The sequence below is a fragment of the Zerene cesonia genome, chromosome Z (assembly GCF_012273895.1).
Source record: "Zerene cesonia ecotype Mississippi chromosome Z, Zerene_cesonia_1.1, whole genome shotgun sequence".
NCBI classification, from domain to species: Eukaryota; Metazoa; Arthropoda; class Insecta; order Lepidoptera; family Pieridae; genus Zerene; species Zerene cesonia.
This window is the reverse complement of record NC_052122.1, coordinates 5,883,555-5,955,643: the sequence shown is the minus strand read 5'-3', so window position 1 is coordinate 5,955,643 and position 72,089 is coordinate 5,883,555. Positions and strand designations below refer to the sequence as shown.

Genomic DNA, 72,089 nt, shown 5'->3' with positions numbered 1-72,089 from the left:
AATTAGCATTGCTGCCGGTTTTGAAGCTTAATACTGGAAATATTCAGGTAATTAATATATGGAAAATTTTAATTTTGTCTGTTAAAAAAAAAATATGTTGATGCGTCCTGTCATTTGTTTGTGATATTTCTTTAACTTGAATTTGTTCTATATTATTTGATGTTTTAATTTTATCTGTAATTGGTTGAATTTATACTGCAATATTCTTTCGTGATATTAAATGGATCTTTTAATCGTATAACTATCATCATAATGTTATAGTAATCATATATCCTGTTATTTTCGCAGTATGTTAACGATGGTTCAGAAGAGTCACTAGATTCTCTTAAACTGGTGGCGATAACCGAGAACGGTAAGGAGAGTGAACCATTCCGTGTGGTGATTAACATTGTACCAGTGAATGATGAAACACCGATAGTTGCGGCTAACACTGGCTTGTGCGTGTGGGAGGGTGGCACGTTCACGTTCACTAGGAATGAATTATGTGAGTTTTTGTTAATAATGCTTATTTTTTTTAAGGATTGAAGTAAAATAAATATAATTTCGTCGGATCGAACCTACAGTGAGTTATCTATAATGCGCTAATCTCAGGAACTATAGCGCCGATATAAAAATTTTTTCAACGTTATGTAGTTACTGCCTGAGTGCTATATAGGTACAACGGGCGAAGTTGTGGTGGACAGCTAACAATTATTGATAATTTTCGTTTATGTTAATTAAAGAGCCATGACCGCTCCCTAGTTAAGAACTTGGGACATAAATCGAAAAGCCGGTTCGGTTTCGAAACCAAGCGAGCAAGAATAATGCAAGAAATGAATAGATTTTTCGAATTTTTTGCACATTCTCCACGTCTCTATCTACATGTGACGAAATCGGCATAGGCAAGATTCAAAATTTTGACAAACACGTGTTATTATGCCAACCCGCACTTGACTGGTGTGGTAGATTGCGGACTGAACCCTCATGGGAAGTATGTGTCCCTGAAGTAGGAACTAATATGCTGATGCTAATGAATATAAAATAACAGTGAATTTCTTTATCATACCTGCTATATGTAATACCGACTGTGCATATTTTTTCAGATGTGAATGACATAGACACCCCGCTAGAAAACGTTACAATACGTGTTGTGGATATCGTCTCTGGGTATATCGCTATGAAAGGAGATCTCGAAACTCCTGTATACCACTTTACTCAGGCTGATATAGACAAACGAAAAGTGATCTTCGTTCATACCAGTAAGTACAATTAAATTTACATGCGTTAAATATATATATTTTTATAACAAATATAATTATTGCACCTTAGAGATAGATATATCTATGAGCTTTTAATTATATTGTCTTTCAATTTATTATTATCGTTTTAGATGGCACAAAGGGAAAAATGATATTCAATGTGACGGATGGACTTCACGAGCTGTCGAAAATCACATTTTTAATAACTACAAAATCCGTATCGCTAAAGCTTGCTCGAAAACATACATTACGTGTATTTCCCTTGATGAGGGAACCGCTGAATAATTACCATTTGATGGCCAAATGCTCAGATGCAACGCGAAATATTATATACAAAATAGAAAGGGCGCCAACGCTCGGTAGACTCATCATGTTTACAAGTGACAATCATCACAGATCTATAAAGCAATTCACTCAACAAGATATAAATAATACTCTTGTGTACTATGAACACACACATCCCTTTTCCGATCTATATACCAATGATTCTTTCATATTTTCTGTCGAAGCTGCATTAGCCAAACCAGTTACTGATCAAGTTTTTAACATAGACATATCTGTTTCATCCGGTGGTCTAGCTAAGTACGTATATATCCCGCAGATAAAATGCCAAGAAGGTGGAAACACGGCTATTGTAGTGAATGTTACAAATGTCATAGTATATTTGGAAACACAAGCGGGATTAAGACAGCCTCAGGTTGAAGCGCAATGGTCGCAGCCCACTTACGGGGAGTTGGAACCTTCTCTGTCTTCTCTAACTCAACAACAGCTAGAAAGTGGCGTTGTTACGTACAAACATGACGACTCTGATACATTACAAGACAAAATCGATATGGCTCTATATTTATTGCCAGATTATATGCTCCTCTGTAATGTCACCATTTCGATTCAAATTTTACCAGTCAACGATCAGCCCTTCCGACTTTTGAGTGATTCGCCGCAGATACAAGTGGTACATGGTGAAAATTATACCATCACCAAAAGCGATTTGCTTACTGAGGACGCTGATACAAGTCCCTCTGACATCTTATACGATATAATTAGCGGCCCCACACAAGGCAGAATAGTTATGTTGGACAAGAATCAAACAATTGATGAAGCGCAATCCATTAATAAATTCACTCAAGAAGATATAAACAACGGCAAGATTATCTATGAACATTCTGGAATGTTGCAGACTGCCACATTCTATTTTAGAGTATGGGATGGTCAATTCAAACCTACATATACTGTATTCACTATAGACGTAATTCCTGTAATATTAAATGCGACGTCGTCGCATCCCATATATTTGCAACAAGGTTCTAACGTTGCTACCGTTACTACAGATCAAATTTACATCGAAACGAATGCAAAACAATCCAAAGTATGGTACAACATAACGAGACAACCTTTACATGGGATGATTTACGTCGGTCGTAATCCCGTGACTTACTTTTCCCAGAAAGATTTGATGGATAAAGTCGTTATTTACATGCAGAATGATATGACTGTAGCTAATGACAGTTTTGAATTGATAGCTTACGTTCATAACAGTAATGCAACACCTCCATTTAGCATAGAGGTGACGGTGCAGCCCTTGATGATATTGACAGACCTTAAGGTAGACAAAGACAAGACTAAACTCACTATTCATAATTTAGATGCGACAGAGCTCGCTAAATTAACAGCCAGCGACCCAGTCTACACACTGATAAAGAAGCCCAAGTATGGTGTTTTGAAAAAGATTATTCGTAGTTCGGGTGAAAAAACTAGTGCAAGGGTACGTGAAGTGGCTTACTTTACACATGAAGATGTGAAAGCTGGGGTGATTTACTATGTAACTAAGAAAAAAGCATATGAACTTAACGGGCTCGAAGATAGCTTTAGTTTCCTGCTCGCTGCGACAATATTCCAACCAGCTGCTGGTGATGTCAGGATTATCATTGGGAATGGCTTGAAAAAGAACTTGCCTGGTCCTAATGATCCTGAAAGCCACGAAGGTGTCCCGGTGAGTGGCATTTAATTTTAATATAAAGTTTTTATTTGTTTTAAAATCTACATTTTTAACAATTTACATTATAATCTTACATTACGTTCTCATTACAATAATTTTTAATATTATATTAATTATTACAAAAAAAAATCTGTCATAATATAACTTCTAGGTGGCAAATGGAAATAATGGGCCGTACTACATGATGATCTTGATGGCGCTCTTGGGTGTTGTCCTCGCAATCATCGTCATATTTGGTATATTGAAATGTCGTCGATATCTGATGAGAGATCAGAACGCTATGGTCAAGATTCATGGACAGAATCAAGGAACAGTCGCTCCTATACCTTTACCGAGACCACCTGACCATTTGATGCCTTCACCTACACAAGCCACGCCTTCTATTAAAAGGTAAAATTTATTACGTATATCTGCAATTCGTTTGTTTATTTTATTGATGGTAGTGTTGATTATTCATAGTTTCGACTGGCCTTCTTTTTGTTTTTTCCAGTAAGTAGAAATTAATAATATAGTCAATTGAAAAACTTAATGTACCTATTTAGATTCCAAACAAAGCAAATAACGTAACGTGGAAGTTACGTAACATGGACTGATTATATTATTGTTTTTATTTACATAATACGTATGTCTGTTATTATTATAGTATCATAACTTTTCTACGCGGTCAATACTTCTAATTTAGATATTATAATGGGGACTATAGGATATATATTCCTCTGAATTTCCAACTCCAAAGTTTACCAATAAAGTTTCAAGTATAGTACACAGATAGTTGGATACCTGAGAGCAGATAATCTGGGACGGGATGGGGCCTAAAGGGGTTTCTTTAGATTACGGGCGAAAAACCAGTAGGTTAATAACAATAATATATGTTTTTTCAGATACGTATCATCAGAGCAATCGGTGACGGGCACAAGCACGCCAGTGCCGTCCGGCGGCAGCGTCGCGTGCAAGGTGACGCCGCTGGCGGACGCGGTGCTGCCGGACCTTAACGCGCGGTACCCGTACGGTACCGAAGACCATACCGACGTAACTATGATTTTTATTTATTTTATTTTTTTATGTCATAGCGGGCTGTTGAGTAGTAAGTTCCCCTGATGGTAAAGTATGGTGTTTGGCGGAGCCGGACGTCCGTTTCTTTGTCTAAACCTACCCAGTCAATCCTTCCCTTATCGTTTTCCCCTTAAAAGCCTTCCCCTTCCCCTTAAAATGGGCAGTGGTGAACGCTTATCGGTTAAAAAAAGTACTACCAGCAAAAAATTACAAATATACTCTGTTATTTTCATAACAATTTTCCAACAGGCAGAGGACTGGAGTAGCTACGAAGCGAGCGAGTCAGCGTACCCGATCCGAACGCCCGGCGTCGCTCCATCAAACCCCATGCTGAGACGCAACCAGTACTGGGTCTGACCCCGGGGTAGCCATTCGTTGCCGAGACCAGGTATCGTATGGCCAATTATCTCTACATATATATAAAATTCTCGTGTCACAATCTTAGTTTCCATACTCCTCCGAAACGGCTGGATCGATTCTTAAGAAAATTTTCTGTGTATATCAGGTAGGTTTCAGCATCGATCAACATCTATTTTTCATACCCATAAATGAAAAGAGAAAGGCAGAACAGCGTTTGCCGGGTCTAATATGATTAATCTAAAGAGTTTGTTTGTTTGAACACGCTAATCTTAGGAACTGCTGGTTCCGAATTGAATATTTTTTTTAGTGTTAGATAGCCCATTTATTGAGGAAGGCTATAGGCTAGCTATATCACGTTGAAACCAATGGAAGTGGAGCACCAATGAATTTCAAAATCAGGCGATTTTTTCGTATTGAAAGCTTTTGCTGGGCGTGGGCTGCGACTTAGCGTTAGCCCAAAGTAACTAACTATTCCACACAGACGATAAGTCGCGGGCGGAAGCTTGTGTTTTTTATAAAGTGAATAATTATACATAAATTATTAATTAGAGGAAAGTAAAACAATAATCAATTGAAAAGTAAATCTTCAAAAATGTACTTTCATTTAAAATGCTATACAATTGATTTAAATATTTAATTTCATTTAAAATATTATTATTTTATGCAGTGACTGTGACATTTGAAAGAGAGGAAGAAGAATGCGTCACACTGAACCGCAGGTCGCAGTCTCGGCGCGGCATAGAATTAGTTCCTACACCTTTTCTACTAAGCAACTACAAGGTGTCCAAGTACCCAAGCTGTGAAGTTACTCTCTGAACGGAATCCTTCTAGTTCGTAAGTTATACATAGTTGGCGTTCACTCGTCTATCGAGTGAACCATAGAGGATAATCAATGAAATGGAACCAAAGTGTCGTTCTGTGCCAAAAACAACAATGTTTTGTTATTTATTGAATAGATACGGTAGACTACGGTTTGTGGCATGTATGTCGTGTGTTTTACGAGGAAATTAATTAGTTGCCTTAAATATATTTTATGCATAGATTATAACTGTATTAATTTTGGACGATGTTATAATTAATGTTTATATTTCCATACATTTGATTGGATTATCGCATACAAAAGTAATGTTGAAAATTCATTTGTCCTGTTTGATAAAGTAAAATCGTTGCTTGATTTTCAAATTATACGTGTGCTTCTTTTAACAATGAAAGACGTTAATGCCTATTGAACTGGAATTAGTAATAAACATCGTTATTTTGCATATATTGTGAATTATCTATGAAATAAAACATACAAACAGTACCAGCAGAATATTGTACTCCGTTATTGCCAAAATAAAGTGCCAAATGCCAAATATATATAAAGATTGTTAACAGCGATTTGTTAATATTGCACGAATGAGGAAAGCAAACGTTTTCTTGTTAAATATATTACGTTTATTTAGAGTTATTATAGAACAAAATTATTATATCGGCTACTAAAGACTTATATTGTAGATAAACACTAATTATATTAATTATTATACACAGTCTATTTAATTTTAAGCGCAGGCAATAGTTTTAGTATTATTTAATTAGAGAATTTTATGATATATGTGTTTTTTTTTTAGTGAAATATGAAATTTATATTTGAAGGAATGTTGTATTTCACCATTATTCCAAAACAAATATTATCTATCTTTCTGATTAACCATTCCCAATTTGATTCGATAGATATTAATGAATTCGTTAATCAGTCATACTTAAACAAAGGTAACATAAACGTTTCCATTTCTTTGTGTTTGTTACCTCATGTCTTTTATTGGGTGAACCAATTTTTACACGCTTTTTATTAGCTTCACCTGTATGTTTGTTTGTTTGTATGTTTGTTTGTTTGTATGTTTGTTTGTTTGTAACTGACTTCTTTGGGCGCGATTTTGACCCACTTTAAACGGCCAGATTTCGTTCAAACTTTGTAGATTTATTGAGGACCGATGACAATACACTAATTTGATAAAATTATTCCAGTTTTCAATTTGCAAAATATGATTTTTGTTAAAGCGTGTTTTATAGTTTTTTTAAACTATTATATTTTATTATTATTATTCTTTTTTTATTGAAAAGCTGGTACCCAGCCTCCCACGTGGTCCGATTTAAATTTAATCTGGTTCTGACAATTGAAAGCTGTCTAGCTTTTTGTTATAAAATAATTATTTTTATGCGAAACATATGCCAATTTTTTTCACTATTTAAAATTCGTTATGATTGAATAACAAATTCATTACTGGATTAATAAGGAAAGTATTATTTACATGTTTAAATCTAATACTAAGATTAATGAAATTTATTATTTATACACAGTACTTTAGATTAATATTATCATTTCATGTACTTATAGTATCGTAGGACTTATTACGAAATATATTATTTACAAAATGCACACTAGAAACACTTACTAACCCATAATTTTAATTTAAATTAATTTTTGAAGTAGATACCGAAATATTATTAGCTGATTTATTCTTTTTTTTACTAATTTTGTAATATCAAGAATTTAAGTAGATATTTATAGAGAAATTTTTAGGCGTACCTCCAGTAAGATATGAATTTATCCAGATAGGTGATTTAGATACCAGACCCATTGCTAATTTTACGTATATTATTATTAAATGTAATATTAAATATTAGTATCTGCAGAAGTACAAAAAATTGATTTTAAACTTTTGCGTCCTAAAATTCATTAAAGTTATTCTTAATAATTATATTTAATTAAACAATAGCTATTTATCAAACTAATACAAGATATTTTACATGATGTTTTTAAAATTCATGTGCATTTAAAGTTGCAACGTGAAAGGATTTTCATGGGAGTAAATGATTTTTTTTTACTTGGTTTCTTAACTTAATTGAAAGGTCTTAGGTTCGTATCCTCCTGGATGTGGTCATACTTGCATCAAGATTAATAACCTACATAAATTTTAAGAGTAAAACTATTTGCATTTTTCTGGCACATACCCACCTTAATGATAAATTTAACAACAAATTGAAAGAAAGTACCCAACTTACTTTCAAATTGGTGTTCATCAAAATGTAATGGTTTAGATAACTCAAAAATCTAAGGGGGAGACATAATCATGACATATAAATACTATGCGGTCTATTATTTCGTAGTCGATATAATATCCGTCAAAACCGTTTAATAAACCCCATTATGAATTAATACCTAAGGATTTTTCACACCCCACTTCTCAGGGGTGATTTGATACATTTTTTCAGATTTGATTAATAAGTGTGCCGGTTTCATATATGTATTTCAGTTTGTTATCTCTTATAGCTTCTGATATAAAAGGATGACATACAGACGGATAGACATGAAGAAATTATAAGACATCCTTAGGTTACGGAACACTGAAAAGCCAAACCTTAATACCGATTGGAATTGAAGGAACTTCTAAAATATTATATTAATTTAAAGCACTTGTAACACCTCTAGTGTTGTGTTTATGGGCGATGGTGACCATTTAACATCAGGTGGCCCACCTGCTCCTTTGCTTGCCCTCCCAAAAAAAAAAAACGCGCCTAATTAAGAGTCATAATTTTCAATGCCAAAGATATGTCACTGTGTAATAATTATAATTGTTCCTCATTTTTAAATTCAACATTTTCTTAAATGAATTGTAAGGAAATTACTTTTCTAATGTGAATTAAATAACTTGATGGCAGATGATTGACTTTAAAATGTAACTTGCATTTATGTTAAATTTTGTTAATGCTAAGATAAGGAAACCGTTTCAATTAAAATTATTATATTAAACGTTGAGTTATTATATCAAAAATACTCCCTCCTAAAAAATGTACTTATAAACAAACAAACATGGGTCGATTTGTAAGCTGTTTTTTGATTCAAGATTTGAATACTGTTAAAAAAAAATTGTTAATATTTCAAGTCGAAGGCCAGAAGCAACTTTCAATTGACTTCGGAAAAATAAATGTGAATTAATGAATTTATGTGGATCCTACTACAACACGTCACAATGAATTCAAAAGTAAAATTTGAAATGTGCGTTTAGTACTTTATCTATTACACTACATATTTAAGCCCAGTTGATATTGCCAAGAATGTAAGTAATATTTGTTAATACGCAATAAATAATAATATTGTACATAATTCAACAGAACTGGTATATACATAGTTTACTGATAATTTTAGGAATATTGAAATAATTGCGTTTTGTCTGAGAGCTTGGTAAGGTGTGACATTGGTAAAGTAATAATGAGTTTTCAATAAATAACACAAAATACTTTAAGGCTTTTATTTTTAGCTATTTAAGAATCCTTATTTCTATTTCCTTAACAAATACATTTATTTTCTAAGTACATGTAATATTTTAGGCAACACGTTTCATATTCAAATAATACGCCTTATTGTAGTGCCGTTAACAAAATGAGTTCCATTAAGCTTATCTGAAATGTACTGAACTTAAAGGTTAATAAGTCTATTTTTATATCTAATCGACCTCGAGCTTTCTAAAGTTTCCCGTGAGCCCTCTCATAGCGTCGCCGACAGCGTCTGCGCCTGCGCACGTATTTGCGCCTGCCCGTAACGCAGAAATAGCACCCTCTCGCGCCGCTTCACTGTACATTTCCAAGCGCACCGCCATCTTGTCGTTTAGCAGGAGAATATCTCGCTTGCTGGCGAGTTCTTCTTTCCATAGTTCTGAAATAGTTTCGTAATTTAAGTTAAAATTTGTAGATCGATTATATAATATTAATTACGTTTGACTATGATGAGTTAGAAATAAATTACAGATATTTATAATGTAATGCAAAGATAATAAAATCACGCTCACCAATCATTTCTTTCATGGGCATGGTGCCGCCATATTCCAAAGGTAATAACTGCTTATCGATTTCAACATCTTCAACAGCGGTGTATAATTTTACACGCTTCCTTATTTTTTCCGAGATAAGAGCCATTCCGAAATCCAGGGCAAATTTAATTGTAGGATGCACATTGACTCCGTATATTTCTTTGTGTCGTAATGGTATTGTTTTCTGAAATGAGTAATTATGCGATGAAACAAACTATGAAAATTAATTAGGACGCATTGGGTATCAGATCATTCTTCGAGTGGATAGGCAAATGAAAAAATGTATCTACACTTTTATACCTACACATATCCGTTATTAAAACGTCGGTACAAATTATGGCATTTCATTCCTCAACAATATAATGTATTGCATTGCATCTAAAATTTATATATATTGTGTTGACTACATACTAATGACAACTATTCCGCAAATTACATCTGCGAACGTGTAATTTAGAAAACCGGACTAAGTGGCTCGTTAGCTTTATAACCTACCTCGCCGTTCTTCACAATCCGTACAGCTTCTTTTGGTGTGAAAAGTGTTAGGTGAGGGAAGCTGACTCCTGCTCCATCTGCATAGTGGACAATGCCTCGCACTTGGCACTCCTCGTCCTCCATGAGCGTCTCATAGCATGTAGCCATGACTCTGCACATGTCTTGATTTGTGTATTTGTAGGGGTCGAATACACCTGGGAGAAAACTGAGGTTAACATCGATCTCGGAAAGTATACGTAGGTATAGTAACGGTAATATATTCTGGTGCCTATTGCCACTATAATTGGCCAATCTTGATAACTACGTAGTATATGCGATAGTAGTTACATGAAATTATAGCTGCCACTCTAATTAGTATTTGAAATAAATTCATAAGTACCAGGACGATAGATGACAACACGCCGACCACGTTTGTCTTTGAAGGGGCTCACAAAGATGTACCTGTGAAAAATAACATATTTTATCAAACGTATATAGTATATATATATACTTATATAGAATTTTATTGAAGTAAACAAAATAACTGGAAAAAATAAGTTCATAAACTATGATTCATAAATGACGAAATACTATATTGTATTTAGGTTTGGTACGTTTGATGCTAATGTTTTAAAAAATTCAGAAATTATTAGGTCACTGATTTTAGGGCTTTAAGAGGCATCTAATTAATTTATTTCTGCTTAAAGTTATTTTTAATATGCACTAATATTTAACTCGACTCAAAGTAAAAGAACTATCACGTTAAGCGCGTGCTTACCCAAGATTAATAATTTCCATGATAACTGGTAACTTGTAGTCCAGCTGGTTAAACGCAATGCCCCAGGATTGCCTCAGGAGTATATAGCGTTCAATGGCCTCTTGGACCATTGGTACGCTGAACTTCTTCGTGCGAAGGAACCGTAGCAGGAAGTTTGAATCTGAAAGTTTTTTGAAATAAAGTTTCAGTTTATAAAGGTATTCCTAGATTTTGATATAAAGGTTTTTTTATACACTATAATTATCTTTGTTAATAAGTATGTAATAAAAAATCATTCAGTTATAGTAGAACAGTCATAAATTACGATTGTCAGTCTCTAGGAATCAATTGTGAACTTCTTCAGACATTCAGAAAATTTAATCCCTAGTAGGTAATATGAAATTATATGAACAGAGGTAATACGAAAGTTACTCTGTATGTCTGTATCTTCTCCACGCTTAAAACACTCGACCGATTTGGATAAAATTTGGAACAGATAAAGTTTGAGACCCGAGAAAGAACACCACGGGCACTGGAACTATACGCGGAAATAGCCTGGAGATTCTGTTTTTTTTTTAATATGCGTGTGAAACCACGAGAGCAAAGCTAGTAGTATTATAAATGTAGAGTTTCAAATAGTAGTAAGAGAAATAGATTAATAAATTCACCGTTAGACTTCATATTAATTTTATTATAATTAAATTTAGCTACTAACCCATTCGTACAGCCATGAATTTAGGATGTTGCTCGATCCAGTTCCTGAGAGCTTCAAGGGCTTGAGACCGTGAATTCTCAGTTTCTCGGAGCTCCTCTTCAGCAATCGCCTGCGTCTCCTCCGAGAGAGTACATTGGTACTCGTCTGCTGGGGTCAGGTGACGCTTTGTTAGACTGCGGGACATTTTGTTTCTGAAAAAAAAAAATTATACCTAAGTATCTATAGAAATACTTTTATTAAAAAAAATGATTTATGTGTGTGTTACACCTACTGTAAATATTATTATATTATTATTATAGTATTTTTGTATTATGTTTGATAAGAAATCAAATATCAATCAAAATTCGAATACGTACTCTTCGACAATAAGTCATTCTGTGTTACTGAATTTAGACCTAAACAATGTTTGTTCAGAACTAAAAACCATAGAAATAACGACATTTACGTTTACTAAGCACGAGTCACGTATAAGAGCCAGAAATAGCGATGCCTTAACAAATAATTATGATAGTCATGATAGCCATTTCTGTAGACATTATGTAAAAAGCTCATCCGCTGATAAATACTCTTCAATTTCATAAGTCACTTGCAAAATTATTTACTTACAATCTGTATGGAGCAAGATCATATTTGCGAGCTCGCTCCGCCCCCCACGCTCTTAAGCAAGCGGCTACATTCGATTCTTAGGCAACGATATAATTTTTCGTGGTTACATAAGCGCTGATATTTAATGTCTAGTGCTTTGTGTTTAATTCAAATAAGTATAAAGGGCAGAAACATCTTGCGTAGGCACGTTTAACAATTACATGGATATTCCCGGACAACGCATTAATTTCTAGCTTTAAAACCTCTTTCAAGATAATGTTAATAGATAGAATAAGATGATGTATGCAGTGATATATTATATTTAAAATTAAAATACTGATTTTAAATAGTTTGTTCAATAATAAAATAAGTATAGATTAGATACTTCAACTTAATTTAATGTAACCCCTATTTTACCATTGACCTAATTCACGTAATACCAGTTGAGCTGATTCAATGCGATTTAGAGGCAGAAATTAATTTAACGCATTGAATATCACATAAGATCTCAATTTAATTAACAAAGATAAATATGCAGTTAATCGGTACGAAGATTCGAAATGTTTTCTATTAGTTTAGTAAATATTACTTTTATTATATTAAGTACTGTTTTATTATTTTAAAAGCAATGAAATAATTTTTCTTCTAATATTCACTACCTGTCTAGTCTATTTGATAGCTTTATTATCAATAAGGCTTGTTTCCTTAATGTACTTGCATTTTCTTTAACCTTTATTTTCATATGCGGGAATCGACTTGTCTGTACGCTTTTTAAATTTAAATATCATCATCACCAAGACACAGGTAACTACTGTATTAATATAGGACATCAATTCAAATTTTGGAGATTAATCATAATATCTTTTATATTGATATATTGAATTGGTAGGAACTTAGTGGTGTTGCATGGGTTACAGATCATTAGCTTTTTGATTTTATTATTATTGAATAGCTTTTCCTGACCACCTCCTTGGTACAGTGGTTAACGCGTGAGCGTAGAACCAAGGGGTGCTGGGTTCGATTCCCGGTGGGGACGCACAAAAAAAAATGTCTCGGTCTGGCAGGACACAGAAGGCTGATCACCTACTTGTCCCTAAAGAAAATCGATCAGTGAAACGGATGTACATCATCTGCCCCATACCCCACTAGGGGACACGGGACTTCACTTTTGAATAGCTTTTCGCACGCGGCTTCGCTCAAGTAGACTACAAAATTTTGTAACTAATAAGAAGATATTTTTACGATTTTTGATGAGTATATTGCGTTTCGTCCGTTTTTTTAGCAAAATACATTTTTAAAAAACCTTTACTACTAGATTTGTAAATATCTACCCATTGACACAATTACTAACTTCATGACATATTCGCGATTTCTTTTATACCTTGGCATAACGTATGAATAGTCGCTTCAAAAACTATTTTTTTTTAATTAAATGTAGCATATTAGTTGAATTTAATATTGGTCTTTTACCACATAAAATATTATATATAATCTATCCAATGGATTTTGCGCGACTGACTCACATAAAAGCAGTCAATAAAGGAAATAAAACAAAATTACTAGCCATAGTTTTGACGGCTTTAGAACATCCATATTGCATAGAAATTAGTATTTTTAAGATATATTTAATATACGGACATAACAGATTAAATCATTACCCACATCTTTTTCAAATATGCATTTAAATAGTAAAGTGAAAATTAGGATTATATCAGTAAAATTTTATAAAAAATATACATAATAAATTATATATTTTTTTGATAATTTACTATGTTAATGAATATTTTACTCTGAAAAAGCATAACTTTATTGTTTTAAAAATTATTTATTATGAATGGAAATGGAGTTATACCTGCACTTTTCGAAACACAGAAATTTTGAGACAATTTTGAGAAACCAAAACTTTTTACAACAATATCTATAAAATCGTCGCAAACAATATAATTAGTACAAAATCGCTTAGCATATACGCACTGCAAATCTCAATTGTAATGAATAATTACTTACCTGAATTATTAGGTATCCACTAATGTTCCAGACAATTCGTGTGATTTTAAATCACGTCCGCTCTCGGCGGTTTTTGGCGGACACTGGCCGTTGGTGCAACCTGGTGCGTTGTTTTGCTTTTTGATGATGAAGTCTTTCTGGTACCGTGGGTTTGTGGTTTACTAGGGTTGGCAAAAATTATATACGCCAAATTTTAAGGGTTAATCGCACGTTTTGGTATCATATTTGCATATTTATATGTATACATATTAAAATTTCGATTTCTTTCATGTAACGATTACTTAACGGGAAGTTACTTATGTGGTCAAAAATAATATTACCCCCTGTGCCCCTCGGTTTTACTCACGAAGTACCTGATGATATATATTCTAAAACCATCCTCAATAAATGAGCCATCTAGTACTGAATCAATTTTTTAAATCTGATCAGTAGTTCTTGAGATTAACACGTTCAACCAAACAGACCAGCTAATAAAATCTTCATATTATAATCTTAGTATAAATTTTAATATTAAAAAAAGTACAAGCAACGGGTAAGAAGCTGCACTTATTAGAAAGAATACTTCATGTTTTGATGGTGATATAGCATTAGCGCGAACGAGCTAATATTTTTTGCGTGGTTGGTAACCCTAGTTACAGTCATTACATTACGTACTTAACTCAGTAATCAATGTACAGATTTGTTTTATATTCGTGAAATTTCAATAAAGCCTCACAGATATTGGTTTCGAAGATAAATGTACAAAAAGATTGTTAAATAAAAAATAATGGAAAACGATGACTCATTTATTTACTGCGGTGTCTTTCTTCGAATATTTTGGCTGTATTTAGGTATTGCACGTGTAGTATTAAACCTAATGGTATTAAAAACAATCAATGTCATATTATCCACATCATCTTGAATATTGTATAAAGAAATTTATTTACGATGAAAAATTGCATACGCCTAAAATCTAATTTCTGGTAGCCCAAATGTTATATAATTGTTCCAAACTGTACCGCGGACATTGCGTCGATTAAGGTCGTCAGATTCGTTTTATTGTAGCCACATCTCGGAAAATGAGACATGCAACCTTTAATTATATTGTTACTATGTGCTAATAAAATTTAGGTAGGTTTAGGCAATTTTGAATGGAGCGAGTGTAGTAAGATATAATAGCACTGCCCACTGATAGTTGCGTTATATATCGCCTGTGTTATCGTATATCAAGGTAGGTACTACTTAGGTATATCTCATTCACGAACTACATGAAAATTGCATATCGTTTAACATCATAAACCGTCAAATTATTGTATAGTGAGCTATTAGTAAAGGGAGATTAGTTTCGATTTCCACCATCTTAGAAGTTGGTTACCAAAATGAACTTACAACATGCATTGTGCGAAAGTGACAGCAATCGAAGTTTACTGAAGAGAGAAGGGGATAAATTATACGGCTTTCTTACGTCATTCATTGTGACATAAGCTTGGAGTTACTGACCCACATTGAACCGATGATTTTATAAATAACGTATTAGGTCATTTTAACGCCTTACTCTTTAGAATTTCTGTTCATTACTCGTAATTTTATGAAACTTTGTTTATATTGATGGACGTATCTGTAATCTCAGTAAATTAGTCTATTACATCAGTGTACGTAATGTATGAGCCTTTATTCTAATAGGTATATATGAACAGCAGTGGTGTGAATGGTGTAAACTGACTGTTATTAGGTATTATGCCTTAATGGTGAGCTTGCACACAAGCCTCGTTCTTAGATCAAGTACCTAAGCGACATAGATATAATTTATAATTAATATTTATCTTTTTACGACTTTGGCTCGCGCGAGATATGTGCCTATTTTACCGACTTTCCCAAAAACGAAGAAGGTATTATTTTGGTTTTGCCATCGATAATTTCGTGGGTTTTCATCCATTAGCGTGTTTCCTATTGTATTTGATAGGAAATTGTACATGGACATCGATTTAATTTTTATTAGATATATATAGATACTATTCAAAGTATAACCGTGGATGAAGTCACCTATTGGGATTAATATAATATATTGAAATTAATCTCAATCATCAATTTACTTTGCACATGCAGCATTAAGTGACAATGGGCTATTCTAGTAACAGATAATAAAATAATAGCATATTTTTTGATTTTCCCGTACAAACACAATCTTGATTGATTCCTGTGACTTTAGTTTTAATCTATGATGTCTAATCTACGAGTAATTGTCATTACAAGTCCCACAGTAATGGTCCCTCAGCTCACATGCTGTCGCAAGTCGCATGTAACGAGCGCAGTAAGCGAGTCAACGACACCACATCTACCTAAACGCACTGGGCCAAGGTTGGCCGAGAAAGGCCGCATTCTTATATTTTATTTTAGTTGATTTATGAAGATTTATATGTATATTGCCATTTAAATGTATATTTATGAAAGCACCGAATGATAAGCTACGTCCATTCGGAACAGTGTGATTAATGTTTTATAACAAGTGTATTAATGTTTTCGCTTATGACTAATAAAAGTAAGAAGCATCTTTTATATAGTAAAAAGTAGGTACAACAGCACCCAATAAAACATGATTAATGTAAGTTAATGAAAGTTATGAAAGTTATAGCTAATTACGCATTGAAAAAAGACCAAATTGATCTTGTCTTCATTAGATATTGATACCTACATAGATTGAACCAACATGGATGATGAAGTATTACTGTGTGTAGGTATTTATTCAACAATTTTTAAATAGGTAAGTATATAAAGTATGCTATGCGTTAGTCTGCATAAATATATTTATGTTATCCAGTAAAAATAAGATAACAACATAAAAGAGAATGAAAATATGAAATATGAAAAGCTCTCCAATATAGCTTCTTGTTTTATATGAAAGCGTATTTGTATTTGTATGTAATGTATTCGTGAAAGGTTACATCAGATGATGAAATTTCAAGTGTCAGCTGCTCAATTATGTTAACCTTCACACAGTGACCGCTATTGCAGTGAGGTGAAAATAAGAAATCGACTATCCATACCCATGTTAAAAATAGTATGTCTGTTTCTTATATTTTTCCTCTGAATCGATTCAGATGAAATGTAGCATCGGGAGAACTGAAGAGCCCGATGTCAAACACAATTTTACTTTAACGTTACCTACAATTTGATTAAAAATTATTTACTATTTCTACAAGAGAATGTTTTTTATATTATAATCCTAATGCAATTACCATCTTCGTGTGTAATTGCCGTAAAGTCATACATGTTACATAAAAGGTTTACACTACAATGTAAGACAAATTGTTCTTGATTATACGAGCGATATAATATAGTTAATGTATATTTATTTACCTGTTAATGTATCTATCGCTTAATTTATCCTTCAACCAAAACACAATGAATCAACTGTTTTTTTTAAGAAATACTACCCGGACATTCCATCACCATCAGACATTAATTGTATCTTTAAAAATCTCTAAACCGTATAGTATATTATAGACTTCATATCAAAGAGTAGCATAATAATGCTTCATATGCAATCATAACACAACATTAAATCAGGGCGAGCAAAGCGTGCCCTTACTATCCGACAATTAATGTATTTTTGTGGTATTTGTAGTTAGGTGGTGGTGGTACCCTTTATCATAAAACTATCTTACTTTCTTGTTTACATTATATCCACGTGCTGCAATGCAAAAATCTGCATCTGCCGTCAGATTATTATCAATCACGGTTCACATTAAGTTTCATAGATTGATATTGTTATTATGGATAAAATTAAAATGATTATTCTCATGAATTATTAACAAAAGCCCTTGGTGATCAAAAAGTCAAAGTTCATTGTTTTATTTCGATTAATTATCCGGTGGCCTGTGGGAAAAGAACTTACAAAATAAAGAACCCAACAAATAATCTAAATAAATGATTATTTAATATGGTCAATGGAAGTAAAAGTATTTCTTATAAGTGTCGTTACATGCTATAAACAAAAGAGTCGCACAGACTAGAAGAATTAAGAAATATTCCAAATAAGCTCCTCCATTACTTGAACTGGGTGTCGGAAACTTTTGCAATGACATTTAATATCTGAAACATATTGAAAGACAGTTTTGTTATTGACAGCCTTTTCGTAAATCCGTGTCACACTTTTCTGTGCGTAGAAAAAAAAATCAACAATAACGATTGTCTTGAAATAAAGCATTTTAGTAGACCGCTGTTACGACACAAGTTGCCAAACAAACGCCTAGTACCTACGTACCGAGCCGCGAGCGGCGAATGTTTCACAATTTGTAAATTGTAACATTATGTAAGGCTGTAGGTACAGCTCGTAATAAAGAATGTAACGCTACCGAAATGTCTTGTGTATCTAATTAATGTTTATTGAGTTGAGCCCGGCCATTCATGATTTTCATGCAAATATTTTGTATGGTATAATTTTATTACTGATTCTTATATTGACCGGCAAGTTGTTTGGCGTTGTTCATGGGCGTACCCGGGGGTGATTTTAGAGTTTCAAATAAAAAGTTAAGGTAATATAAAAAGTTATACTTTCGATTAATCTCATTAACAACATTTTTAATGCTATACTGCTCGATTAAAGACTCCATCTAATTGTCGTGGAAGCTTTTTCAGGATTATAATTATAGTTCTTTCATAGACTTAATTGACAACTACGAATAAATTACAGAAATCTGTATCATGTTATATTACATTACATTATGGAGACAGAACATTTTTACGTAATTTAGTAAAGTTGAAACCGATCTTAGTTACGCTTCATTTGTTTAGACAATTTAATTGAAGTTAGTAAGTATATTATATAGATAGGTTCACGGGCGTAAAAAGATTTTCAATTTGTAGGGGATTCAAGAGAGTACAACGACTAAATTGCAAGGGATATATTAAAGATGTTGTGTCATATATGGAAAAATAGGTAAATAAAATAAAAAAAATGTGAGCCGTCACGGGACGCCTGGCAGATGTGAAACATCGACATTATTTTGTAAAAGTAATATGCAGAAAAGAACATACTGTGATAGGAACTAAATATGTCATAATGATAAAATAAAATATTACGATTTTTTTCCAAATAACGATGACTATTTATTGAATAAACATTTATTTTCATTAAATACAAAAATTTACGAATTTATTTCGTGAAAATTGAAATCGTGACTACTTAATTCGTATAGCGTGGCGACGCGTCGCCACAGCATGCGTCGCCACATCAAGAACTGTGTATCGTGTATGTAAATGTCAACATTCATAATGTTTATGCCTACTTTAAAAATGCTATGCTACGATTTCAATTCAAAAGCTACAGAAAATAAAATTCAATTATTATTAAATACGATTCAAACTTACGTCGTTATAAAGCCAGATGCTATAATCCTGCTAGCTTGTGTTAAAACTATGAGGATCAGAGTGAATGCAATACAAATGAAAACAATTTCGGCTAGTTCGAAGTGAGTGCAGAAGGTGGACTTCAGAGGAAAGTCGGACATTTTGATATCTAGAAACATAAGTTATTACATTATTATAGATATTTTCTTTTTTCGTGCCATAATTTTGAGGTTTTTAAGCGCTAAATTTACTAACAACTATGAAATATTTTATAAGAAAAAATTTTTTATTTTCAAATTAAATAATTATTTAAATTCACAGCCCACAGGTACGGTAAGAATTCCAAATACAGATCATAGAATTTAGACAGTAATAAATGTTACCAATATATTTAAAAGCAACTCGTATCAATTATACTACTTATAAACCAAGAACGGCTGAACAGATTTAAAAGATTTTAGCTTTGCTGAATTTGACTTCGTCTAGATTAGGACATTAATAGAAATATTTAAAAACGTTAGCTATTCAACTAGTTTAATATAAACAAACATCGGTTTGATTTCAAGTATTACCACCTCCACGTGTATTTAGTAGTAGCACGAAATAGCACTATAAATATTAAACAGATTATATATAAAGTCATCTTGTAAATAAACTAATTACCCAATCAGTATTATATTAAACTAAACTAAATCCCGCCTCATGATCTAATTTTTTTCTATTTTTCAAAGTTTCTCATTTATGATGCATTTCAATGCTATAAAACTAAAAATTAAATCAACACAGTTAATAAACAGCAAATAATAACTCCTGCTCGGAACTTCGAGCAAACCATTAAACTGCAAACCTTGCCATTGTTTAATTTTTAGTTTTATAGCATTGAAATGCTTGCCATTGTGATCTTAAAGATTTCTTATTTCATTCCCAGTATTAATGAATAGCTAACATCAGGCTTTAGGTGAAAGTGGCCTTTGATAGGCTAAAGTCTGGTGCGTGCCGTGCGTTAAGATGATAAGGACTGGACCTTATCATCTTAAGTTCTAAAAGTTTTGCTATAACTTCTATATATCCAATAGTCAATACATTTATAACCGCTACGTGATACATCACATTTTGACAATGAGCTAGATAATACTATATATAACGCCATCATATTATAACGCTATCCGTAATATCATAACGTCATCTGAACGAAATTTTATTATACTATGTATACCAAACACTAACCTTAGATTTAATAAGCTGTAATTAAAACGATTTAATAGAAACTCATCATTTTGTTACTTGATAAAGCATTGCTTCTTGTTTATCACTTTACACTGTAGATGTATTATATAATTATAAAACTATAAAATTTTACATTTGTTTAATTAATGCATATTTCTATCTTTATTGGGGCTTTATTTGGTCATGATTTATTCCAGGATGTAAATTTAAATGAGATATGGTGGTTTAAAATATTTTTGTGTGACATTGTCACATATGTGTTCAAATAGAGAGATCTATGCGCCAAGAGAAAAAGTTAAGAAAAGTTTTTTATACATTTAACACATTTTGATTTCATTGCATTAATTTATATTATTTCGAGGTGAGATATTTTCCATAAGTTAGGTTAGGCTACGCTATAGGGCAGCGCTCGACCACTATGTCGCCTGATTGTAAGCTGAGATTTTATCTAAATATCTCATATATCATAGTCTCTTCCCTAGAATATGCCCTTTCACTGTTCTCTTGAAGACCTCCATATAACACAGACTCAGGAAGAATGTTCCAGTCCCTAATGGTTCGAATGAAAAAAGTTGAGTCGAACCGGTGTGTCCGGGTACAGGAAACAACAAATTTCCTCATATTTAAGACACTATTTTGAATTAATAATTGTCTATGCAATGTTCCCAAAATAAGAAATTTCTTACTCATCTTTAATTTGGTTTAAACTTTTAGAAAATTTTATGTGCTGATACATGGATAATATAGAGTTTTGGTTCATTTTTCCATCATCATTTTTGATCCAATGAGCAATCACATATTGGAGAAGTAATTTTTATAACAGCAGTACATATCTCTATTTCGGACCATTTTAATTTCTTGACTAGACTATCGCTTTAATAAAAAGTTCCATAAAATAACACAGTAACGACATCTTTACAATTTTTTCTGCATCGCCACAAATAACATTGTGATATTGGTTTGCCAAATTGCCTTTCCAACTATGGAATGTAACGTGAGTTACGATTTACCTTTTCAGCGGAAAGATGGCGGTATGAGCGAGAACGTAATTTAATTTTATTTGTTTTATTTAATCGCAATTGGTCGCATTTAAAGTATAAAAAACTATACTAATAATAATATTTTAATAAATACTTAATAGCTATATTTTTAAAATTCAGAATACTATGTTGTTTATATGATACAAACATTGGCCAGGTTAATTCAGTTCAAATGTAACCTTGGCAGGTAACGGTCGCGTTGATGCGAGCATTATTTATTCCAACGGATGGCTTAAAGCGGCGGTTTTCAAAATGCTCGCGCAACAGAAGGCTTCAAACGATAGTTTTGAAGATGAATTTAATAAACCAGTGGAATCCATAATGCGTTGTGAGGATTTTAAGAGCAATTTTGCGAGGAAACTTTCGAATAGATATATTTCCTGGTCACCTGCCGTCAATTCAAAGCGGGATCCTGCGCTTAAGTTATGCCAAACAGACAATCAAGACAGCCCAAATATTGTAAGTGATTTTTTTCTTGTGTAAAAATATTGCGAAGTTATTTTTTACGTTAAATGAAGAGATGTTTTGTTTATTTAATTTGTCTGTTTATACTTGATTACTCTTGATCATTGAATTTAATAATAATGTATCGATGACTTAATGCTTATGAATTTTTGTGCACTTTTAATTCACCAATGAGGTACCTTACATTTAATTTATGTCAATAAATAAAACAGTTGAAACTATAACGTTAACATCGAAGTTCTTACTAACAATTATATGCCAGTTGTCTATAAGATATTGTGCAGAAAAAAATGTAAATTATATGAGTATCTAGGCAATTAAAATTCAATAGAATTATATAATTTTAGTAATATTATAAATAAAGTTTCATGCTTATAATAATTAGTTCTTAACCTTTATAATCATGACAATATGTAAACTATAGAAAATTTAAATACATTTCCATGTAAAAGTTAGTTTGAAGACTATTTTTCAGATATCTATAATCATAATCGTTTCTAGGTCATTATTTCTTGCAGCGTGGATAATACAATGCATTTGTAATTCATAAATGCCAGACATTGACACATTTTAACGAAAATACTCCTATGTTATTAACATTAAATACATAAATTATACTAAACAGCAAGCAAAAGCGCTGATGGCAATTACTAAATAATTACTTAGCCTACTTTATAGTATTCTTAAGATAACGGGTTATAACATTTGAGATTTAGGTATTAGCAAAGATGCAGTTTTGATTAATTGTCGTTAGTAGGTACAGGCTAGACAATTTTAAAACGGAGAAACCAGTTAAATATGGCGATATGGATTTTTCATAAATAGCTGTTTAGTTGTCAATGTGTTAAACTTGATTATTGAAACTTGAATATAAATTTTTAACATAGTGCACAATGGATTATGTTTGAAAATAAAATTTCTAGTTGAATGTTACGTGATAAATATATAAAAATTATATATTTTACAAAAGCTTAATTTAGAAGTTCTATAGAAATAGACTATCTTAATTGTATTTATTCTATAAGTATGAAATTAACATTAGAAACAAACGTCTTTTTAAACTATTCGTTAAGGACCCGTATATGTAAATTATTTTTTTGTACCACCTTAGGAATTGGAAATATTTATCACTTGTTACGTGGTTTATTTTTCTTAAAAATTAATTTTGTACTTATCATAACATATCAAACTTTTAGGAGCGAAATTAAATAATCGAATCTAGCAAAAGTACTAGACTATGACAAAAATAATAATAAAATGGCCGTTTAGTTTTTTATACTTTAAAGGTTGAAAGGTAAAGAGAAATAATAATGAACTCTGTACTTATTTACCCTTTATTAAAAAACTGACACAAACTGCGAAACTTCATTTGTTGTCAAAAATAATATATTTTTCCCACTTGCCACATTTTTTTAAGGCGAAGCATTATGTTACACAGTCTTTCTTGTCACTTAAAAAACAATAATTTTTAATTCCAACCAGTAAGGACTTCCGATATAATAGCGTTTAACCAAACAAACCAGCATACTTACTCGTAACTCGTTAGCTTCATATTAATAGCATAGAATTCTGCAAATCAAAGAGCCATTCCAAATTTTGCTTCTCCAGCAGAGCAATGGTAAATCCACCATTTGGCTGGGAGATAATTATATTCTTTATTCGCTAAAGTACGCTTAGATCCTGGGTGCAATCAGTGTTCATTCACCGTGATATGCAGGGTGTGAATTGAACCAAGAGTTGATTGTGGCGGAAGCGTATAAGTAATCTGCAATACAATTGTTTGTAAGAAACGTTCGCGTGATATGAAAGGAAGATAAGGAGCAGGCATTGTTTCTTGGGCCTCATGTCTCCTTGTTAACTTGATGTGGGAATCATAAAATCAATTAAAAGAATTCATAGAAATGTTCTTATAAACAGCATTGAGTTCCCCTTGACGTAGCGGCAGTTTGGGCGCTTGTGAGAGGAAAAAATTATTGTATGACTGAAGGCATTCGAATTGTAAAAAATTAAATGCTACAAAATCTTGATAACTCTGAAAAATAATCTATTTAAACCCTATTTAGAAGTAAAATCTTCGCGTTAAGATCTTGCTTCGTTCGTCGATCGTCCTTCATAAATTATTGTTAAAGTATATAACAGACTACTGCATAATATATAGATAATAATAGAGCTTGAATGACATCCAGTCTTAAAAACTCACGATACTGCGGATAAAATCATTATATTTTTTAAGTTCATTCAGACAGTCATAATAAGGGTAAAAGTAGAAAAATGAACTTATAAACATTTTTCCACCCTTAACTTAATAAATCAGTAAAAGTTGAAAGTAGGACTGAGCCATAAAACAAAAAGGAAGGATGCATCACGGTCCAATAACTACTAATTAATTTTTATGAGGTTACGCTATTATCAAAATTGTCGTCCATTTAATACGTAAAATGAGCTGCTATACTTATTTACAAAGCGAATATTGCTTGAACTCCAATACCTATTTTTTACAATACAGGTGAATAGATGTAAAGAGGGGTCGATCGCTCCCACGTTTCGTTGGACGCAGTCATCCGTAGCCTAACATCCGGGAGCAAATTAGCAGTTTAACGAAGAACCTCGATGCTATAGATATATAACATACTTCTTAAGTTATACTAAATACTTTTATATAAACGTCAAAGTCATAAGTATTAATTTTAAACTTTTTACAAAAAATGTGCTAATATCTTTTTTGAACAACATGAACATATCATATGTACCTAATGGTACGCATCATTCATAGTTACGTACTTTAAAATTTCCATGTTGTCTATATATATACACATATATAGATATGAGGTTGAATACAAAAATTAATTCAACTACAATTGTCACAATCGGAACGCTAAATGCTACAATAAAGCGGATAACACGGCCCACATCTAAATAAATTGTTAACCTAGAATAAATACCAATAGGTAAATACTTAACATCACGCTTTAATAGTTGTGTCACTTGTTTTTTAACAGTGTGTATGTATGATTTTTTTTAATACTGACGATTCTAATGAGATAATACGACAAACTGTTTATAAATTATTATATTATCATTGTGTCTTGATAAGTGTACAAAATTTGAATTAAATCTGTCCGTTTAAAATGTGTCAATATCGGGCCTAAATCGGGCCTAAAGGGTCTATTACATACAAACATACAGATGAAGCTAAAAAAGTGAAAAATATTCCCAAGTAGATCTAAATACAATGATTATAAACACAGTAAACCTAATATTGCAGTTGATTTAATTTACATTACATGTGAGTTAAATATATTCGCCTTATTGCTATAATTTATAAATTGGACAAATTGCGGAAACAAAATACATAGCGTGAGTTGAATTGAATGCATCAGTAATCAGTAATAGTTGATTTACATATTAAATAAAAGTGTGTTGGATCATTTGCGAAGTAATAGTCGTGTAACGAGTAACACATAAATGGCTTTAATTAATTGGTAGACAACACGATGCCGTTTAGTGTCTGTTAATAAAAACTTGGGTTTAAATCATATTTTTGTGGTCTTAGTATTTCAAGCGGCGTTAAGGATTTAATTACAAAATAAAGTTTTCCTATTAAACATTAAGTGTTAAATATAATGTAATCCTACTAACTAATATTATAAATGCGAAAGTTTGTAAGGATGTGTGTTTGTTTGTTGCTCTTTCACGCAAAGACTACTGAACCGATTGCAATGAAATTTGGTACGTAGACAGCTGGACAACTGGAATAACATATAGGCAATATTTTATCCCGATATTTCTACGGGATACGGACTTACGCGGGCGAAACCGCGGGGCGCAGCTAGTACTAAATAATTATAAAGTTCTTATAAACTGACCCTGTCACACGATTTAGTTAAAATAACATCGTATTTTTTCCATATATACAATGTTGACGATCATGACATACATACTCTCCACATTAAAGCAGACTTCTCGTGATTATCATGTACGAAAGATGACTTGCTTTTTGCCATATCTTCACAATTTGTACTTAAATGTTTCTTGACAGTTATTTTTTGACTAGTAAGTGGTTTACTCAGAATTTTCTTATAAAACCAGTTATGTTCCATTTTTATTAAGAGTCGTTTAGCCACAGCGAATTGTAATTTAAAACAGGCAGAGCTAAAATTTTTATTGAAAAAAATATGCTAGCCATCGGCCGCCATCAATAAGGCGAATATTTGATAAAAAAAGTTTCCTTTGTTAATAATTGCTGTCATTATAACTTCACAATAGTAAATGTGGATGCTGATTCTACGATACGGGATATGTGTTATTTTTTGTGTATATTTATAATTAGACTTTATGGAACAAGAAGCAAAAACTTGAATAGGTACATGAAAAGGAATGACCTGAGAATGAATCCAGTTATATCAAGGCTTTGCGTGGCAAATATTTACTCTTCTTCATCACGAACGAGCGCTGAGAAAACGGTCATTAAAGATTTACGTAAAAACTTTGGAACATGGCTATTTTTTATACGATTTGGTTCTCATTTAAATCGTTTGCACCTGATAAAAATAAAGAATACCAAGTTCTGGAAAATTGTTTTGACAATGTAAATTAATAAGCTATCAAGGTATGATGAATTTTGCCATCGGTCATAGAAATTAGGTAATAATATTATGCTTATGATAGAAACTGACTCGTGTGAAACTGTTGTTAAAACATATTTAAAAATATATTCTATCAATAGTTTGGATTGATCGATTAAAATAGTCTTTTTTATTTGTATCGTTCAGTAGAATAGATATTGGAGCAGAAAGTAAGTTATTACGATGAATGATTTCTACTTTTAGTTCTTGGAACGTGTTCTAACGAAACTATTAAACTTGCCGTCCTTGGGAGCTTTATATCCTAAATTTTTTATTTGGCGATCATGTGTTTCTGCTAATTGCAAATTTTTGCTATTTGATAGCTATTTCTATTGATTTCGTTTGCTATTTTATGTTTGAAAGCGGGATAAAAATATTTAAAGTTGTATAGAGAACAAACAAATAAAAGATAGAACAAGCATGGTCTAAACTTTATCAGACTTCTCACGGATGGTCCCCGATAAAATTTAAGTAAGAAATTGATAAGTACATTTTGATACTGCGCGCATATCTATTATATCTATATACCTGTAAGTACATAGATAATTCAAATATCATTGCATAATATCTTCTTAAACATGTACCTATTTAAGTTGTATATTATATATTATTCTTTTACACGACTGACCAAAGGGGGTTAATGTTTTTCGTAGGTGATTACGTCACTATGCCTGTCCATTTGTTTGGCACACATACATACATACACACATAATTTAAATATCAAAATTTCGGTAGATAGTAACATAGGCTATATAAATGAATAAAATCGCGCTCACAAATCAAAAAAGGGGCGGTGGAATTGTTTCTTTTTCTTTACCCTATCATTATGGATATCAAATGAAATGTCGCAAAATTAAAGATATGTTTACTTGTAAAGATACAATAAACCTATAAAAACCCACTCTGGCTTAGTTTAATACTGATTGCACCGAACTTCCTATGTCAATAATGATTTACATTAACAATAATTAAAATTATGATTGGACATACAATTCAATAAAAATAAGAACAATAAATGATATTCATTTCTTAATGACGCATTTGTTTTCAACATGGCGATGTATAACGTTAGCCTATTGTAATTAGGTAATCTTCATTCGTCAGCACACGTAACGCCTTCATTGCTTTTCTAATTCGAACGATCGATTTTATTACTAGACTAACAAAGCTTACTCTGTGCTTATTCTATACAATTAATCGCAATACCTGCAACGCCTAGGTTTCATCACGTAACATGCACCCTAAACTAGTCTCTAAATCAGAAAGGTTAAGTCTCACGGTTTCACATATTATCCAACACTGCACTTTCTCTTCAATATAAAGGCGACAAAGTAATTATGTTGTTTGCAATTGATAAAAATTTGACAATTCATTTGCATCCTGTAATGTATCAATTGCTTCCTGTAGTTTTATATACTTACGGATATTATTGTGTAATATTTCCACCTGCCTTGCATTTTAACAAGAGCTTGCTAACATTTATGGTGTTACCGTTTTCTTAATATTGTATTTGTGTTTTAAAGTTACGAGGAGTATTTATTATCCACTACTAATCTTACTATCTATGCATATTATTACGGGAAATAATTTGGTACACTCAACTAATAACATAAAACTGTTTATAATAGATTATAAAATAAATAATCATTATACAAGTTAATTATTTCATTATTTCTATAAAAAACATTACACATTATCATGCATTTGACACACATACGCTTATACACTCTTTTCGTTGTAGTTATGATCGGATTTAAACCATCGGACCAACACCAGTCCAGGTATTATTTACTATACATTGTTCACAAGACCATAGTCTTATGTCGAGAGAGCAATCCTCACATTTAGCTGGATATTTATTTCAATATAACAATTTGTTGTATACTAGAAATAAATAGAAACTAAGCCGCATAGTATAAAGGAATTGTTATACACCGTGTTTCTAACGTATTCAATAAAGCAGTAATTATAAACGATTGTTTAGAACTAGGATTATGTGACACGGTCATAAAAGGCTTGTTACACGTATGTAAATAACAATAAGACACAATGGTGAGCGGGATCTACCGTTGATAGGTGGGTGTATAAAACTGTTTTACAAACAACCCAGTATTACGGTATATATGACGTGTGCTAGCTAGATTCTAGCTTTAATTGTTTATTTTATTTAGTGCACGAGTTTGAAAACACTCTCAGCCAGGAATAGCGTGTTTGCGCAATAAGAAACGTACCATCAATTTAATGATTACTTACCCACATTTGTGAAATAAAGACTCGTAATTATAATTTATAGTAGAGTAGGTCAAACGAGATGTGAGAAGAAATGAACGTTATTCTTAAGAATAAACACGTTCATTTGCAGACGCGTTCTTACAACAAAAAGCACAAACGTGTCAGAAAAGTGCATAAGGTTACCTTGGAGATCGTGTTTAAGTCTCAGGTTCAATTCAGGAAAGTTATTACAAAATTTTTAATATCTGTTAGGTTATATAATGAAATAATACGCGTTGCCATAGAATTACACACGAAACACCTAGAAATACTTCGCTCGAGATTTACCTCGGACTTTTCTTTTGTGTGTATATCATGTAAAGTCTAATCAAGATAGTGCGATACATTATACAAGGCCTCTTATTTATGATCAGGGCTTCTATCCTCAGCGGCACTGGGTCGTCAGCTGGTTTATATGATGCGAATAATTACGTCCACGGCATAAGGCATACCACATATGACAATGTGATCGTATTTAAATTCCAGACAAGGCTTCCATAGTAGGTTGATGGCAATCTGGCGGTATTTATTACTCCTGAATGTGGAGCTTCAGAAGAAATTTCTTGTATAAGCTGTTGGTTTAATAGTTGCTTTATATCAGTCATTTCGTAAATATCGACTTTAGTATATTATGATTTGTATAAACACTTTCTATAACTATATGTCTAGTGTCTAATACTATTAATCTAATCATGAATTTTATATAATTGAGACGAATAACATTTTATAAAATGAAATCGAACCGCCTGAATTAATTAGCAAGACTAGCTGACGTTATAAAAAGTAAATTAAGCAAATTTTATAACAGAACAGGAATTCGGAATGCGCCAAGCTGTTCTCATATCGCGCGAATAAAAATGAAATATAATATATTTTAGAATGTGAATAACTTAACTATATACCATAATTTTTTTATTATTTTTAATAAAACATCGTAGCAATTAAAAAAAATTTGGATTGTTTGAACTATCTCTTTGAAAGGTACTATCAGTAATCGTTATCAAACGAAAGGAATCGTCGTGGCATTGACTCAGTTCATGAAACCGCAGTGAGTTGTGGTTGCTCAGTGGTGTTAAGTATTATGTTATCGACATTGTTTCCATTTCAACGGCTTCAGTATTCATTACAAAACTTTGATAAAAATAAATTTTAATTGCTAAACTTATCAAAATTTAGCTGAAGTTTGGCTAAGATTGCTATTGGACGAATAACGATGATATTTTTTTCACAATTTATGGAGATAAAACTATTAGTAAAAAGATCTCCATTATTGACAATGACTTATCAGAGTACGTCTGTCTGTTTATCTGTCACTAGGCTATATCTCACGAACCGTGATAGTTAAATTTTCAGAGATTATATATTCCTGTTGCCGCTATAACAACAATTAATAAAATATCGAGGATAAGTAACGACTGGCACGGCCATTAATTGTTCCTTAGATTAGCTTACACTTGGCCGAGTTTTAGTGATTTTTTTCTGTAATGTTTAATATTAGATTACACTCACAATTTTAATCCCTTTCCATCACCTGTTTTGTGACATAAGTTCCTCCTGTTATTTTCTTAAAAATATTAGTTGTTATTTAGTAGCTATATGATATTTTAACATTATATCGATAACACTGTTTATCTAAATGACAAAATTAAACACCAACACAAATTTCTATACAATAACATAACATAAATAAATATTAACAGTAATGATGTATTTATGATGATAATTTAGCTTTTATATCTATCTCTTTTTCAAATGGATTAACAAAAATAAAACTTCACATTATTATTGATTTATTTAATGTTTATATATTTATTATTTATACTCTCGAATTCATCTTTCTTTCTTTCATCACAGCCAATTACGTCCCCGGTTCAGAGACACGGGCCTCTTATGAGGGTAATATGAGGGAGTTATAAATATACCTACTCCTTTGATTTCTCCTTAAAACATGAATATTAAACAGTTTCATGACTTGGGATAGCGACGTTACATCTTTGCATACACGTAACACTATGAATTATTCTCGCTTGTTTATCTAGATTAGAAATTTAAATGTTTGGAACTTTGCCACGGCTAACTAAGGAAATACCACCAGCTCAAGATAATTCAGTTGCGTAAGTATATTGCTTGATTGAGTCGATTAACGTTTCCTTTTTATGCATTTCAATACAATTAAATTTGTAAATATGTAGTCTCTAGAGATTTGGGACAGTGATCATCGTGTTATCCTGAAACATCAGATAATATGAGTGAATCGATTAATCCTAATTATGTTTAAATGCATGTATGAGGTAGGCTAGTTAGTTATAGGCCTAATTATAAAAGTCTCGTTTTCATCGCGCATTCACTCTTTATATTTTTTATATGATTATTATTAGATAATATTAGTTAGTTAACAATTACTATTAATACAGTTAAATCTCCCTTTTTGAAGTCGGTTAAAAATTTCAAATCTCGTGTAACATGATACTAACAAGTTACTTTTGAGAAAATATTTTTATAAATATTTTGTCCCCTTAATATTTAAAAGCTATTGTATTGATATGTTAAATAAATATTTAAATGAACACAATAAAATGCTAACTCGTATTACGAACCAATTTATATGCAGATCGCACTATTATTTAAAAAATGTCTTATTTACGTAACCTTAGGACTTTTATATACATTGCCACATATTGGAGAGTTACATAATTATAGTGGCGTCTTTAATTCTATCTTTATTTACAAATCTACGTTGTATACAAATATATAAATATTATGCAAGTGGAGAAAAAATAATGTCTAACTGCTTTGGTAAATGCGTTAATAATCGATATAAAAAAATGCATATTGAATTAAATTGATTGTATTAAGATTTATGGCATATACCGTTAAAAATGTAATGAATTTAAAGCAAACTTTCGTATGATTAATCCTATCCTATCCTATCCTTAGTAGGATAGGATAGGATAGAATGTTAGTACATTATAAATGCGAAAGTTTGTAAGGATGTGTGTGTGTGTGTGTTTGTTGCTCTTTCACGCAAAAACTACTGACCCGATTGCAATGAAATTTGGTAGGTAGACAGCCGGACCACTGGAATAACATATATATTTTATCCCGATATTCCTACGGGATACGGACTTACGCGGGTGAAACCGCGGTGCGCGGCTAGTCTAAAATATTTACGTTCTTATATCCTGATATCTGCTTCGGCAAATATGGTACAGCATTAGATCTTTTTTTCTGACTACCTCCTTGGTGGTGGCTAATGCGTGAGCGTAGATCGGTGGGGACGAATAAAAAAATATCTCGTTCTGGTAGGCATGCATATCATTTGCCTCACGCCCCACTATGAGAGACAGGGCACATTAGGTATTTCACTGCTATATTTGCTGCTATATAAATTGCTTTTCTCAACAGAAATTAGTGACAGATTTTTAACCATAAAATCTTACATTAGATTGGATGTGTGTGAACATTGGAAGTGAAAAATATTTCTCAGTTATTTTCCAACTAAGTACTATCAGAATTTTTTAACCACGGCCATCAAACAATTCACGGTTATGACTTACACTTATACACATTACACTTATATTTTGAAGTTAGGTTCAGATACTGTAATATTTTCTACGAACTATACATGAAGGTTATGTAGGGCATATGAGACGAATACTAGAATAAATGATTAAAATGTTGCATTAGGGAGCAGACGATAATGAAGTAACATTTGATACTGTTGTAGTCAGTGAGTAGTGGGCCTAAATTCGTGTATGTTTATCACGTCTGATGTTCGTGTCGGTTGTGTTTTATTTACATTGGATCCGGTAGCGCATTCGCATTAAATATGCGTCGCCGACGTCGCCGTAGTATTTTCGTGAGCATTGGACATTATGACACCGCTCGTCGTGTTCACGAGTTTAAAACAATACCCTCATTTTTACACATGACAGCGAATGATAAGTTCGCTTTGGAGCGTTTCTATGGTATCAGCTGAAGGTATTGGTCGTTTGGGAATGGGCCCGAAATTAAGAGGATAGGACAATTATACATCTATGTTTATTTTTGTAATAGCGTGCAACTGAGCTTGTGGTTTGCGTGATGGTAAGCGCTAACTACCGCCCATGAATATTTACAGATGCATGGTCGCTGTAAATAGCTGCCCTCTTTTAAGGGGCGAAGGATAGAAAGGATTGACGACGGTAATCAGGGAATGGACTGGGAAGGGTGAGGAAAAGGATACGGGTCTGCGGATCCCACCCTGACGATAAAAGAAAGGATAAAACAAATTATAAGCCTGTAAATAAATTTGTCATACGTACAAGCAATTTAGCAAAAAATTACGATAATTCGGTCTTGGCTGATGTAACAATTGCTCGTTTTTATATCAAACGAATCACATATTAATTTCCATTAGTTACTGATTTTAATTGTTCTGGAATATATAAAATTTAAAATGCGAAATTCAAATTATATTGCAATCCGGAATACTCGAGTTCTCTATCAATAAAATAAATGTTATGCTAAATTTGAAATGCATTATCATGTTAAACATATTAAATGTGTATTTTCTTTTCTTTTCGATGTATTAAAAGTAACATTAATTTAAAATATTTATCAGTTATAAGGGGATTCGAGCGTAACATTTATTTATAATTTATCAAACTTAAGTAATCCTCTAATTATAGTATTAAATCAATAATTAATACGTAATATTATGTAGTCAATATGTTATATATAATAGAAATTTGAAGTGGAAAGTTTAGAAAAAACATTATTATTGCTAAAGTTTTTTCAACGAAAATAAAAGTGACCTGGTATAAAGAAAAAAAAGACCCGTTAGTTCAATGAAGCGTTTCATATCGAATTACAACACGTGTGTCGATTTCAAATTATTATATTAATTAGTTGTATAGACCGTCTTATTTAGTTGCGATCTAAGCTTACAGCCCTTAGCAATATTGGAAATTCGAAAAAAACTCTGTCCGTCTGTGTGTCTGTCCCTTTTACACTAACCTACCTAAATCACATGTCCGACTTGGATGAAATTTAGTAAAAAAATAGTAAGATAGAACCGAGAAAGAACCTAAGATAGGTTATGTCCCGGGAATCCCAAGGGAACGGGAACTAGGCGGGTAAAATATGGGGACTGTATTTCTTTTCGCTATGCGGGCAGAACTGTGAGCAAAAAGTACGTATATTATTTTCAAGTAAATATATTTTCGAGATTGAACTATACTCTCTTCTTTATTTACAATTATGTTAAATTCTTTTCGCATAGCCAATTACTCGTCTGTCAAAATGTAGAGTTAGAGAAAGTTGTATTTCTTTATTTGCAAAATTAACATATTTCCATTAAAAATCAAGCAACAAACAAAACACTGTGAAATCGTGATATATTGAGTTACATTTGATTAAGCTTGGATTAGGGTGTTACGTAAGGGAGCTTTGCCATCAATTCGCGACTATGTTTACGGATTCTGAGTATAAATTTACACCATGGAGCATTAAGATGTTGATCAATATAAAGAGAAATACACAAAAAATGGATACATCCGTCAAATACCACTTTCGAATGGTACATTCATTTGAACGGAACTGCAATAGCTATCCACTTTCATTACAACCAATCTTATTAGGTTATTTTTTTCCTATATTTGTAATAATATCTCGGGTTTTACACGTTTAAACTTGATATTTTATTATAGTAATTAAAAAAAAATTATTTTACCAACACATCTATACCACTATGAAAGAACACTCTCGCAGATACAATTCTATGAATATTTAAAAACGTAGCAAATGAATTACAATGGTTACATGAATAAAAAGAATTTTAATTTTTTTTTTTTTTTTTTTTTACAGAATAAAAAAAAAAAAAAGAAATGGTTGGACAATGCATCTAAACGATGTAAAGGTCGCCTCATCGCTTCACTAATATGTTTATTTAATAAACGGATATTTTATACGATAGTTGATAGCCACATTGACAGCCAACAATCTTGCTAATATTACAAATTTAATTGAATTAATTAAAACCTAAATTCTTTTGTATGTACCATTGACAATTGCTGGTTATTTTTTTTAACCGACGTCTTCAAAAATAATCCTTTCCAATTGGTTTGAATTATATTGATGAAATGTCTTTATAATGTTCAATAGTAGAACAAAGAGTTGATTATTTCTATCAAATATTAATGTAAAGGGATGCGAATGGTATAAATTAAACACAGGCTGTGATCTTTTAGAACATTTTCTAATAACTCATTACAACTACGTTTTCTATGAAGTCAGTTATCACAAGCAAAATATTAGCATTGCCTTTCAATATACTAACCAGGTTTATTTAATTTATTCACCCTAAACCAAAAAGTAAGTAAGTTTTGTGTAATTTCGCTAGTAGAGCAAACAATGAGTCATAGCATACAATTGTAGACAATTTAAGAAAACATTTATGTAATGCAACCGAGTGGAACGCGCCGTACGCAGTCTAGGGAGTAATGATTAAATAGTGCACTAACCTTTGGTTGCCATAGTTCACTAATGAGCACTTAATTAGTAAACTAAAATAACAACAAAAAGGCATTTTAAGTAGGTACCTAGTCTGAAAAATGTGCTACATGGAGACTAATAAAACACCTTCACAATTTAATATATAGTTACTAAAGACTTTTTTTTTCAATAAAATAAACAAAGAAAGAAAAAATAAAAGTAAAAAGCACGCTTTAAAGAAAGAATCAATTAAATGCCTCACCTACTCATAAAGAGAGTAGACGTTAAGGAAATCCTAGCCATCCGAATCAGGACAATAAGATAAACTCATGAAATGAAATATCAATGGTCATACAAATATACAGGTGAGACTAAATTTTCGGCGGTAACAACTCATTGGTGTTACATTCGAACCTTTTAAACCTATTGACGTAATAACATGTGATTAAATCACCAGTGCACTTGCCAGGGACGGGACGTGAGGGTTGGGCCTTATTACTTCCGAGGGTCTGCGCCGGATGCTACCGTCACGCGTCGCCGCTTGCGCATGACGAGTTTGCTTCACAACACTAACCGACCATTTTGAATAACCTTTTCTAACCTAACAAATGGCAGCCACAAACGACCCACCAAAACATCCCGGCTAGGTGGAAACAATGACTCATGCTTGCGTAACAACTGTGAAAATAATTCGGTCTGAACTTACGACTCAATTTCTCGTTATCATTGACCGATTTAATGGGCAATGGGTGCGTAATATAAGGTATCGCGCCAGCCTTCGTGCGTGGTTCCAGCCTGATGCTTCTGACATGTGAGGTGGATGAAACAGGAGATCGTAACTTCATATAGGTAACTGATATCGTGAAACTAGTTAAATATGCCATTTTCATGCGTTTTCAATTTCAACGCGGAGGTCGTTTCTTCGTTTGTTTGCTATAGTTTTCTATCCTTTTTTCGCCAAAACACACATCTTACATACATATTAGGTATAATGTCTTTCATAGCAGTAGTATGAACTAATATAATCCATTCTCCTCCTGTATTGTACTTCTAGTAACTGCACACTTGCGACAGTACAATAATATTAGAAATTATTCGTTTATCATGTGCATATTTTTAATTAAAATTGCTAGTATCTCTATGTAAGTAATAATGCGTCAGGTCTCGAATATAAAACGGCGAAAATAAGATTAGAAGCAGATACATAGTTGCATACAATGAAATGAAGAGGTCTTTGTATCATTGTATACGGTTCTTTCGGCACTAATATTCCATACGCAACACATCTGCGGAAATTGGTTGCTTGCTCGAATTTATATAAGGCATGACCGGAACGACCTATGATATGTTTAAGACCCTCACTTATGTGTTTGTTATTAAACATGTTCACTTTTTATCCGTTTTTATTGGTAATGTGTAAAAATAGAAACCTCTCTGAGAATTTATTTAGTATTTACACACGTCCAGCGGTAATATGTGCGGCGAGTAATACGCTTATTATTCACACGTTAACCTAAATCTCGTCATTTCACTGATGTTCATTATTTGATTCTTCATTGTAACTGTCGGTCTGATAAACGTAACGGGTGTCGGCAAGTTTTTTGCATTGTTCGCATACAGGTCAATAAGCAACCGACTGAAGCAAAAGCGTGGGATTACCATGACACTGCCAATCACAATCGACAATCCATACTTTTTGCCACTTGTTCACAAGGAGCCGCAAGAAGAATTCCGCTAGACTGTTTTTATATAATTTACACTTATATAAGGCACCTATTCCATCTCACGATTGATAATGACTAGAGGCTGAATAGAGGCGTCTCTGTCTTATTACGTAACATTTGTTTTGGCCTATATTTTACCGTTTTAACGTCATGCCAGTGTTTTCATTTTCTGAACAAATATCATTATTCTATTCAAAAGACGTTCCCATAGTTATTTAAAATAGATATAAAACTGCAGTAATTTATGTGAAATCAGTGTTGAGCTATGCATGATTTCTCGGAATCTCGGTTCAATTGTAGTGTAATGATCGATGATAGTAAAATGGCACAGTTCCGGAGTAATGGAGTCTTACTCGTTACAGGTTCCAGAAAGAATTGAGCAGTGTTCTCAACTTTCGACGACGAGCAATTTAGTTCAAAACGGAGAAGTGGTAAAACCTCCAGACAAGACTATTTTTAAGAAATCTGACATTCGGCGCACTGAAGTAAACGCTTTAAACATGGAAGTCGATACATTGAGGTGGCAGCTCGCTCAGGTATATACATTTCTGGTATTTGTTTCATTAATTATTATTATTGGTGCACCAATGAACTGATTAATATGTTTTAAATGCATTGCGACTGTTGAAAATATCGCGAATTTTTCTGTTGAATGTGTGAATATGACTTTCTTTGTGTATTATCTTCTTAATTTTCATATTTGCAAAAATGACTCCGTTACTTTCAGACTGAAGCCAACAGGCAAATGCATATAGCTTTACTACAACAAATAGTCACTTTCCTTAACAGAGTTAAGGAGCATATAGAATGCCAGAAAAATGAACCGTCCCCTAGATGCGACAAGGGTTCCCCGAGAATTGCACAAAGATCTCTCAATATGACTGACTTGCCACGTTCACGTTCCGTTGTACACGTGAATAAAAATATCGAGTATTCCATAAGTCCCACCAAGAAAATTAGTACAAGAAAAATCAGTAAATCGATTAGTAATGTTAACGGATATAAAGATTGCAGCAATGTTTGGTAAGTTACAATTATTCTTAAGTCGTAATTAACTTGTTGTGAAATAAAATAGTAATTACTTCATAAAGCATATGGTGTTGCGATGAATTTGAAGTTAATATTATTAATTAAGTGCTCATTTATAATAATTTATACATATATGATATCTTAATGGCTTTGACCTATATTTTCAGTATTAATGCGAAAATTAATGTTCACATTGTGCACTTTCTTCTTTGTTTCAATATCATTATTATATTGAATGATGAACTTTTCAGGAGCCGTTCCAAATTATCCTTAGTCCCCGAAAACGAAACCGCTAACAAGCTCAGTGAGGAAATGACGCGGTTGATCACTCTTGCCAACACGGTACTCAGTACTAAGATACCTGACCTTGCATGTGCATTTCCAGACAACGCTTCAGAAAATTCCCTGCAAAAGTTTGATGAAAATAAAACTAAGGAAACTGGTCAAACTGTAACGCAAGATTCTTTGAACTTTGTTGAACAAAGTACGGTTGATCCAACGAACTTACGTATTGAGAGTAATGACGAAAAGTACAAAGCCGTAACAAATTCTTTAGAAATAGAGAAAGACGCACTCTTAGATGTACACTTCAACGCTTCCCAAGCATCATTCAATTCCGACTTGAGAAACGATTCCAATGAATTAAAGTGTGACAATGATGACTCGCAGAATAGGCTCGATGCAACAGACGTAAAAGTATTTCCAATGTACAAGAAAAGTGAATTCAATCCGGTGTCTAATTTTATAGAAGATGAAAGTGGCTTTTCTTCAATGAATTCGTTTCAAGAAATTGGCATACCCATCATAAGCATTATACCACCATCGCCCTGTAAAGATATCACATATATGGAGGACATCCCAGACATCATACATGAAACCGAGAAGTGGAAAGCCGACTCTATTGAACTAGATAAGCAAAGCGTAAAGGTGTTTTGGGTGTAAATTTATCATGTACAAAGCTATAATACCTTGTAATGTGTAAGACTACACTTAGCTTAGCAGATCGTTTGCGCGATCTTAGCTTTTATATAATATTATTTATATTTTATACTGCCGTAGTGATAATGATGCAATGTGTACTACTAATTCAATGATGCCGTTTTTATTTATGATAAAATAAATGTTTATAATTTAAAAATGGTGTTTGTATTTGGTGGGTTTAAGCGTTACGCGTTGAAACTTAACCTTGAAATACATGTCGAAAGCAGTGATGGCCTCGGAGCAACGTAAAAGGCCTTGAATTTTCTGTGTTGATTCGCAACATAAGACAGAGTAAGAGACCATGACAATGACACGCTAAAATATGAAAATGAATGCTTTGAAAATAAGTGTCTTTCCAATATTTGTAGAGAAGAAATTCAATAACTGTGCATATTTATGGATACGTACTTTATAGTTTAAAAATACCTGTGTTATTACATACGTAGGTCTTTACATTTCCAGCTATACTTGTATATAACTGTAGTAATTTTTTTTGGGCGGGTATCATTTGGAAATAATATTATACAATATTGTATTATATTATTTCCTCATGATTTCCGCCCACAAGAATTGAGAATTATGACAATATTATGAATACTTTTTATAAGCTTATTATTAAAATAGTTTAACAAAATTTAAAAAGAAACGTGTCAATCAAAAGCATTTTTCAAAATTATAGTGTTATAAATACATGGAAAAATAATCAATTTTATAATAATTTTACAAAAACTGTACTAAATTCTTGTAAAAATGGCAGACACTGAGGCAGACGATAAAGCAAGTGGTGATGGGGCACCAGAACAAAAACAAGAAGAACAAGAAGCCTCTGAATCGCAGCCAGCACCTACTAAAATTCCGGACGTAGAATTAATTGTAGATGGGTTTGGTTTCATGCCAAAAGATTATCCTCGAGCCGCCAAAAGTACGTCTTCAAATGTATTCACGAAGTCTTCCAAAATATTGAAAGAAATTAAAGGTACAGAAGGTGAGCAGAGTCCTTGTGCCTCAAGTACTAACATCGATATTGTAAGAAGGTACACTTGGAGAACTAAAAACAGAATGACAGTTCAGGTAAATATTAACGGAACACACATGGTAGAATAAAACGAAACATCTATATGTGTTTCTCTTAATTTTGTAGCATAAAGCATAAAAGTAATATTTAAAATAATATCTAGATCATCACATATGGCGCAACCATAACAATGATTCAAGTACCGGATCGTAAGGGGGTGCCAGATGATGTTGTTGCAGGTTTCGATACTTTAGAAGGTACATTGCTAGTTTATGATGTAAATGGTAAAATAAAAAATCGTTTTAGGTAAACTGAGCTAATCTTTTCCATTTTCAGAATACTTTCAGGCAAGAAATCCTTACTTTGGTGCGACCATAGGTCGGTATGCAAATTATATCAGAGAAGGCACAATGGTTGTTAAACCATCGGGGCGGATGTACATGCTATCTACGAACAGAGGTCATAATCATTATAATGGTGGCTATATGGGATTCGATAAGGTAAATAATGCTGAAACAAAAAAAATAATAACTTACTTAACTATATAATTTTGGATTTACTTCATCGTCATCGTTTATGCATTTATGCGAATAGACACACCATTCAGAATATTTTTGTTTGGATATGGTTAACGTATTGTGCTATATAAATAAGGAGACCAATAACGCCTTACAACGACAGCTTCTAAATTTCAGGTGAACTGGCGTTCATATGTAGTTGGGAATAAAGTGATAATGAGTCACGTATCTGAGCGATTTCACGAAGGATACCCCGGGACGCTGATGGCTCAAGTCGCGTTTGAGGTGACTTGCGAGAACACGCTGAAAATAGAAATGAAGTGCACCACCAGCGAACCTACAATTGTCAACTTGAGCAACGCGTCCTATTTCAATTTAGCTGGTCATGTATGTTCAGTTTTACATAATTATGTACATTTAATAAAAATTTTTAACAAATCCCAAATCAACTTCAAATCGTCACAACTATAGTAAATATAAACGGGACCACAAGGTTGTCGCCAGCTTTCAAATTAAAAAATTATCTAAGTCGGTACACGCATTCGAAAGTTTTGAGGTAACAATGCCAAAAAATATTAGTAATTGATAAGCCCCTCCTTTTTTAAAGTTTGTTGAAAATGTTTTTAGAGAGGATTTATTGTTTGTGTCTCAACAACAAAAAAATAACTGCATTATTCATGGATGACTACATGAGCTGTGATTACTAAACTGACTGATAATTGCTATGGGTTTTTAGCTCTTATTCCAATATATCCCGAATAGAAACATGTCGAGCGATTAGATATGAAATCCTCGGTACATACATACGTTTTACGTCATAAATACTGCACTGAAGGATTTTCTTTTACACACACAACCACAAATAGATGGTCATGTTTCTTGTCCCACTAGATTAATTTTTTATTGTTTTCCCAGATAATTTAACGGAGCACATTACATTTACACTCCAAATTAAAGAGCGCTTTGGTAGGGCTAATATAAATTTTCTGTCGTATAAACCAATTTCCATATAATAGATATGTCAATATTCAATTTAGAGTGATTTTTACGTGCTCAATAGTAGATGGTGTTTGGCACGTCTAAAATAACGATTTCTCTAAGGTCTGCTATTCACGTAGAATTTAGTAATTTGCGGGAGCAAAAAATTAACTCGACCTAACCGTTTTCTATATCGTGAATAGGTTGAAAATGTCGGTTTTATTATTTATTTTTTACCTTGAATTGAATTGATATCTATACTTTAAACGATTCTGTTTATTTCCTTCATTACTTGGAAATTTAAAAGTAACAGTCATTACGTTATATCACGCTTCGAATATATCGAAGTTTATTTGAGATTAATGAAATAATTGGTACTATAAGAAACCAACAAAGTTTAATCTGAGTAGATTAATTACACCATTATTGTGGTTTCAGCATGCGGGCTGCGAAACAATGTATGACCATATTTTCACAATCAATGCGGACAAGTATACAGCTGTCGACGACGAAGGTCTCGTAACAGGTAAATTAATAACATTATATTAAAATTAATGCTCTGTACACGCATAGTCACTCTTGTATGTAAACAGGATTTCTTGTGACGGTAGGAAACATTAAGTAAAGGAAGTTGTTGATGATACGAGTTGTAAGCTTCGTGTTTACTTGAAAAATCTGTTATGTGTGCTTTTAAAACAATGACTACTATTTTTTTCGAAAATAATATTTATAAGAGAGGGCATACTTTTTCGTAATCTACTTATTACCACTATGTTTTTCGAATCTTATATCTTTAAACGAGCAATTCTTGTATATTTATTCCAATTTATAATTGGAATCTCGGAATCGGCTCCAACGATTTTCATGAAATTTAGTATATAGGGGGTTTCGGGGGCGATAAATCGATCTAGCTATGAATCTTTTTTAGAAAATGTCATATTCGTGTTTTATTCGTGTTTTATCGATTTAAACTTACTTTTTTAACAAATAGGAGGCGTTTGAGTAGTCCCAATTTATTATGAAAAATATTATTCATATTACGTCATTTTATTAGTATGTAATTCGTACTTAAATATAATTTCCAAAAAACACAATTTATAAAAATAAAAAAAATACCGAGCAAGGCTCGGTCATCCAGGTACTAAGGGATTATGTGAAAAAATGCACTATACTTTCAAGCTTTTTTATTATTGATATATTTTTTTTTGCTTTAAATATATTACTAGATCAAATATACTATAGCTACTAGAGCCTCATTATTGACAAAGGTTCCAGAACTTTTAAATTTAAACAATACCTAAAATTAAGGGTACAGTAACCTACGTATACACATACATAAAATAAACATGTCCAAAATAATGTAGAAATAAATAAACCATTTGAAATAGTCATTGTTCTTAATGCTTTTTTTCTGGGACATAATGTAATCGGTAATACTATGAAATTTCAGGCGAAAAGAAAATAGTTGGAGGAACAGCTTACGACTTCCGAGTGCCCCGGGTTCTGAGGACAATGTTGCCTCGCATACCCTTGGGAGGCTATGATATCAACTTCTGTGTCTCTCAAGGCACCGAACAGGACTTGACGTTTCAATCACGGTATGTGTTTTTAGTCTGTTTTTATTATACCCCGAAACGGAAATGGCCGAATGGTCAACACGTGTCTTGCGATAATAAGCGACATGATTTTATAAGTGATAATACACCTCATTACACTTTTTCGCCGATAACGAGTTTGCTAATCCAAAATAGTTCTTTTAATCTGAAGTCTCACAGTAGGAGTGATTATGTTCTCAGCTTTTTTAATATTTGGCAGAAACTTGGAAACAATCAGATTTCAGCATATTAAGTATCATTAGCCTATTGAGCAATAGTTTCATATGTATGTCTATACCAGAACTTGCATCAGTTACACAAAGATGTGCGTGTATCTACAGAAAAACTACTATGATACTACTACGAAACATCTCATTTTGTAAATTTTGAATGGACATCCGACCAAGATAGTAAGCCACGGTGCCGGCGTATTTACTTTACCATTTGTTTCCTTGACATGAAAATATATATTTTTAGTGTACTTCACCCTGGATCTGGGAGAGTATTAGAAGTGTATAGCAGCCAACCTGGTATGCAGTTTTACACGGGAAATCTCCTGCCCGATCCTGATAAGATCGTTGAGGTACTCACAGCTCAATAGTCATTAATCATTTCAAATCACACGAGAGTAAACGTTTTGTAAATTCAGCTTTTTGAATAATATGACAAAATTAAATTAGACATTATCAATTTTCAAATGTTTTCTTATCACTGGTTAAAAGTTTCAATTTTAATATGTTGTATGTGTTTGGGTAGCGTAAGACATCATCTGATATATTTTAAAATAAACAATACTATATTTTTAAATAATTATCATCGTCACCTCAATGCCCTTGTCCCACATCCAACTGCATGTTTATCACATTATACTTGAGTTGTTATAATAACTCTTAAAAGCGGTTTAAAACTGTTAATTGTATGTTTTCCTATTTTTAAATTTCCTTTTGTATTTTGTAGTCTAAAATTCATTATGTGGAAGAAATGCAAAATGATGTATTCATTTTTAGATAGATAGATGATATATAGGATACTAAGTACAGTCAGTTTTTTAATATAATATGTGTTACACTCAAAGACCGAAAAAGATTAGCGAAAAACAGCTTTGGCTTCGCCCTAACCAAAACGCTCAGGACGTATTGTGACAAGCAGAGAAAGAACATAGTAAAATTCGTACCGTGACTTGAGATCCTATTCCATCTTCACGTGTTATTGCAATGAAGAAAAACCTTAAAGTGTTCTGAAGATTATTTGAATAGTAATCGCGATATACCTATACGTAACATGTTCTATAAACACATGCGAATTTTGCTTGATTTTAATCCGTTTAATTAGTTTTCTGACTCTGTCACGAGTAAGGGCTTAGATTCGTATGCTTGATCTATTTCGCCAGTACAATGTACATCAAAAGCGATAACCTGATTTGATACTATTCATTTTATGAATAAATTATATAATTCTATTTGAAATTCCGATTTTTTCTTAATGATTTTAAATATGAAAAGGTGGGATTGGTGCGAAGAAGTAAAATTATTGTTCAAGTACGTTTGTTGAACATGTATAACAATTTGAAGCAAAGTATTTTAAATTTTTATTTTCCTTCGTCACACTCTATTATAGTCGGTAGCACATTCACTCCTTATCAGATCTAACCATATCGTATCTATGTAAACACGATAGACAGATTTTAGGACTAATTTTTATGTTGGATTTGGTGATCAGGCCTTCTTAGAATGCCGGTTGTATGTCGGTGGATACTGCGAGTAAAATCACTTTTGTTATTTTTTTACGATATAGGACGCCGAGGTGGTCGGTGAGGAACACAAGTCTGAGAGTGAAGCAAGCAGTAAATCGAGTGCGAATGGCGAGGAGGCGAATGAAGAGGAAAGTGAGGTGAATCACTCAATATTCTAGAAATGTCTAGAAACACACACTTCCTTATAAAACTATAGAATTTCTACAGAGTTTCAAAAACAATAGCTATTCAAAATTGATTAAAGTTTATTAGTTGTTAGTTGATATATAATCAAAATCATTACGATCTCATTTCGAAGGTTGTCTTTTGTGTTATTAGAACTTAAATAAACCTGGGATTGTAGTACGCTTTATGTAGCAACACTTATTGCTATTAATATTCTGTTTCAGGGGAAGAAAAGTTTTGGATACGTGCCCCTTATGGGTAAACAGGGTACACACTACAAAAAACATGGATTGTTCTGTTTGATGCCCCAAAACTACCCTGACGCAGTGAACAATGTGAGCATAGCCAATATGTTATTCCAGTTGTCCAGCTATCTACGTACCAAATTTCATTGCAATCGGTTCAGTAGTTTTTGCGTGAAAGAGCAATAAACACACACACATCCTTACAAACTTTCGCATTTATAATATTAGTAGGAGTGGGATCATTAAGTCTCTTTGAAGCCTCGTTGGTATCAAACGCAAAAGGCTGACCCGTGCGTAAATTCAGCGTAGTCATGCAGCTTCTTCACTTCTCCGACGTCCCGGACAACCTTTGTCCATTATTTGTACCACAGATTAGATTTCAATTTCTATAATCGGACCAAACAACAATAATTTCATATCTAAAAGCAAAAGAATAACGTCATTATCGGACACGGAGTTATTGAGGAGCGAAACGAAAAAAAATGCAGTTTTATTGAGAACCTACATGTTTTTGGGCACGTGGGTTGATTACAGTCCAAATTGAATATGGTTGTGTGCAAGATCGCTGTCATATAAATAGGCTGCTTTTATCGACAAATTAGAAATAAGAGTGTTATGTGAACTAGTGTCAATTTCAATTCCCAACATAATAATATCAGGAAAAAATATATGAGAACCAATGAAAGTGGTGATAGCTGTGTTGAGGATGGAAATTAGATTAGGACACTCAAAAGTTTTTATTGTGCTTTTAATTTTATCACTTCGCTGGCGCTCCTACCATTTCAAGAATGTATAAAGGACACTACATTTCAAGCGAATAATATATTGTGATAAAATTATGTGTATTGTGGGTAATTAACATTAAATTTTCAGAAAAATTTCCCGAACTCTGTATTAAATCCTGGAGAAGTCTACGTACATCGAATACAGTACAAATTTGGTATATTACTGGGAAAATATATTTAATAAGAAAAAATCGTATATGACCTGTGAAAATGTTGTGGTGAATAAACAGTTGTGAAATTGTTTTAAATTTATTTAATTAAACCTTCTTTGCTTCCGAAATAAACTATATTGTTTGGTGATGTTACGTCTGTAGATATAAATTTTAGTGGCTGCCTGTGTTGTATTAAGTATTTAATATTAAACCGGACTTAAAAATAAGAGTGTTATAAGTTTGATGTGGATATTGTGTGTGTGTCCGTGTTGTGTGTGTGTGTATGTGCGTGTGTGCGCGCGCGTGTTTATTTGTGTGTGTGTGTGTGTGTGTGTGTCTGCATGTTGCACTGTAGCTGATGGACTGATTTCGATGCGGTTATTTTTGTTGCCAGTTTGTGGATCTTAGCTAGGTATCACATAAATCGATGTAAGATTGCGTCCACCGCTAAATAAAATGTCGGATTACATATATTTCACACCTCTCTCAAAATGGGTATTAAATCAGTAAATACAGCAGAGAATATAAATGCTAATAGAAGTAAATTTCCAAAGAAGTGACGTAGAACGTGAGTGTACTGTTAATAATACTAGCTGTGACCCGCGGTAGAAACCGCGTAAGCGTGCTGCGTAACCGTATCCCGTAGGAATATCGGTATAAAAAGTGCCTATGTGTTATTTCAGTTGTCCAGCTATCTACGAAGCAAAATAGTATTATTATTCACTAATTTTGGAGCCGATTCCGAGATTCCAATTATATATATATATACAAGAATTGCTCGTTTAAAGGTATAAGATTAGGGATCACATCACCAAGAAAATTTTGTTCCTGTCCATTTAATACAAGCAAGTATGAAGGAGGTACACAAAGAGATTGCGCGAGTATGTTCTGCTCTTCAGATTTTTCAAGTTTATTTATACGGAAAAAATTACAGGTATTTCGATGAACCTAATTTTTAAAGATTTTAAAAACATCACATTACAAAGCTTACTAACCCCATCACAGATGCATTATTAGCATTAAATATTTAAATTCAGATACAATTTATATTTTGTAGAGAGTCATTTTCGGTCTACAAGCCTGTGAATATCATCGTTGGGCAGCTATTATTATATAATAGATATAATAAAAAAACTTATTTCTAAATGTCCCTTCACTTGTTTCTTTGTATGCTTGTATGTATGTATAATTCTTCATTATGCTCTTCTAGACAACAGTTGTAATTCAAACTTCAGCAAAGATCGGTGTTACAATAATTTCATAAGTATATGTAGGATCACCAGAATTAAATAACTTGCTTACATTTACACTTGCTTTTTTATAAAATATGGGTGCAAGGAGGACAATTGAGTCCATTTTACCATTTAAGCGTGATTTTTCTAGTTTTTTTACTTTATTTGTTAAAATTTGTCCTTTAATTATGTACATCAAGTACATAAAGAAAATAAATAATAATCGTAAATTAAAAAAAATATGTTTTCTTGTAAATATACCATGTATCAGTTGTTTTTATTTATCTGTGATGTATTATCTAATAAGATTCATTAGATTTTTATAAATAAGGTTACAAATATTTATCAATCGGGCTAAATGCAGAAAGAACAAAGAACGTCACGATTCCATTACTACCCCACAAAGCCGCCTCTTAATGCAATATTCGAATTTATAAATTGCCAAAACCACACCGTAATGGACAACTCGGCTGGTTCATTATATCCGTTTAAAATAACTAATGAATTACAATACGTACAGTTAAACAAGCAGCTCTGTGGAAGTGATTGGATAATAATGAGTGGGTTCAATTCCCGATTAGTCTTAAATCTTGGGGTATGGAAAATGATCATACTATACATATGTTTTTTTTCGTAGATCTGCGCCTAGCAATAAGTTCTATCTTTGCTATTATGTAAGTCCCATTAAAATAAATGCACTTTCTACCAATATAAATACTATGCATTATTTTTCATCACATTTCATTAAACAAATAATGTGATTCAGTTGCAAAAATGCTTGAATAACGAAAGATGATAACAGACGTTAAGACGTATCTGTTTCTCATACTGAATTATAGTAGTTTCTTAAACTTAAAAGATGTGACACTTCTATCAATATGTGTTTCAGTTTTATGCTATCGCTAATAATTCAAATAAAAATTACACTTTTTTAATCTGAGACATAACTATCAAGTACTTAATTGTTAAACTCGCATAAAAATAATTCAACGCAGTTTATATTCCCTTACTAATGTATGTAGCTATGCAAATCTGGGTTATCTGCCTTAAAATAGCTCTTAAAAAACCTCTAGGAAACGCAGTGAGTGTGTGTAGTTGTGTACAAACATTCATTCACATATTTGTTTATTTTCAATGGTTTTGTGAAAAAGGTTTTTGAATCAACTTTACAACGCGGGGAAGCCTAGTTAGTGGGTGGAAACGAGTACCGCAGCTACATTTGAACTTTAGTAAATTATTATTGTCTAAACTAATATTATAATAAAGAGAAAACATTTATATTTTTGTATGTATCGATGTAATGTTTTCACACCAAAACCTATGGACAGATTTTAAAATTTCTTTCACCATATTAAAGCTACATCTTAACTGAATGACATAAGCTTTGTATGTATTGCTAGGCCTTTCTTATTGCCTTTATCAATAATTATTCACTTCAGTTGTAAGTTCTAGAAAATTAACACGTTATGGCCATCGACTTATAAGTATCATATTGATCGAAGGTTATGGCGGTATTTATGATGCCAGAGATGTATAGATCACGTGTTTATTAAAACCCTTTGTGTCCATTGTAAACATTTTTGGAGCAACAGTTGGTGTACAAAAATGTTACTGGAAACTTTGTTTATGTAAATGCTGGCGCTCCTCGGGCGAGAGCATTCACATAAACAAAGTTATATACGCAATACACTCTGATACATGCAATGTACCCAACACATCTCCTCAACATGTGGATTTGTTGCTAAACAATTGTTTGCCTTAAATATGGGGCTCAAGTGAAATGTTACATGAGGGCTGCATTTCTCAGAGGATACAATTTGATTTTTTATTAATTTGTTTTTAGGATTGAGGTTAGAGTTTTAGGGTTTATGGGATGTTGATGGTTTACTTCCAGATTTGGGGTCTCCACAATGGTACCAAGGCCAACGTCTTGAAATAAGGGATTCACGCTTTATCTCCTAAACTAACAATCCTACGGAAAACTTGACAGATCATTGCTTCTTGGAAATTTAATTGCCTGCAACTTTGTTCTATGATTACCCTGGAAATAGAGCTTGAACAAATGCATAGTAACAGAAAACAGTTAAGAGCGTTAACACCAATATAACACAAGCAATAACAAAAATCTGGCTAGAACGTGACAACGTTTTTGCCACTGCTCCGGAGAACCGGAGAAGAGAGTGTTCTCATAAACTGTTCACACGCTCTACAGCAGTAAATGTGCGTTCGATGAACGATCATCTTTTCAATATTCCATAGAACCGAACGCAGATGGAACACGGAAGCAATGAGTCGGGTAATATTCAAAAATCTTATTAGACTTCGGATAGAGCGCTCATGATATTTATTTATTCGCCTGTCTGGTGTAAATCGGTCTTAATTGTGACACCTTATGATTGACAACTATGCTAACATGCTAAAAGGCAGAAAAAAACTTTCCTACAACAGCTAATTTGTAATCATGGGTGAACACGACTAAAATATTAGATCCTACTGGTTAATTGATACTTAGCACATTTGTTTGTTTTTTACGTTGCGTCAAATTAGGGAGCGTCCATAAATTACGTGAGACATTTTTCAGGATTTTTTGACCCCCCCGCCCTCCTTGGTGAGATTTCGTGAGATTTTCCTTATCTCTCTCCCCCCCTCCTAAAATCTCACGTGAGATTATACATATTTTGACTATGGACCCATTGGATTTAAGAAAGGAAAAGAAAAAATCATCCGTCCGCGGGATTTAAAAGGATAAATAACGAATACTAATATATAAAGTTTTGACATATGTAAATTTTTCTAGATTTTTTTTTTACTTTAACTGAACTTTAATTTCACGGTTTTCAGTTAAAAAAAAGGGATATTTATTAAAAGCTCCCCTCTCCCCCAAGTGAGATTTGGAAAGATTTTACTTGACCCCCTCCCTCCCTTAAACACCTCACGTAATTTATGGACGCCCCCTTACATCAAACAGTAATATGTTATCTGTGGTCAAACTATAACAAAAGGTTTCGAAGGTAGGAACGAAGTAACGTTAGGGATAACATAAAATATTCTCTAGATTAAAATAATAATAAATACATTTTTTAAATGTGCGAACATCGAGTCATGTTTTTGTGTACTAAAAAGTGCTGTAGTTACAAGTACAAAGTGGGGAAAATTAAATGTGCTGAAACTCAAAAATTTATTTATTCAATTAGACTGTTTATAGAAGAACGTTTGAACCGTAACAGCTCATAATTCTCTTTTTAATATAATATGAGATTGGAAATTGTATTATTGTTGAAACTTAAAATACCTCCTTCTGCAATACAATGCATTATTTGCCAGACGCAAGCATTAGCGACGAATATTTGCTATATTTGCAGTAAATAATATAGGTATATTACTCACTGCAAACAAAAGGGATTAATAAAAGCGAGAAATCTCCTGAGTGCCTCCCTATTGATATTTCTTTTAAATTTAATACGATAGCCGAGGTTAAAAAACTATATTTTCTTTATCAGTAGGGTGCTTACTACGCTCGGTATGTATTTATATATGTATGTCTGGTATATAGAAGCAAACGAATTTATATTTAGTTCCAGTTTAATATGTATGGTAGCTGTAAAATATAAAGAAACGATAAAAAATATATATGCGTGAGTCTCGTGAGAGCAATACTGTGGTCAAAATGAAGATGCCACAAGACTTTGCGGTTTGTTATCGCTTTTTTAACAGTTTGTAAGGATGATGTTTAAAAACACAGTTTTTTACTAATATTTAAGTAAGAACACTTTTTATTAAGTTTGGATAATGTTTGTCTCGTTATATGATTATTTGCCTCAATTTTTGCAACAGTCATAAAGAAAAATTACGAGGAATTTAATGACTGCTAACACTGGCAAAGAATTGGGCGCGACGAGTAGGTAAATAATGTTTATCAACTCTGTGAATCACGAACGTTCCAAAGCATCAATTGAAATTTTATTAACAAGAAATAAATACCAGTATTGTTAAAACGATAAGAGCATTTATGTCGTTTCGCTTTTCTGCTAACCGTTTGTGATAAGCGCAGGAGAGAGGTCATGGAACTCTACAGGATTGAGTCTTGAGGGAGGGAAAGAGATGCAACGTTGACCTTACGCCTACGGACCTATATCCTTGCAGCCTACTTGGTTAGCTTACTTTGGTATGTGGGATTATGAATACTAAAAATAGATTTTAGCTACTACTTTTTAACCGGTCTGAAAAATCTATTATCACCCTAAGTCTGAGGTAAGATACTAAACGGAAGTCGGATTTTTTGTAGGTCATTTTGTGGGACAAAAAGTCGGTCTCAGTTTCTGCGATTTCTTTTTGTTCATCACCGCGAGACTCTATACAGAGCCCCTTCTGAACACTGACGTTTTTGTTCTATAAATATTTCCTATGATTTTGAAGATTTAGAGCAAAGGTCATGTGTAATACCTTTTTTAATAATATTATTTAACAGTGCCATATCTTTAAGTACCTTTAATATAAAGCCCCTACTTATTATTTAAGATTGGGATAGAAGTTTCTTCGAAAGTCGAGAGCTTGTAGAAAAAGAACAAAACTTTCGAGAAAAGAGCACAGCGAAATATGAGGCTGTATTAATGGCACACAAGGTCCGATTCGCGTGGGCCCGATGCAAGATGTAACCGATGCGTGCAGTTTAAGTTGGACGAAAAGTTGATACGGTGGCGCGTCGTACGTCGCACCATTCGCGGTCTGACGCTAGCGAGGCACGGTCGGTGCCTACGCGGTTGCCGCCTCCGGACCAAGTTTTACACAATACCAGTTCATCAACCACAAGGATGAGGGTCCGTCCGCTCTCGGCGGCCCTGCTACTCGTCCTCATCTCCCTACTATCCGAGGTAAGTCTTAATCTCTACAGCATTTCTGCGAATTTACCGGCAATGTCGGCCTTTGAAGATGCAAACTTTTAAACAACTTCCAACTTTTCAGTAACAGAACACTTATTTTGTAATTCCATGATATTATAAATACATATTACGTTTTCTAGTTTGTTAAGACGATAACTGTATGAAATTTTAAAGTTTAACTCGTGACGGTAAGAGCCGGTTTCTGCAAAAAGAAACAACTAAACTCAGTTTAATATTTTCTGGTACATTATGGTTTTTTGCTATATTCTAACGCTTCATACTTTATAAAGTTTTTTGTTGCTATAGTAGGCTTAAAAATTCATGTTGATATTATTTTGTGCTGCGACTAGATTTTTATGAGGCATTTATTAATAACTTTTGGAATATATAAATAACTAAAATTATTTTTATCTACTTTTTATTTCCATAAAGTTTTATTTTATTATTATGAAAAAATAACACCAAGTGTAAACTCGTAGACTTCGGAAGTCAACATATGTTATTTGTCCAATTTATAAATTTTTGTTTCACTCCGAAATGAAAGCGTCAATCAGCTCCGTTGCGATTAATTTAATACAAATTTGTATTTACCTGAAAATATTGAAAAATCTTAATTTGTACGTTGTTAAAGTCATTTACGAGCAAAAATGATGTGTTTACGAAACCCTTCAATTAATTAGAGATCGCATATCGTGACTCCGATGCTAACAGACTATTGGAAATTTCTTAATAAAGTCTATTAGTTGCATAGTTCGCATATAACTAAAGTTCCGATTCTCTGTAAACTTGGCTAAATATCAAGTAGAAATTACGATACCTACTTGAAAAGTTCTAACCGTACTTAATGTAATTGAAAATAACAGGCCGTTTCTTTCGTAAGTACCTGATTGGAAATACTTTTAAAATCAATATATTCACAAATCGATTCTTTCTTAAAAGGGTTATACGATAAAACGACAAAGAAAATTAAAATAATTAGTAAGACTGATCATATTGAAAATGTACCGTCATATTCTTTGCGGTTATGACATTTATTTTTCAGCAAGTATGTTATTAACAGTAGTAAACTTATTATAACATAAATTAAATTGCTTCAACAGCTATAAGCGGTGACAAAATTAGTTTATACGCGTGGTTCTATTTAATCAATTTCCAACTTATCGTACCAGTACGTAAAAATAACTCCTTACAAAAATTGTAGAAGCGAGATTTAGGTAAATGGGAGATTTGTGTTAGTTTGGAATAATGAAAATATTATTCACATTATTAAGATTTGTGTCATTACTTTTGTAAAGGGAATATCTTTTAAACACTAGAGAAAGTGTATGCTACAATGTAATATAAATAAGCGCGCTGGTCTATCACAGATTCGCATAGCAGAGCATCTTTTTTTGATTGATATTCGTTTTAGAGCATCACAGGATCAAATTTTTTAAATAGTTTTTATTTGAAATCACAAGTTTATCTCATGGAGATATGCAAGCCTAACGAATATCCTTCTGCAATCGGATCATCAATGTCGTATCAGAAGGCGCCGCTCCAGTCCTTATTCAATTTTCTGTCTGAAAAAGGCACATTCTTAAAAGCTTTTCTATTATCACATAAACAAGTATGTGCAGTACTCCACGTGTAAATAAGACATAGTAACGTTGCATTTTTACAGCCACACGTATTATGTAATATGTACCTAATATAAAATTAATCATGTAGAATAAAATGTACGTATTTTTACACTAAGTTTTATTACAATAATATGTTTTAATAATCGATTTATATTTAAATAAGAAAGCAAAATTCATTAAAAACATAATATGGAATGTCTGTCTATGAAATAATTTGAATGCCATCCGTGCATGACCTATAGATTATAATGGAGACGATTTCTGAAGAATATTCTAACAATCCGTAGTTTTAATAAACCAGTGACATATCTCTGCCCTATAAAACTCAGTAAAAAATAGTTGGATAAATTTGGACAGTTAATAAAGTCGCCGTGAAAGTTCAAATCAGGCCATATTTTATACGTATAGTATATTATATACTGTGCAGTAAATATATACGAATTACGTAAAAATATCGAATTACAAAAATAATCATTGAACGCAAAACTACTTTTTGTTAAAATTATGTATTGTTTTCGTCATAATTCTCAAGAAATCGTTTTTAATACCTATACAAAAATAGGTATAGAACATAATATGTATATTAGATACTCTGTATACGCCCGTTTATGGTTAAAACTGAAGTTTTACCAGTACCGTCACTAATAAAACCTAGCATAGGTTTTATTAGTGACGGTTGGAGAAATCAATGGAAATCATTTAAATTTTTCGTTGAATAATTGACATGTTTTATAAAGATAGTAATGGCTAGATTTGGGTTAAGGTTTATGACCACAAAACGTACAGAAGCTGCGAGCGAAGCGAGCGTGCTTCCCCAGCGGCCGGCGAGTGCGAGATCCGAATTTAATCTATTTTTACTACTTTTTTATATTAAAAAAGGAATAACAATCTAGTCGATTCCGGTTTAAATTTTAATTTTTAAGATATGCAATCTGATTAAACATAATAAAATGTTGCAAAGGCAACATATTATATATTATTACAGACAAAGAGATAATTATTCTAGATCAGACAAACTTCCAGCGCGGACCAACTCTGTTATCATGGTTTTTTCATCGAATATTCGATTACTTTGTTTAAGTTTTATACAAACACATCAATGTGGGTTTTTAAGCTGATTTAGATAGATAGATAGAGATACAGAGATAATTCAGTATGGCTATTAATCGTGTAATTAAACTATATTTAACGTGACATCTTTGACGAATCATGTTTATTATGTTTTAGTATTTTTCAGGGGAAAAAATCTGTTACAGATTTTATGTACGCCGTAATTGTCATATGTATCTCAGATCCTATGTCTAACAAGAATTACTAGCTTTTCTATTCTTTCGCTCTTTATGTGTTTTGAGTTATGTAAGAGATGAGATTACTCGAATAAGTACAAATGAGCATGTGCAATTCGGGAGACTCTCTCTTAGAATGCCTTTGAGAAAATAATTCAAAAACACAGGCAGCGTTTTTGATCCATATTTCACACATAGTTTTGCCGTGAATTATATTAATCCAACCGGAGTTTCTTAAAACTATGCCGAACCACAGATTCGTCCTATAGTTCGCCAGTAAAGTTTCCCTCCTCGGTCTCGTGTAAGCTTGGAATAGAATTACTGACAAGTTTTAGTTGAGCAGTACAGCATTGAGCACAGCAAGCCTTCCGTGGCCAAACATCTTCACAAATCACAGTATAGCTTGGCTTTGTATATAGAAATAACTCAACCCTGTTCCGCACATTGGCTGGATTTAGAATAAACTGAATATTGTTATATGAAAAAATATATTAATTAGTGGATGTTAGGTTTACTCAATGATGCAACTAATCTAATTTTGGAGATATTCATAGAGAATTTCGATACATGTAAATACAATTGATTAATTTAAAAATTGTTAGATCCATGATTTTTTTCGTACCACATTTTGAAATCTTGTTTTTTATACCTCGTACGAAATATCAATCTTGAACAGATAATTAAATATCAGTTGGTGGGATTTATATGGCGCCTAAAAATCGCCTTTAATAATGAAGACCAGGTTAAAGTTAAAGAGTACCTCCTAAATTATAAAGGAATATTACAAAAATAAAACCATAATATGTCCCTGAGATCATTTTAACAGTTTTGTAATACCGTATTTTCGGACGAAAAATTATAATATTAATTTTTATTTAGCCATTTAGAGAATTGATAGCAATTAGGCTTTTAGCATTAAATATTGGCAGTTAAATTGTTAACCGTCTTTAATAAATTTACTCTTAGTTTAAGGTACCTATATGCAAAATTTGTATTTTAAAATTATAAAAATAAAATGTTATCTATACAATCTTTGTATCAAGAGACTCATTTATACCACACTTTTAAAACATTCACAATGGATATAACTAGAATTTTCAAGTATTCAGTAACAATATAAATGAACTTTAAATAGATATATTGACGAAACGTGTGTTTGACCCTGTCAAATCCGCGACGGGTATCACTATCAGGGGTTATCTTTTGCTTCCTGGCAACTAGATACCGACACGTCTATATTTAACAATCGCGTTCTTACATTTTGCTTTTGTAAATAAACCTCATGGTCTGTGTACAAAAACTGCTGTCTTATGATCAAACTGAAAATAAAGGAGATTAATGAGATATCGTTTTTTATAATTTCGCTTGCACAATAACTATGATTTAGTATTATTTTCATACTGAATGAACTATCGAAATAGTGTCTCAAATTGCGGAACCCCAAAATGCACGCCGACACTTGTGTAAACATTTAATTGATAAAGATTTCTTATAGAGATAATCATTATCTTGAGTGTATGTAGGTAATCGTATGTTCCGCAAAATTTGGCCTCTTTAAAAGTGAGGATGATTTGTTTGATAATGACAGTATAATTGAACGAAGTTTTAAATCAGAATTGAGCGATCTCTATTTATAGAACTAAATCCCTATTTCCCATGGTCACAGTGTCATGCGCGAACTGCTAGACCGGTTTCACTTTATTTTGCGTTTGGTATTGTCAGTAGAAGGATTTTATGGAATAATCTTCAGAAAAATTTGCACCAAAATATAGAAAATAAAATTAAACGCCTATTTACGTTCCCCGAGTTTGACAGGTCGCTCAGAGACAGGACAACGTCAGTTCAGTCAGCTAGTGAAGTATAAAAATGGATATAGGTATTGAAAAAATATCTAGATTTTACTTTTACCGAAAATGCTGGCTGCTTACATATATAGCCTTTTTAGCTAAAGTCTATTATAGAATGTGAGTTTGCTTTGCTGTAAGTTTATTGTCATTCATCGTTTTGATAATTTATATACTAAGAATATAGAAACTTTTGTATGTATTAAAAATAAACAATTTTCTTACTAGCCTCGCTCCCGCGGCTGTATCCGCGTAGTCAAAACAAAAGACTGTCCTTGAATTTTGCCCGTATAGTTCCCATTTCCCACAAACTGTTCTTGTAGGATTGTCAAATAATCTATGTACAAATTTTCATCCAAATCGGTTGAGTAGTTTCGAAAGCATACTAAACAAACTTACAATAATCACATTTATAAAGTAAGTAGGAATCATTTTTATTACACGTCAACAGACACACGTTTCCGAAATTTGTAAAGAAAAAAGCATTCCAATAAAGAATATACCAATAATCGACTACAATATGAATCCTTATTTGTTAACAACTGTACAGGAATATATAAAATCCAAGAATTGCAATTTTCATCACAGTCTTGATGAGTCCTATTCGGAACGATATTGCACTCTACACGGACCTAAATAGATTGATTCGATACTAGGTCGACACGAATTAGTAATAAGTTAAGATTTCCTATCAGGATATTGATATACTAAATTATAAATCTCATGCATTGAATTGCATTCCTTGTGTTCAGTTCATATTTTGATTAGCACAAGGAGGATTCAGTACAAGTAAGGCCAGAAGTGTGAATAGATTGATGTGTTTGTTATCATTTTATGAGTATTAACCGCATTTAACTTATTTTATGTAGGACACTTCCCGGCGCAAACATCGTTACTTATTTCCTATCAGTTCAGGTCAATATAAAAATAAATGTTTTCTCTTAACCTTATCGTTAATTTGCTTAATAAAACACAGATATTCATTATTTATATGTTTATAGGTTACTGACAATTCAATCAAAATAGATAAAGCTTTTATGTTCATATGAAGCTTAACACAATATGAATTGTTTGATTATTTAATGATACTAGAAAGAAGAAAAGTATTGTTTGACAAATATTTTGCTAATAAAATTTTAGTGTCTCTCATTATGTGTTAAGGAAATCATTAATGGCAATTATTGTGCACGAATGTAGGCAAATTTGATTCGAAATGACCGTTTGGAAGATTGTCATGCGGAGGTTATCCTCCATGTTATCAGCGTATTGTGTCAATCTCCCAGTTTCAGTAGAAGCCGATAATTAAACTTAATATATATTTTTCTGATTTTTGGGCACACTTATCTGAGCAGTTTATCGTAAGTGACCCAACCCGTGACGCCTTGCACAATACACATGATAACGCCAATTTGCTTATTATATGCGATACATCCGTTAATTATGAATTATGCTTATTTTTTGTAGTTATCACTCTTGGGTTTTAAATATGGTGAAATAATATATTAAAGAGCACTCTCCTATCTTCTGATTTTATCTGTACACTGTTTTATGTTTATGTCAAATCTTGTCATGTTTTTTTTACGACCTTAAAATCTCGCATGCGAAGATCTTCTTGGTCCATCGTTAGCCCTGCCATATACAATTAGCTTATTGTTGTGTTATTTCATGCTAATGTTAACTACATTCTATACCTTTCGGAATAATCAGAGATGAAATAAAATTCGCATACTTACTATTAAACCGAGAAAACTTACGACTTAATATATTATTTATTATTATCTGTATTCAGACTTATTATCTATTTCTATACGAGAGCAAATGATCTCATATTTTGTGAATTATATTACAAAGTATAAAGGAGTGTTATGCATTAAATGGAAGGTGATTAAACTATTATGCGATCGTCACACTGGTGTAGAACAAGATAACCAGCGATAATGTGGCCCACTTTATTATCAGCATTGCTTAATCTAGATGCAACGGATGCTTCATGCATGTTGCATTTTATAGACACTTGTTGCATGATATTTTAAGATTAAAAATATCCTTACAAAGTTATTATTTAATCTCACGCTTGGCGTTCAGGGACACTATTGAGAATCATTTAATTTCTCTAATATTAAGACGACAGCGATATATTTTCCATACATTCAACGCTTTATTATTCGTAGACAATCTTAAACGTGCATCATATTCTTTGTTGGAATTGTCTAGAATCTAGTTTTGCCAACGTAACACTTGCGCGGTGTAGATACTCGTAAGGTTTTTTACTAACTAGAATCGTGATAAGACATTCGCAAAACTACATACACAGTGTTTGTATAATCTTTCGTGGTGTTTGATGAAGTCGTAATTAATTGTAATATTATGACAGTCAGTGTAACATGAAACTATTAGATAGCCATAGTTCAAACGTACGCATTTGAAGAATATCCATCATTTAAAAATCGGGGAAGTACCCAAACGCACATATTATGCCTCTTATTGAAATGATAGAGATATCTGTTAACAATGTTGAAATTTTCTTCTTTAATTTGAGTCAAAAAGTTGAGTGCCAGATTTTTCATATTATTTGTTTCTTTCAATGTTGATAATTAAGCAATTAAGTTGCTTGAACATTTTATTTGAAATTTAATCGTAGAAATGTATTTGTAGGCGCACATTTTCTCAATTATGTGATCATATATGTATCATATAATGAATTTAATTATTTAGATACTCTTCATTTAAAACGTAATAATATCATTCCATATATCAATTCTCCTGCTGTCGCTTATTATGGAATATTAAAGTAAAAACGTTCAAAATTGTATGATCTTCAAAGAGATACACGACCTGACGGTCACATCGCTGCTTATTATTTTCAAACTTTGTCACTTACGTAAGCATTTTTTATATTTTCGATTAGTTTGTGAAGTCACGAGGCCTTGGCGAGCGTACCTACGCTACTATTCAAATAAGAATCGAGAATTGAGACGCGTCTCATCAATGATTCGAATAAATACGTCTTTATAATATTCAATATGCATATAAGTAACAAATTGTTTATATATCGCAACCCGGTAAATCTTTCTAACGAACTATAATGCGGATTAAATGTTGTTTATATTATAAACCCGGACTTTCACGTAGAGAACATTTTGTAAAATGAATTTTCTGTCTAAATGAAAGCGGATTTAATACAGAAGATTACAATGCGCTTCAAGTACTTATTTGATCGGAAATTGAAACGAAAATAAAAAACTAGAACGCAATAAACCTGATAAGTTTTTATTGTACTTTTAATTGATGGCGAACAAATTAATATCTTATTAGTATTTTCATTTGATTAGGTACGCTCGTTTCATCATAAACATTTTCATATAATTGTTAAGAGAGAGCAATGTAAAAATTATTAAATCTATATAATTACATAAACATTTACTTACATAGATATAATAATATTCTTTGTACGTTTAAGCTAACCCGTGTTACTTAATTTGGCTGAATATTCGGATACATGATAATGTAAAATTATTTTGTGCTACTTTTATGTGGAGTTTGGTGGTGGTCTTTAGCTAGTAGTCTTTTTTACTAACATATTATTTCTTCTTATTACGAATACATATAAATAAATGCTTAGTTTTATATATTATTTATTCTCATATTGTACAACAAGTAATATCATTTGGAATAAAATATATATTATAATAGAGTTAGGTACACTTGATTTAGAAACACGGGGCAATATTTCTAGGACTCAGTTCTTTCAATTCATTTCCTAGGAATCAGTACTCAACGTAAGCAGTCTCTAATTGATCATTGAGTGTTATTATATTCACTCCTAAGGGAATTTTCTTTGTCCGAATAGTGAAAAGAAATTCTCTTAAGAATGAGATAGTTACCGCGGAAGGAAGCAGCCTATGCGACATAGTGACAAAAAAAAACATACAATTAAATCGCTCCTACGAGAAAGAAACAAACAAACACACTTTCGTATTTAAATATTGGTAGGTGTTTTATGTACGTATACGAAAGTAAGTCTCTAATGGACCAATGGACTGATTTGAATGAAAATTGATAGATATATAGTTTGAGATCTAAGGAAGACAAAGGATAGTTTTTATCCTAGAAATCCCCTGGGGGCCTTTACAAGGTCTGTCGCAAGCTGAAAGCTAAAGTTTAATATGCGTTGTTTATTGTAGTGATAATTAATCAATATTTACAATGTTCAGTTAATTTCTTTATTTTCTATACATATACATATACAGAAAACTATAAAATAATATATAATATCAGTCTCAGCGTTAAAATTCAAATCATTTGGTGTGTGTGTGACTTAAAACGTACAGGTTTTATATCAAAACTTAATTGGTGTTGGCCTGATTTAGGAGGACTCTGAAGATCTGAAGATCTCGGACTTATAAAGATGCGTCTGGGTAACGAGCGAACAGGGCCGTGTAGACTTAGCTTATTGATTAAATTGTTTATCAGGCCACATAATAGTATGGTTAAAACAAGTAAAGGTAAACAATCATAAGGATTACTGGTATTATTGTATATCTATACTAATATCATAAAGCTGAAGAGTTTGTTTGATTGGTTGAACTCGCTCAAGAACTACTGGTCCGATTTGAAAAAAAATAGTTAAGTAGAAAAACAGTTAGGTAGACCATTTATTGCGGAAGGCTAAAGGCTATATATGTACCACGGACGAAGCCGGGGCGGATCGATAATGTATATGTAGTAGCAGTACAAAAGTAATCATTAATAGAACATTTTAAAATCGTAGAAGTGAGGATAATTAAATCTAATCTTAAGGCCTATAATGCCTTGTGCAGCTACAGGAAATCCATTGTTCAAGCGATTTAAATCATATAGTGAAATTTATTTCATATGAATCATATAATATATTATAATCATCTACATCTGTACTAATAATATAAAGCTGAAAGCTTATATATATTTGAACGTACTAATCTCAGGAACCGTATGACCATTGCATTCATTTCATTATTCAATCATTTGGTATCTAGGTCAATTAATCTTTGTTTTTTAAATAGTATACGTCCATCTGCATTAATTTAGGTAACATAGATTAATCACATGTATAATATGTGTAGGAGCTCTTAAGTAAACTAAATAATGTCAATTTGGGCATAGAATGAAAATAAAACATTAAATTTGATTTGTTTTTTTTCATATCATATGAATTGAATATTAATGAATTGCTTATTTTATATATGTCAATATTGAGTACAGTACAAATTTCGCTACATCGCATTTAGTTCTTGAGAAATACAATATTTTCGTTAGCATATACAGAATGAAAATACCATTTTTTTGGTCAATACAAACTAAACAGAAATTTAATACTATACACTTACCCATGTGCTAACATGTACTTTATCTAAATAAATGCGTCCACAATGTCCCAAAGAGTTGAAAATAAATCCTTGACAAAACATACAAGAGACGGTTAAAATTGATAAGTTATGTACATTCACAATACATTGCATTATGTGTATAGTTCTCTCCACCTTCAGGTTGAAAATTCAAGTAACACAATAAGTAATGTATAGCTAAAAATATATACAGAGAGTTGCCAGACCACACCGATTATATCAGATTGAAATGACGAATGTCTCATTGTTTGCAGACGTTGCATATAACGTTGAGTTCATCACGTTTCTTAGTAACAAAGCCTATATTATACGGTCTAAAAGCTCTGGTTGTGGCTTTAATTCGATCTGTCTAGTAAATGAAAATAACGTATGATAATAAAATACGTATACGTTAGCAGCAGTGTCACTTTTTGAGGTTGCAATGATCAAGAAGCGAACGATATTGTTAGTATTATTATATAGTTCGCTTCTGGATCATTGCCATAGATAGAATTATAACTATTAGAATTGTAACCATTGCACCTTTTTATAGCGCCTCAGTTGGTGAGCGTACAAATTAATCTAATTATAATATCTGTCATTAAATGTATTACGTGTAAAAACAAATTATTCCGTCACAAAGGCACAAAGCAAAGGCACTCATGACTAAAATATCTGACAAATTAATCCCATTGACAATTTAATTATGCAAATGCATTAAACGCCTACAGTTTACAGCATTATAGAAATGAAAGATCGATAATAAAACACTATCATTTTATAACAATGTTAATATTGCTGTGTATTTGAATTTTGGTTCTGCTTCTTAGGTCAAAGCTGTAAAAGTTCCTTGGAAATATGTTTGTGAACTCCTTTTAGCATAAGGTACAGCGACGCTGAATGGAAGCTCAGTTACAAACGAATTGTTTTGAAAGTTGAGATTAAAAATAAAGTTTCACTGCATAGATTTTACCACCGTTGTTCTTAATTTCGATGTGATGCAACGTTATACCATAGATAACATAATACTTTGTTATCTGTGGTATACTATAGGACACAAAAACTGTGTTATGTTTATTGTAGCTAATTATTTTCTAATATTACAATTGATATGCGAGTACTGTCTTTGCAATATTGATATTTAGAACTCAACGTTGTGACAATTAATTCAAAACAATATTTTTTTTAATTTACTCGACATCATAAAAACAACAATCAATAAATAAAGAAAATACCGCATAAATTTAAAGACTCATCGCTTTAATTAATCGTAGATACATTTATCAATACGCTCATTAAATTTATGGGAATTGAGATTCCAATGATTCTTTAAATTTATAAAGCCCAAAACTCAGACGATTATAATTCTCAGAAGAACAATAAGGCCAATTCGATTCGAAACGTGTTTTGTTTATTCATCCATCCTAAAGAAAACATAGAGTCGTTCCTATTTAAATGCACTGGCGTAGTCGCAAAGAATTAAAACTTTAAGTTTTGTTTCCAATATAGAAGTAATTATCACAACATTTGAAAACTTTAAAATGCGTATTAGTATTTTGAACATCTAAATTATTGTGTTCGTTAAGCAAAGAAAATATGCTTTAGATATTTTAATGAGCTTGTTGGTATGTAAGTTTTATAGTTTGGGAAATGTAAAATATTTATTCATATGTGCCAGGAATTGTATCGAAAATTGATATTATTTATATATACTTTATATTAGAAATAAAAAATGAGGTACATCTTTCGAAAATTACGTACAAAAACATAGTGTCTCGCCAATCGCAGTCAATGCCACTAATCGAAAACTGTTTGATACAAATGTGATTGAACTTATTTATTCTTTAAATGACGAATTATGCCAGTCATAACATCGGTCATGTGCTAATTTTTTAACGATTTAAATGAGATTTATGAGGCGCCATCATTTAGTTCAATACGGGCATCATCTGCTGTGAAGGCCATAATTGAAAGTTTGTGAGTTTAACTCAATTGGGATATATTAAGAGAAAATTAATTCAAATTTAGTTAAGATAAATGTTCTATTCCTTGTAAGGATAAAAAGTATATCCAATTTAGTAAGATTATTAAATAATAAACATCATGTAATATTTTAAATGATTTCGAGTTCATTCCTTAAAATATCAAGAAATAAGATATCAAATATATACTAATATTATAAAGCTGAAGAGTTTGTTTGTTTGTTTGAATGCACTGATCTCAGGAACTACTGGTCCGATTTAAAAAATTGTTTCAGTGTTAGATAGCCCATTTATTGAGGAAGGTTATAAGCTATGTATGTACCACGGGCGATGCCGGTGCGGACCGCCATTAACTGCTAAGGTTACGATTGGAGATATTTTCATAAAATCGTTGTTAATCATAAAATTAAGATTTGTTTATTGTGAGCAATTATCATTTCACACGTCAACAGTATAGGAGCTGATTATTGTGCTAGTGTAAAATGAGCCCTATTTATTGCATTCCACGACTCATTAGATATCGAAAACCTCTACTAGATTATAGTCGGCTGACTTCATAAACAATTACTCTGAAGTATGGTGTTTTGACACTTATGCGTCTACATTGCCTGCTAGACAACTCATACAATGCACTCTACATTTACATATATAATAATAAAATACATATTAAAATGTATGTGTTAAAAATTATTTAAAAATATTATAAAAGACATATAATACCATATGAACACAATAGAAATAACATACAATTTTATCTTCTTATGGATAAAACATTATTTCATTTCAAGCGATAAATTGTATTGTTATACAAGTCAATTACTAACTGCGACTTCCTAACTGCGAAAATAATGTAATATTAATACTCCCCTCTGCATTACACTCGAGTCGCGTTGTTTTATATTAGTTTAACTATTGTTTTACAGCACAACTGTTGTCGCCCTCAAAAAGCTTTGCTAATTAGCCGTGCTTAATGACTGACTGTTTCTTGGAAACAGGCTTTCCTCACAATTAGATATTTGTACACTACGCTTTCGCCCTCTTAAAGCAGTTAGTATTTAATATAAAATCAGTAGACAAATAAAAGGCAATTTATGAAAAACACGTTCCGAGAAGTTTTATACAACACATTTTGATATCGTAACAGAATTTACTCAAAACCGGTCTAACGCGCAGGAAGCCGCGGTAAGACAATAAAAAGTTAGGCCCCAAGTATTTCTGAAACGAAGCTACATTAAGCGCCTGTCCCTATTCGCGCCGAAAAGGCTTCTACTTAACGTTCATTGCGATACTTTGATCGGAGGGCTTACATGAAAAATATGACGTTAATTTGGTATGCGACGAAGTGTCGAGAAGGCATCGTAGAGGGTGCCCGAGACAAAACCCGGTCGGATCGGGGCTAATTGAGCGAGGAATGGCCGCCAGCCTCTTAGTATTCTGTCCGAGCGGGTTCTGAAGCCGAGCGTTCAGAACATCAATCTCAATAGGGCGCTATGACGGCGGAGCGGAAAGCGCCCGCGCTGACAAGGAACCCCTCTTAACGCCTTGACCGCTGCTTTGTTAACACTCGCGACACATTGATGGATCCTGCTGATGCCGATACGCCTTTTAGTTACACGCGAATCCTTTGCTATCATAAACATAATAATCTGGCCTGCTAGTCAAACTTATACATACAACATCTGCTTTATTTGAGTAATAAATTTTCTTTAGAAAAATCCGTCTAAAGATTCATACTCGTATGTCATAGCTATATTATTCACATGTGATTGTCAAACGAGGGTGAGATAGAAATGAATATCATTATATGTATGGGATCAGTTATAGTGATAAAATATTTGAACCGCGACTGTCCATTGAATAACAATAGAAAAGCAATTCTGGTCAAGATTTCATATGACACGGACAGGCCATTAACGTATGAATTTATGTATTACACGCGACACTCAGCTCTGGTTTGTGATATTCTGACCTTTTTTGTTTTTTTTTTTTTGTAGTTCACTATCGGGAAAAATGTAGAATATTGCCAATTATTCGTCGAACATATATCCCTACAATTAATATTAATCTCATGAGAGATAGGATAGATTATTTCGACGTAATCGTAAAAAAATTACTAGCGGAATGTACAGTTTAAACGAGTTATTGCATATATGTAATTACTTCCACTCTTAAAATTTATTGTTTTCCAGATTTTAATACGAAATTCATATTTCGTTTATGATTTTGCGAGAACATATTTTTTGCTTATTTATTTCCGAAAACAATATTTCAGTTCTACCAAATCAAGGATCTATTAGTCTATATCAATTAATTTGCTTGCAGCTCGCTCCGACCATTGTCCTGTGCACAGCAAAGTATTTTTTCCGATATAATTTCGTAACTTTATAACGTACGCCGATCAACAAGGGATTACCGGCTCGCTACGGTGAACGCGCTTGTGAAAAAACAAACGCGCAGCGATCGGCAATGCCGTAATGAGGATCTTTTATATTTTAAGGAGATTAAAATGTACACAATAATTACAATGTTCTAGCAACTCCGCCCGTGTTACGTGTGTGACATTGGGAACTATTATGAGATCTTTGGTCTTCATTTGTTTCAATCGGGTTTCAAACAATTTTCGTTAAGAAGGCAGAGGCCTTGAATCATCAAGCACATCACATCAATATCCTTTCACTGTTCCGTATTTCCGTTCGTTTATTTATCCGGTAAAAATATCAGAACCACTCAAACGTGATATTAATTAAATAAAGGCTGGGCTCTTCGCCAGTATGGAAAACAGTATATGATGTTAACATACATCCATCCAGTCGCTGTAGTATGACTTACACATTTAATTATGAAATTTGTAAACAAATCAATCACCAACAAAATTTTATTTTTGATTCTGTTTGTTTACATTATTGGCCGACGTGATCTCAAGACATAGAGACAGAGATTTCGTATAAAATGATGAGCATCAACAATAAATAAACCATTCCAAATAGACGAAATAAATAAACAAATAATAAGTACAAGTAACGTATTATAATATCGTTTTTGCAATTTCATAAAATGACACTTAGAACTAGCGTTTTACGAGTTATTCCTTAACGCATATATTCACTAATGATAAACGAGGAGACGACGGTAAAATTACAAATGCCTCCTTCCTCTTCAGAAGATTACGGACTATTTAACATAAAATTCCAAGCGTTTCGAGACAATAGCTTATGTTTATCGAGATGCCTTCCTCTACGAAAAATGACTTGTATCGCGAGTCAAAAAGGGATTACGGGAGAGTTAACAATGACTCTAGAGGCTATATGTAGATATCTATTTGCTTCGCCGGTCTCATTCAAGTGGCAGACTTCGCCTTGCTTACATATATTTCATGAGCTATTAAACTCAACCCCACTGACAGATGTAATCAGACACAGAGCTGTGGGCGAATACTGTATTTACATATTTTTTTGCATATTAGTCTTATTGTATCTTATTCGGGTTTAATGTTAATTATTGTTACCTATACTTTCTAGTTTAACTATGAAATAAATAAGTTTATTATCAACTTTTATTTTAATAATTTAAAATACATACTACTTACCAACATTTTTATAATTACGTCAAAAGTTTATTACATGAAATTTTGTATATAACTGCATTACCCTGGATTTTGACAAAATTATTTAATGAAAATGTATATTATGATTTTAAAAAGATAAAATGTATCGATATATTTTATTCCTACGTGTTCGTAAAGTCAGCCTTAACCGTGGCGTTGAACAGGAGACATCAAATGATAAGTGTCTCAAGGAGCCCGCATTAGCGATATACTCACAAAGGAGTGGTGTAACCACATATACACCGCTGTCACGCCCGTACCCTAGCTCTATACGAATCTAACTATGTATTAATATATATCCTCTCAACTATTCTGAATCGTCCGTTTTTAGAAATTATATATGCTTAATCATTCACGTTATGATGAAGTTCGTATGTATTTTAGGTTGAAACATTTATATAATCGTGATTAGGTACGATACTGTAGTATGGATATCCACCATGTATTTACTTTTGTAAATTCATCCGTACAAATACTAATTGTTTCTTACAAAAGTCATTACTGCTCGGACGTTTCATGTAAATTAACAAATTCCCCTTAAATATTTAATAAATGGTGGGTTACTTAGTATTTCACGTGATGCTATCGGTTACAAATATTGAAGTAGAATTTTATCAAACCATTAATCAGTGTTAGAAAACACGACAATCATTTGAAGTGCAGTGCCGACGCGTTGAAATTTAAGTAATGTTCATTTCGATTCGTCATCGAAACGATAACGCCTCGTCAGACAAACTCCACATAAAATATGCTTTGGAGTGTGCAATATGCATTATAAATAAAGGTATTATTTAAAGTAGACCAAACAGGCCACGTTGCATAACTGAGACCGACGCTCATTTGTATATTTATGTTTGTGTTCGATTATTGTGCGTTAAACAGATCCGCTTAACGCCTGCAATTTGCATAGAAATAAACCAAACGTCTTTATTTTCTTCGGTGGGAGTGAATTTTTCAATATGTTTCTCTAAAAAATACAAATTTATTGTTGAATTCATTTTCCGAAACACTACTCACGCTACATACACGTTGCAATAAACAACGGTTGTTTTGGGTGAAATAAATTCAGCGATTGCTTGCAAATTACTTTAAACAACATAATTTATTGTTAAAAATAACCAAGCAGTTTAGTTAACAAGTTATCACTAGCTTACGCAAGCAATGCATTGTTTTAATAATCAATGAATAAGACATAATAATAACAATTCATTAAAATTAAAACAAGTACATATACATACGACAAAAGTAGGCGAAAGCTATAAAGATATTTAAAAGGAAAAATAAACGCATAGTTTTAATTGAGTTCTCTGCTACAAATCGCCAGTAGTGGCGTGGCGTCTTTCAGCTGTGCATGCAAAGAGATGTATGCCGGAGAACATTTAACAATTGCTTGGTGGCTGAGCGCGCTGACAAAGGACTCTCAGGTGATGACGGTACGAGATGTTGAGATACATTTAAAAAATGTTTATGTTTTCGCTTTGCTAGCGCGGTCCAAATTCCGAGACGCTTTTCTTATGCCGATGAACTTTATAGCTGGTCGAAAAATGCGATCGTATTAATGATAATCGTTGTTAATTATTACTCTTATTAAACGAAAATTTAATATGATAACATAAATTTAAACATAATTGGAATGTAGTATTTTGTTTTAATGTTAAACCGGTGGATGAGGTCACAAATAGCGTATTAATTGACGATGGTGTAACTTAGTATCAATAGTCATATTCAATAATAATAGTGTTATTATAATCAGTGAATTTGTTCGCCCAGCCCTATTCTATTATAAATGTATAAAAAAAAATACACGCTTATAAAATTGTTGCCAAATGTGGTTTTACACAAGGATATTTCCCAAACAATAATGCACTTTAGTCCTCATTAAAAACTAGCCGGTTCACGTAAAATTTCATTTTCATGAATAAGTTAATTGTCCAACTGCGTTATCGATATTTCGGGGATATATTATTAATTAACAAATGGGTTTAAGAATATTTCTTCATGTTTTAAAATAACCAACAATATTATTAACACATGGCTAAATACATAAAGGATGTTGATGATCAATGCAATGTAGGTAAATATATAAAGGATGAAGTAAGTAAGGCATTTATATATGTGTACTTATAAACGTTGCAAATTTTGGTGTGTTGACTTTAGATAATATAACTTCAAGGTCGCCGCAGACGGCTCTGTTATTTCTATGACATCATGACTGAAGATTCACAGAGAACTCATAGAATTTTCGTGTTTACGTAAAGCAATGTTAGGCGCATGTAGTACCTACCAAAACCCAACAAAAAACATGTTAATAAAAACTGCTCGATAAGGCTTGAATATATAAAATGATATAAATCCACAGTTAACATTTCAATTACGAGAATTTGGCATTTTGTTACTTTGTAATATTTTTGGTAATACTATAAGATTAAGCTACCATATAAAATATTTAATAAAATCATTTCGGCTTGTCGCGTATTGAAAATGTGTAAAACAATGCGCTTCGTTATTGGATTGAAAAGGATACACGCAACATTACAGTAAGATTTATGAAAATATGTTCCATTTCTCCACTTCCTCAGAAATACAACATTGAAAGAAAGTTGCCTCAGCAAGTACTGATGTTACTTACGGTTCAATATTTTTTTTAAACTCGTGGCACACTTTACTAAATTTATACGACTTTTTGTCGTTTTGCGTATAAGCTAATGCATTAATTCAAAAGCACCCAATTTCATTGCAAATTTTTAAGCATTATTGGGCGCTCTGTTATCAGAATTTTGGTCCTAAGCCTGTGTTTTAGATGTTTTATTAATTTAATATAGTTATAGTTAACTTAAAAGATCTTAGAATAGCGTGTATCTCGGTCAGTTAAAAGTGAAGTGTCGTGTCATCGTAGTGGGGAGTGGGGCAGATGTTTCAGTGATTTTATTTATGGACAAGTCGTTGATTAGCCCTTTGCGTCCTGCCAGCCCGAGACCTTTTTTGTGAGTCGGGAATCGAACCCAGGACTTAACGGTTCTACGCACACATCGATCGCTGTACCAAGGAGTAGGTCATCTCGGTTGCAAGGAACAATATAATTAATTAGATGTATATTATATAATTAATTAGATGTATAGCATAGATATGGTGGATTACCACAAATAACATATCAGTTGATTTTTAATCTTGGCCAAATTATTATAATGCGTGTCATTATTTTGTCATCAAATATAATATTGTCATACATTCACGATATCGTAGCTATTTTCTATTTAAATACGCAAGTAACAATGCTTATTGAATTTTCATAAGCTCATTTCCTCTGGTATTGAAACAGGAATCACTAGTCTGGCTGCTACATATTATGTCTGATGCATGCATACGTTTGTAAACGACGTATCTTGATTTGATTTCAACACAGTACCTATAATATTAAATATCATAGCATGAAACGAGATTACTTGGATTTTCTAGAAACCCGAACGAATACATCACAATGCTCCCATTTTTTACAGATTTAGCAGAAAATATTCTACTACATGTACCAAATAGTTACACAAGAATGCATTTAATTAATATAAGCAATGGTGGCTCGTTGTTAGGACCTAGAACTTAAAAGGGAAAAATCGGGGTGTCGAGAACGAGCTTGCCAGAAATAAATTGATTTTTTTATTTATCTGTACATTATAACCATAAAACGGTTAAGTAAAATATCCTGAATAACGAACCAAGATAAGGAAGAATCGAAATTCGATGACATGTGACATCTGTCAACCCGTACTTGGCCAGCGTGGTGCGTTATGACCCGAATGATATGAGGAGGACAGGAGCCCCGTGTCTCTGGAGTGCGATCATATATGAGTTGACGATGATGATGATGATTATTACA

At 32.5% G+C, this 72,089-nt stretch overlaps 4 protein-coding genes across 11 annotated transcripts in view; 3 read left to right on the top strand and 1 right to left on the bottom strand.

Annotated features, from left to right (window-relative positions):
• LOC119835568 (chondroitin sulfate proteoglycan 4) overlaps positions 1-6,461 on the top strand; it is a 29,710-nt gene extending 23,249 nt beyond the window's left edge. Inside the window, exons 18-25 of the mRNA XM_038360475.1 lie at positions 1-47; positions 289-484; positions 1,083-1,238; positions 1,370-3,228; positions 3,386-3,624; positions 4,116-4,263; positions 4,537-4,675; positions 5,315-6,461. The exon at positions 1-47 is cut by the window's left edge and continues 448 nt beyond it. Of these exons, the coding sequence (XP_038216403.1) occupies positions 1-47; positions 289-484; positions 1,083-1,238; positions 1,370-3,228; positions 3,386-3,624; positions 4,116-4,263; positions 4,537-4,644 (2,753 nt within the window). The 3' untranslated portion in view covers positions 4,645-4,675; positions 5,315-6,461. The remainder of the gene's footprint in view (positions 48-288; positions 485-1,082; positions 1,239-1,369; positions 3,229-3,385; positions 3,625-4,115; positions 4,264-4,536; positions 4,676-5,314) is intronic.
• A 2,463-nt stretch (positions 6,462-8,924) lies between these two features.
• Positions 8,925-14,164, bottom strand: LOC119835708 (alpha-tocopherol transfer protein-like). Its single transcript, XM_038360686.1, has 7 exons — positions 14,036-14,164; positions 11,444-11,634; positions 10,750-10,909; positions 10,372-10,433; positions 9,993-10,186; positions 9,477-9,681; positions 8,925-9,343 (listed from the first exon to the last, which is right to left on the bottom strand). Exons 2-7 carry the CDS (start codon positions 11,625-11,627, stop codon positions 9,135-9,137), a joined length of 1,014 nt encoding a protein of 337 aa, XP_038216614.1. The 5' UTR covers positions 11,628-11,634; positions 14,036-14,164; the 3' UTR covers positions 8,925-9,134.
• A 7,632-nt stretch (positions 14,165-21,796) lies between these two features.
• Positions 21,797-46,496, top strand: LOC119835558 (galactose mutarotase-like). Of its 3 annotated transcripts, XM_038360464.1 has the most exons (10): positions 39,937-40,270; positions 40,378-40,471; positions 40,551-40,714; positions 40,910-41,119; positions 42,149-42,236; positions 43,161-43,308; positions 43,783-43,888; positions 45,100-45,195; positions 45,448-45,558; positions 46,342-46,496. In XM_038360464.1, exons 1-10 carry the CDS (start codon positions 39,950-39,952, stop codon positions 46,432-46,434), a joined length of 1,431 nt encoding a protein of 476 aa, XP_038216392.1. In that variant the 5' UTR covers positions 39,937-39,949; the 3' UTR covers positions 46,435-46,496. The 3 variants fall into 3 exon arrangements, with proteins under 3 accessions (XP_038216391.1, XP_038216390.1, XP_038216392.1); XM_038360463.1 differs by lacking the exons at positions 39,937-40,270; positions 40,378-40,471; positions 40,551-40,714 and adding exons at positions 21,797-22,089; positions 37,552-37,725; XM_038360462.1 differs by lacking the exons at positions 39,937-40,270; positions 40,378-40,471; positions 40,551-40,714; ... (5 more) ...; positions 45,448-45,558; positions 46,342-46,496 and adding exons at positions 21,797-22,089; positions 37,552-37,725; positions 37,917-38,212; positions 38,470-39,356.
• Positions 46,497-52,330: 5,834 nt separating this feature from the next.
• LOC119835803 (basement membrane-specific heparan sulfate proteoglycan core protein-like) overlaps positions 52,331-72,089 on the top strand; it is a 102,138-nt gene continuing 82,379 nt past the window's right edge. For all 6 annotated transcript variants that reach the window (XM_038360806.1, XM_038360805.1, XM_038360803.1 and 3 more), the window contains exon 1: positions 52,331-52,508. In XM_038360806.1, coding sequence (XP_038216734.1) covers positions 52,449-52,508 — 60 coding nt within the window. In that variant the 5' untranslated portion in view covers positions 52,331-52,448. The remainder of the gene's footprint in view (positions 52,509-72,089) is intronic.

What these genes read in the sequence shown, in the direction of transcription:
- LOC119835708 (XM_038360686.1), bottom strand. Translation starts at nt 11,627, where the DNA reads ATGTCCCGCAGTCTAACAAAGCGTCACCTGACCCCAGCAGACGAGTAC. An exon ending in GGATTGTGAAGAACGGCGAG is followed by an intron (nt 9,682 to 9,992) that starts GTAGGTTATAAA and finishes TACTCATTTCAG; the next exon opens with AAAACAATACCATTACGACA. An exon ending in GCCCATGAAAGAAATGATTG is followed by an intron (nt 9,344 to 9,476) that starts GTGAGCGTGATT and finishes AAACTATTTCAG; the next exon opens with AACTATGGAAAGAAGAACTC.
- LOC119835558 (XM_038360464.1), top strand. Translation starts at nt 39,950, where the DNA reads ATGGCAGACACTGAGGCAGACGATAAAGCAAGTGGTGATGGGGCACCA. An exon ending in AAAACAGAATGACAGTTCAG is followed by an intron (nt 40,271 to 40,377) that starts GTAAATATTAAC and finishes AATAATATCTAG; the next exon opens with ATCATCACATATGGCGCAAC. An exon ending in AGGTTTCGATACTTTAGAAG is followed by an intron (nt 40,472 to 40,550) that starts GTACATTGCTAG and finishes TTCCATTTTCAG; the next exon opens with AATACTTTCAGGCAAGAAAT.